The sequence below is a fragment of the Pristiophorus japonicus genome, chromosome 20 (genome assembly GCF_044704955.1).
Source record: "Pristiophorus japonicus isolate sPriJap1 chromosome 20, sPriJap1.hap1, whole genome shotgun sequence".
NCBI classification, from domain to species: domain Eukaryota; kingdom Metazoa; phylum Chordata; class Chondrichthyes; family Pristiophoridae; genus Pristiophorus; species Pristiophorus japonicus.
This window is the reverse complement of record NC_091996.1, coordinates 37,972,580-38,044,668: the sequence shown is the minus strand read 5'-3', so window position 1 is coordinate 38,044,668 and position 72,089 is coordinate 37,972,580. Positions and strand designations below refer to the sequence as shown.

At 44.6% G+C, this 72,089-nt stretch overlaps 2 protein-coding genes across 2 annotated transcripts in view; both read right to left on the bottom strand.

Annotated features, from left to right (window-relative positions):
• Positions 1 to 17,168: 17,168 nt before the first annotated feature.
• On the bottom strand, positions 17,169 to 34,810 carry LOC139232735 (tumor necrosis factor ligand superfamily member 15-like). Its single transcript, XM_070863244.1, has 5 exons — positions 34,679 to 34,810; positions 21,110 to 21,169; positions 19,855 to 19,903; positions 18,981 to 19,064; positions 17,169 to 17,602 (listed from the first exon to the last, which is right to left on the bottom strand). The coding sequence occupies exons 1-5, from the start codon at positions 34,808 to 34,810 to the stop codon at positions 17,169 to 17,171; spliced, it is 759 nt and encodes a 252-aa protein (XP_070719345.1).
• Positions 34,811 to 68,225: 33,415 nt separating this feature from the next.
• LOC139232916 (tumor necrosis factor ligand superfamily member 15-like) overlaps positions 68,226 to 72,089 on the bottom strand; it is a 5,720-nt gene continuing 1,856 nt past the window's right edge. Inside the window, exon 4 of the mRNA XM_070863410.1 lies at positions 68,226 to 69,475. Within this exon, the coding sequence (XP_070719511.1) occupies positions 69,066 to 69,475 (410 nt within the window). The 3' untranslated portion in view covers positions 68,226 to 69,065. The remainder of the gene's footprint in view (positions 69,476 to 72,089) is intronic.

Below are 72,089 nucleotides of genomic sequence, written 5' to 3'. Positions count from 1 at the left end.
CATACATATTGTCCCTTCCTATCACCTTGTGGTTTACACTTACCCCAGTGCTACTCTGCTCTGTTGCCTCCTGCCTTTTGCATTCTTTCTTGGGGTCCTGTTCATCTGAGCTCTAACCCACTCTAACTAGCTCAGAGCACTCTCCTGGGTTCCGAATACTCTTTGCATCCCAAATCGCTTCACATTTCCATTGACCAGATGTAAGGTTTACACATTTTATGATCGAGGCACAGCAAGAGGCAATGGACTAAAATGGGACTGTTGGGCTGGAAAAAAGGCGCCAGCCCGAGGCAGGTGGTGACTCATAACTGATTCATGCGATTTCTGTGGTCAGGAGCGAGACCTAATTAACATCGAGACAAAGGATTTTGATACAATCAAGCAGAGGAATCCATGGATTAATTGGCTGGAGGCGAAAACCTGTTCCCTATGGAGACTACAAGTCGGTGAAAACGCAGGACAACAAAGTATCCCACAAGGCATATATTTTTGGATAATGGGGCACAGAAGATAAGGAGTTACCTTTTGCCCTGTCGATTCCATGTGTGAATTGTGGCCATCCAAACAGATCCAAACCCAAAATCACAGCCATCGAGACTCATCCAGACACATTAACTGAAAGGCAACACAGCAGGAGATGTGTATAAACAATATATAGGTAGGAGCTGAGAACAACAGCTCGGAACAACAGGAAGAATGAAGAAACAACAGATCAGGGGAGCGGGTCAAAGGAACAATGACCGCGAATCAGCAGCGGGGACCCAACACCTTCCCTCGCTCCACGAGCCGACAATCGACAACAGTAGCAACTGGCTGGATGGGTGATTGTATGTCTTCCATCAATCTCTAAGAAGTCTTGTTCTGTAATTTTTAATTGTTTTTTGTGTAATAAACTAACGGTTGGGTTTAAGCCTAAACTTTGCGTTACGTGGAGTTCGTCCTGTAATTCCCGAGGTCTATGAACCAAAGTAGAGTGGAAAACGAACACCCTACACAGAGAGACAAAGCCATAGTTTTCCATTAGGTATCGATTTCCTATTGTCTGATTATCAGACTGAAAACATGACACTCAATGGAACATTATGGCTCTCCCTCTGGACAATGGAAATAGAATAAAACAGATCAGAATTGCGTAATGTTGGATTTGTCCTTGAGTTTTCTCTTCATTCGTTTGTGGATCTGAGTTAAACTTTATTGTATTAGCAATCCTGCCTCATTTCATTGATTGTATTAGCAATCCTGTATCATTAGGTTTCAATCAAAAGCCTTCAATGTTTCTGTACAGCTGGAAGATGTAAATTATGAATTGGCGATACAATGATCAATTACTGTGATCCTGTTTCACTCCATATAAACACTCAGATTTGAAATCATGCAGAGGATTGTGTGCATGTGTCGTATGAAATTATTTCCTCCTCTATTTAATGGAGTAGTTAATCTGTTTAAAATAAATAAGTTAATGCCTTCGTCAAAACAGTGGTGTGAAGGAATTTAAGTATTTGTACGTTGATATCCCATGACATAATTCCAAGGCCCTAGTGCACCATCAGTGTGTGAGATCTTTCATGTCAATGGCCTTATGATACATCATTTATGTCACTGAGAGAAGCTATGTGGGTGAAATTCATTGGCCCTGAAATTGCGGCCTCTCCGGGTGCGTACGATGTGCACACACGCCCAAAGAGGCCCCGCAAGTTCCGGGTTTAGACGCGTGAAGCGCATGCGCCTGAACCTGGCACTTGCGATTCATCGAAATGTCTTTTGACAGATCGCCACATCCCCGGGAGAAGGGCCTTTGAAGATAGATATTTGGGCTATTTGCCCAACTCTTGCCCAGTGAATGTCCTTCAAACTCTTACGCCTGATAAAAGCAGCTGTAAGGCCTGCTTTTACCAGCGTAAGGGGCCGAAATTGGTCGTCCGCCCATTTCTCGGGCGTATGCCGGTGGTATGTCATTTCATACTGCCGGGTACCACTGTGGCGGAGTGTGCGCGATTTTCATCAGCTTTTTTCTTGGCAGCATGCTGAGTGGAGTGCAGCGGGCGGTGTGGTGAGTCCTTTTCACGCGGGAATCTTCAGGTCCTGAGTTGTGCGCACACGCGTGCTGCTGCAAAGCTCCGCCCCCCCCCCCCCACCACCCCCGAGAGGCACCGACCAGAATCGACAGAGACTGCCGGCCTGAGAGCGATGTGGGGGTATGTGGGGGGGGTGGGGTGGGGTGGGGGGTGGGGGGGCGGTCGCTTCTTGGGGGGAGATCACTATTTAGAAACATAGAAACATAGAAAATAGGTGCAGGAGTAGGCCATTCGGCCCTTCTAGCCTGCACCGCCATTCAATGAGTTCATGGCTGAACATTCAACTTCAGTACCCCATTCCTGCTTTCTCGCCATACCCCTTGATCCCCCTAGCAGTAAGGACCTCATCTAACTCCTTTTTGAATATATTTAGTGAATTGGCCTCAACAACTTTCTGTGGTAGAGAATTCCACAGGTTCACCACTCTCTGGGTGAAGAAGTTCCTCCGCATCTCGGTCCTAAATGGCTTACCCCTTATCCTTAGACTGTGACCCCTGGTTCTGGACTTCCCCAACATTGGGAACATTCTTCCTGCATCTAACCTGTCTAACCCCGTCAGAATTTTATATGTTTCTATGAGGTCCCCTCTCATTCTTCTGAACTCCAGTGAATACAAGCCCAGTTGATCCAGTCTTTCTTGATAGGTCAGTCCCGCCATCCCGGGAATCAGTCTGGTGAACCTTCGCTGCACTCCTTCAATAGCAAGAATGTCCTTCCTCAGGTTAGGAGACCAAAACTGTACACAATACTCCAGGTGTGGCCTCACCAATGCCCTGTACAACTGTAGCAACACCTCCCTGCCCCTGTACTCAAATCCCCTTGCTATGAAGGCCAACATGCCATTTGCTTTCTTAACCGCCTGCTGCACCTGCATGCCAACCTTCAATGACTGATGTACCATGACACCCAGGTCTCTTTGCACCTCCCCTTTTCCTAATCTGTCACCATTCAGATAATAGTCTGTCTCTCTGTTTTTACCACCAAAGTGGATAACCTCACATTTATCCACATTATACTTCATCTGCCATGCATTTGCCCACTCACCTAACCTATCCAAGTCGCTCTGCAGCCTCACAGCATCCTCCTCGCAGCTCACACTGCCACCCAACTTAGTGTCATCCGCAAATTTGGAGATACTACATTTAATCCCCTCATCTAAATCATTAATGTACAGTGTAAACAGCTGGGGCCCCAGCACAGAACCTTGCGGTACCCCACTAGTCACTGCCTGCCATTCTGAAAAGTACCCATTTACTCCTACTCTTTGCTTCCTGTCTGACAACCAGTTCTCAATCCATGTCAGTACACTACCCCCAATCCCATGTGCTCTAACTTTGCACATCAATCTCTTGTGTGGGACCTTGTCGAACGCCTTCTGAAAGTCCAAATACACCGCATCAACTGGTTCTCCATTGTCCACTCTACTGGAAACATCCTCAAAAAATTCTAGAAGATTTGTCAAGCATGATTTCCCTTTCACAAATCCATGCTGACTTGGACCTATCATGTCACCTCTTTCCAAATGCACTGCTATGACATCCTTAATAATTGATTCCATTTGGGGGGAGATTGCTGTGAGGGGGAGACAGATCGGTGTGGGAGGGGGGGAGCGACTGGGGGGGAGCGACTGGGGGGGAGAGACTGGGGGGGGGGGGGGCGGCGGGAGGTGACAGATAAAATATTTTTCACAGGTGAAGGTGCATACCGCCGACTGAAGATCGACTTAAAAGCACCCTTGGCGGTCTGCAGGGTCGGTGGTATGTCGGCGATAAATCACCAATTTGGCAATTATGGGCTGTATAGCGGTGATGTGCGTGGGCAGACGGTAGGCACACCGCCCGGCGGTGTGTCGCTGATTAATTTTCCGCGTGGCAGTATGTTGGTATTTTTCGATCAATTTTGCGATTTGGGGCGGTATGTCAGGGGTCTGCGGGCGGTATGTCGGCCAATTTCGAGCCCTAAGAATTTTTATAGATGGAAGAAATAAATGTTATTACTTAATTTTATATTAAAGACCCTGTCTATGAAGGTAAGTTTATTTTTAACACTATTAAAACATTTTTTTTTTAATTTCAAAATATACATTTTTCTCTAAAACATTTAAATGAATGCAATTTCTATTAATTTCAAAATAATTTTTTTTCTGTTTGTGTTTTTTTTTTCGGGGTAGTCTTATTTATAGTAATGGGAGCTTGGGGTTCCCATCACTTTGAATGAGAATACACCATTGTGATTGGTGGTTTAGGCCCAAGTGATCCCGGGATGTGCTCAGGCTATTGGACTAGGTGGGCCTCTGCACTGGGCTGTACAGCTAGGCCTTGGAGCCAAAGTCTTTGTTCCTTCGGGACCACCAGGTACTTTCGTAAAAAAAAATTTGGTTGGAGATGGCAAATTTTGGCCCATTGTTGCCCCGTTTGGGGGGCAGTGACAATTGGGAGGCACAAGATAGTGCCAGCTGCTGAAGTCTCTCCCCTCTCAAAAAAGTCATGTTACCACCCCCGGAAGGAAGTGGGGCGCTAAATCAAGAGCTCCACTTCCTTCTTGGAGCGCTAATACGGCAGAGACCTGGGCAGCGCAGTACACTGGGCCGTACAGCACTGCCACGTCCTGCTCTTCCCTCACTTAAAGGGAAGGGCCAACGCTGCAGGCTCTGCCATGAAAACAGGACCGACAGGGACCACCTAGGGAGCGGGGGTACCGCACGATCAGCCCGGTATGCAAGCAGAGTGCCGGGCTGAGCCACCACGGCCGGGACCCCGGGAGCAGCAGCAGGAAAAGCAAGGTAAATTTTGTCATTTCCATTGGCCACCTCGCCTTTAATTGCCGCCCCGGCAGTGGCCGGCCACCCGATCCACTCCCCCTGCAGATGTCGTTGCTTTCGCCTGGCGCTGCTGAAGGGAGCGAAAGTGAAGATCGGGGCGTTAACGGGGCGATGCGCGAGCTGATGACGTCACAATCTCCGGGCGCAGGAGATCGGGGTGCAAAGCCATAGCGCCGCCGCTAAACTCCCGCCCAATATGGCGGGTGTCGTTGCCAGCACCGCGCTCGGGAGCAATAATGGGAGGCGCAATGCACCAAACTTCTAGCCCTAAATAACTGATGATACAGTTTTCGTGTTTCCATCTTTCTATAACTGTGTAAACTGAGACTTGTCCAGGAACATTGCTGTTGTAAAGCGTTTGTAAAATGTGTTTGAAATGGAGGATAGTTCTTTGTATGTCAGGCATGTTTCAGCTTCTGACATGTACATTGCGAACATTTATCAGTGTGCAGTTTCCTTTCTTGTTTGATAAGGTCTCTGAGACAACCCCTCTGACTTCTGATGGTGATTCTACTCTGATACTGAATCAAAATGACTTTGATAAATCAGAATTGCATTTTTCCAACCACTGCTGAAGACGTTAATTTGTGGCACAATATCCAAATAACTTTTATATTCATAAAACAACAATAGTGTGAAGAAATCAAATTGTAGCTAATAGAGGCTGCTCTTAAAAAGAATAAAATAATGAAGTTTGCTCTCAAATTGCACAGCAGCTCAAATGCACTATTGCTGCCTTTCCTCATTATGCTGTTCCTGGTCTTCACTAAAGGTACTGATTTTTAGATCTCCGCTAATGCTTTGCTTTACACACTTATTATCACTGCAGTGACTTGAGCACATAAATTTAGGCTGACACTCCAGTGCAATGCTGATGGAGCACTGTACTGTCGGAGGTGCCGGCTTTCAGATGGGACATTAAACCGAGGCCCCGTCAGCTCTCTCAGGTGGACGTAAACGATCCCAAGGCAATATTTGGAGACGAGCGGGGGAGTTATCCCTGGTGTCTTGGCCAATATTTATCCCTCAATCAACATAACAAAAACAGATTATCTGGTCATTATCTCATTGCTGCTTGTGGGAGCTTGCTGTGTGCAAATTGGCTGCTGCGTTTCCTACATTACAACAGTGGCTGCACTTCAAAAGTACTTCATTGGCTGTAAAGCACTTTGAGACATTCGGTGGTCTTGAAAGGTGCTATACAAATGCAAATCTTTCTTTCTTATTATACTGCTCAGTTCTTCTTGATGCTTAAATTTACAAGATCACCAGATAAGTACAGGTAAGGAAGCCCACGGGGGCCATCTTAGCTGATTCCAACCGAAGCAAGTATTTACAATCTCCCAATTATGGCATCAAACTTGCTCTGGGGTGACTAAGATTTTCACCTTTACTCGATCACATTTTTCCCAAATCCTTCACATCACTCGTCAGTGAATTTATCTCATGTCTGCCACAATCCTTGAAGTCAGTATAAGGATACTAACTCAGCTTACATCAACTGACCAACTTTGGGTTGACTCAACAGTATGCCATGAATTCCAATATCGCTTTATCATGGCAGTAAATGTTTTATACTGGTGGACTAAACACCAAACTGAGTCAATTATTAAGGGATGGGGGTTGAGTGGATCATCGAGCAAATTCTGGGCAAGTGATGAATAGCGATGGGTCAACATAGATTCAGGCCCGCCAGAAAGCTGACGCACTTACGATATTTTAAGTGTTTTTACCGCCGTCTCGGAAGAGGCCAACTCTTGATCGATATTCAGCTCTTTGTCTTTTTTTTTTCACGCAGAATGGAAGTCGGTCATAATGGGGGAAGACGTGCGGCGGTAAGTGCTGGTAAGGGGCGGGAGTTGGGGCGAGACCAAGTCTCCGCCGCTGTCACTCAGCGACGGAGCGGTGGTGATGTCACAGCGCGTGTGTGTCACCACGTCGTTCCCCTCATTTAAAGGGGAGAGAATCGGCGATTGTTTAGGTTCGGCCACTGGGCCATCAGGGAGGGTTTCGGCCAGGCCAGCGGCCTGGCACCAAAGAGGGGGTGCCAGGTTGCCTGTTGGCGGTCCGGCCGAACCCGGGGGCACAGTTGTCCGGCCGATCGGGAAGTCGGCCGACAAAAAAACCAAACATGGTGGCCGTGGCAGTGTACCCTCGGGCCATGTGCACACAGAAAACAAGGTGCACCGACAGAAATAACCGTCGGGGGCACCGCGCGGCAGATCAAAGATATTTTGAGGTAAATTTCGCGCGGAGTGGGATGGAGGCGCGAGAGATCGGCGGTGCACGCTTTAAAGACGCGCTTGGGGCGATCGGCAGCAGCGGGGCAGAAATAGGGACTGCCCGAAAAATCCGCGAGATGAATTTGGGTCGTGGCGGGCAATGGACTGCAAAGCGGCGACCACTCAATCCCGCCGCATGGCTGCCGCACAACGGCAGTAACGGGCCTTATACGGACCTTGAATTTCAGCCCCCTTGTGTATGTAACCTTATTACTATATTATGTAATTACAGATGTATTGAACAGAGAGCCCAGTCTTCGATGTTCTCATAAAACAAAGAAAGACTTGCATTTATATCGCGCCTTTCGTGACCATCGGGCGTCCCAAAGCACTTTACAGCCAATGAAGTACTTTTGGAGTGTAGTCACTGTTGTAATGGAGAAAAAGCAGTAGCCAATTTGGACACAACAAGCTCCCACAAACTGCAATATGATAATGACCAAATAATCTGTTTTTGTTATGTTGATTGAGGGATAAGTATTGGCTAGGGCACTGGGGATAACTCCCCTGCTCTTCTTCGAAATAGTGCCATGGGATCTTTTACGTCCACCTGAGAGAATAGACAGGGCCTCGGTTTAATGTCTCATCCGAAAGACGGCACCTCCGACATTGCAGCCCTCAGCACTGCACTGGAGGGTCAGCCGAGATTTTTGTGCTCAAGTCTCTGGGGTTGGACTTGATTCATTTCGTAAGTTCCTGGCTGAGAAGTAGAATTTCAACACATTACAACATAAGTGCCGAATAGCAATCTTGAAAATGGAATTTCATTTGAACCCAGTTACACAAACAATGATGTGGATAACATGACTCTCCAGAGGATCCAGGAATGGATAGAAAATCTGCCAACTGTTCAGCAGCCTGGTACACGTTCTGCTCCATGGGTGACCTGGGTTCCTCTCTGCCTGAGCTGTCGTTGTCCCACTATGCTTTGTCATGTCTTCAGAGAATGTAACAATTACTCATCTGTGGATACTTGAAGGACAATTTTAAATGAATGTCTCTGGACTGATGTGTTGTGGAAAGGCAGAGAAATGCTGCTGATACCAGACAGATATTGAATTACATACGAACATAAGAAACAGGAGCAGGAGTAGGCCACCTGGCCCCTCGAGCCTGCTCCGCATTCAATAAGATCATGGCTGATCTGATCAGCTCCACTTCCCTGCCCGCTCCCCATAACCCTTTATTCTCTTATCGCTTAAAAATCTGTCTATTTCCACCTTAAATATATTCAATGACCCAGCCTCCACTTATGTAGTTAAAGTCAGCTGAGGAATATAGTCAAGAGGACTTTATCCATGTAAATTATTGACTTTAAATAGTAATGATATTAGCAAGCTGATAACAGTAGGTGTTGTGAACATTGTTTTTTGGTGTATGTTCTGTGGACAATTTTAACTACCAGCAGAGAGGAGCAATGAGGCGGAACCTTGTGCCAAGAATCTGAGCATTTTTTTATTAATTCTTGGGATTGCTGACAAGGCTGGCATTTATTAACCATGCCTGGTTGCATCGAAGGTATGGATGGGCCGCATTCTTGAACCGCTGCAGTCCATGTGGTGCTAGGTAGGGAATTCGAGGATTTTGACATCACGATGATGAAGGAACGGTGATACATGTCCCAAGCCAGGCAGGCGTGTGACTCGGACGGAAACTTGGCGATGATGATGTTCCCATGCACCTGGCTTGTCCATCTACAGGTCGCAGGTTCGGGAGGTGCCTATCGAAGAAGCCTTGCCAAGCTGATACAGAGCATCTTATAGATGGTACACATTGCAGCCATGGTAGACCGATGGTGGAGGGAGTGGATGAAGTGCTGATCAAGCGGGCTGCTTTGTCCCGGATGATGTCAAGCTTCTTGAGTGTTGTTGCAGCTGCAACCATCCAGTGAGAATTTTCCACCACACTCCTGACTTGTGCCTTGTCGGCAATGGAGAGGCTTTGGGGAGTCAGGAGGTGACACTTACCATAGAATACCCAGCCTCTGACTTGCTTTATTAGCTGCGGAATTTATGTGGCTGATCCAATTGAGTTTCTGGTTAAAGGATGTTGATGATAGGGGATTTGGTGATGGTAATGCCATTGAATGTCAAGGAGCGGTGGTTAGACTCTCACTTGTTGGAGATAGTCATTGCCTGGCACTTGTGTGGTGTGAATATTACTTGCCACTTATTAGGCCAAGCCTGGATGTTGTCCACGTCTTGCTGCACACGGGCATGGACTGCTTCATTATATGAAGAATTATGAATGAAGCTGAACACTGTGCAATCATCAGTGAACAGCCCCACTTCTGACCTTATGATGGAGAAAAGTTCACTGATGAAACAGCTGAAGAAAGTTGAGCCTAGGATACTGTCCCGAGGAACTCCTTTGGCAATGTCCTGGGACTGAAATAATTGCCCTCCAACAACCATAACCATCTTCCTTTGTGCTTGCAACATTAGGATGACAATGGTTGACAAGGTCATGCCTGCCTTCAGTTTTCATGTTAAAGGCTTGTCCCCAGTATCAGATAACGTGATGTCCAATGTCACCGCACTTGTGCATTTACCCAAGTACAGGACTTAGTGACGGTCACCATATGTTCAACCAAAAGCCCATCTTGGGTGTCATGTAAGTTACCATGTCTGTGCTACAATGGTTTTGAAAGTGTAAATCCCTTGGACTAAGTAAGTGTAGCAAGGTTTTCAATTGCACATTGCATCTTAACTGTGATGATGGATATGGAAGAGCTGTAAGGTTGTATGAGAGCTTGCATAAGAACATAAGAAATAGGAGCAGGAGTAGGCCATTTGGCCCCTCAAGCCTGCTCCGCCATTCAATAAGGTCATGGCTGATCTGATCTTGGCCTCAACTCCACTTCCCTGCCCGCTCCCCATGACCCTTTACTCCCTTATCGTTCAAAAATCTGTCTATCGCCACCTTAAATATATTCAATGACCCATCCTCCACAGCTCTCTGGGGTAGAGAATTCCAAAGATTCACAACCCTCTGAGAGAAGAAATTCCTCCTCATTTCCGTTTTAAATGGGCGGCTCCTTATTCTGAAACTATACCCCCCTAGTTCTAGATGTCCCCACGAGGGGAAACATCCTCTTTGCCAAGCCCCCTCAGAATCTTATACATTTCAATAAGATCACCTCACATTCTTCTAAACTTCAATGAGTATAGGCCCAACCTGCTCAACCTTTCTTCATATGACAACCCCTTCATCTCAGGAATCAACCTCGTGAACCTTCTCTGTAAGTAATGTAAGTAGATCCTTCCTTAAATACGGAGACCAATACTGTACGCAGTACTCCAGGGGCCCGAGTTTGATCGACTCACCTGCATGCGCTGATGTGAAACACCCACAAGAGTCCTCCCGCCCGCTCCCTCCCCAGATTGGTCTGGGCAGGAGTCCGTTCAATCAGGGGAAGGACCGCCACGTGGAGGCAGGTCTGACCTGAATGGTAAGTATGAAGACATGCAAGAAAAGGTTAGTGTACTTGTTTTCTTCATTTCTTTTGTAGGGATTTAGATGGATAGGGTCCTCTGAAGCATTTCTGGTGGGGTTTTTAAAAAAAAATGTTATTTTATCCGTTCGCCCCTCCCTGGGCCCGATTCTATCCTCGGCAGTACTTTGCCGAGGATCACATTTGCCGCCCAGATTGGGACTTACCTGCAAGGCTCATTTTTGCTCCCACATTTTCTCATGAAACTTCCGCCCAAAGTACCGTCAGGATCTGAGCGGCCCGTCGAACAGTACTTGGGAGGGACTTAGCTTTCACCAAACTCGGACCACACCCAAGTTGGTGAGACCACACCCTGTACAGTTGTAGCAGGACTTCTCTGCTTTTATACTCCATCCCCCTTGCAATAAAGGCCAACATTCCATTTGCCTTCCTGATTACTTGCTGTACCTGCATACTAACTTTTTGTGTTTCATGTACAAGGACCCCCAGGTCCCTCTGTACTGCAGCACTTTGTAATCTCTCCCCATTTAAATAATAATTTGGGTAGACTGGGTCTTTACTCGTTGGAGTTCAGAAGGATGAGGGGTGATCTTATAGAAACATTTAAAATCATGAAAGGGATAGACAAGATAGAGGCAGAGAGGTTGTTTCCACTGGTCGGGGAGACTAGAACTAGGGGGCACAGTCTCAAAATACGGGGGAGCCAATTTAAAAGTGAGTTGAGAAGGAATTTCTTCTCCCAGAGGGTTGTGAATCTGTGGAATTCTCTGCCCAAGGAAGCAGTTGAGGCTAGCTCATTGAATGTATTCAAGTCACAGATAGATAGATTTTTTACCAATAAGGGAATTAAGGGTTACGGGGAGCGGGCGGGTAAGTGGAGCTGAGTCCACGGCCAGATCAGCCATGATCTTATTGAATGGTGGAGCAGGCTCGAGGGGCTAGATGGCCTACTCCTGTTCCTAATTCTTATGTTCTTATGTTCTTATAATTTGCTTTTTTGTTTTTCCTACCAATGTGGATAACCTCACATTTTCCCACATTGTAGTCCATCTGCCAAATTTTTGCCCACGCACTTAACCTGTCTATGTCCCTTTATAGATTTGGTATGGGGTAATAGTAAATGTGGCACAGTTCCACATGCAACATTTTGTAGCATGGAATTTGGGGCCATCTATCTGGTAAGTAGTATTGTTGGATTGTGATATTTTAACATACACCACATCTGTTCCTGCTGCTAGTGTGGAAAACAGTTACCTCAGCTTTCAGCTCCTGCCAGGTTTGGTGCATTGTTCTCCGTTGAGGCTCTCACCAGCAGCCCAGTCTTGACATGCAAACCTTTGCAGCCGCAACAACAATTAACGCAAGCTCGAGGAACAGCACCTCATCTTTCGTTAAGGCCCTTTACAGCCTTCTGGACTCAACATCGAGTTCAACAATTTCAGACCATGACCTCTGCCCCTATTATTTTCCCCCACAGCAGCTGCCGATGATTCTGCTATCTCCGTTTACACCCTCTCTAGACTCATCTTTTGTTTCTTAACTTGCCCCATTACCATCTCCTTTTGCCTTGCACCATCATCCCTTTTGTCTCTTAATCTCTTCAATCTTCCATCTATCTTCCATCCTGCCACAAAAAAGTCAATGCCGGGGCACTTAAAGACCCAGCTAAGAGAGCCGTATACAGCTAGCACCTCACATCTAACCTGGCGTGCCTTGATGACCCTGAGATGCTGAATGCTCACAGTGCTTGGTCTGCCCTCCAGGCCTCTATAACCAGTGCCTGTGAAGAGACACTTCGTTACTCAACCAGAAAACACCAGGATTGGTTTGATGAAAATGATCAGGAGATTCAAGAACTAATAGATCGTAAGCGCAGAGCATTTCTGAGCCCCAAGCAATAGCCCAACTCGGGAGCTGCAAAACAACATTACAGATGGCTCAAGGCTGAGGTCCAACAAAAAACCCGGGACCTGAAGAACAGATGGTGGATGGAGAAAGCACAGGAGATACAACACCTGGCTGACAGCCTTGATGTATGAGAATTCTTCATCGCAGTTAAGGCTACCTACGGTCCAACCTCCCAAGGCCCCACCCCACTCCTGGTCAAGAACGGGGAAACACTTATCAAGGACACAGAGTCAATCAGGGCCCGCTGGAAGGAACACTTTGAAGATCTCCTCAATCGAGACTTTGCCTTTGACTCGAGTGTTCTCGACTCCATCTCGCAGCATGCGACCCGCCACCACCTCAGTGAAACCCCAACGTTGCATGAGGTAGGCAAAGCCATAAAACAGCTCAAGAATAAAAGGCTACGGGTGTGGATGGAATTTCTGCGGAGGCGCTTAAGTATGGTGGAGAGGTGCTGTTGGTGCGGATATATGACCTCATCTCTCTCATTTGGAGGGAGGAGAGCATGCCGGGAGATCTCAGAGATGCAATGATCGTGACCATCTTTAAAAAGGGGGACAAGTCCGACTGCGGCAACTACAGGGGAATCTCCCTGCTATCAGCCACTGGGAAGGTTGTCGCTAGAGTTCTCCTCCATCGTCTTCTCCCTGTGGCCGAGGAATCACAGTGCAGATTTCATCCCCTACGGGGCACAAAGGACATGATCTTTGCAGCGGGACAGCTGCAGGAAAAATGCAGGGAGCAGCGCCAGTCCTTATACATGGCCTTTTTTGATCTTACAAAGGCCTTTGACACTCTCAACCATGAGGGTCTATGGAGCGTCCTCCTCCGTTTTGGATGCCCCCAAAAGTTTGTCAACATCCTTTGCCTGCTCCATGACGACATGCAGGCCGTGATCCTTACCAGCGGTTACATTACAGACCCAATCCACATCCGGACCGGGGTCAAACAGGGCTGCGTCATCATTCCAATCTTCTCAATCTTCCTCGCTGCCATGCTCTACCTCACAATCAACAAACTCCCCACCGGAGTGAAACTAAACTACAGAACCAGTGGGAAGCTGCTTAACCTTCGCCGCCTCCAGGCCAGATCCAAGATCACCCCAACCTCTGTCGTCGAGCTACAGTATGCGGACGCGCCTGCGATGGTGCACCTTCTGAGGCTGAACTCCAGGATATAGTCGATGTATTCACCGAGGCATATGAAAGCATGGACCTTACGCTAAATATTCGTAAGACAAAGGTCCTCCACCAGCCCGTCCTCGCCGCACAGCACTGCCCCCCAGTCATCAAGATCCACGGCGCGGCCCTCGACAACGTGGACCACTTCCCATACCTCGGGAGCCTTTTATCAACAATGGCAGACATTGATGCGGAGATTCAACATCGCCTCCAGTGCGCCAGTGCAGCCTTCGGCTGCCTGAAGAAAAGAGTGTTTGAAGACCAGGCCCTCAAATCTACCACCAAGCTCATGGTCTACAGGGTTGTAGTAATACCCGCCCTCCTGTATGGATCAAAAGCATGGACGATGTAAGACGCTGGAGATATATCACCAATGATGTCTCCGCAAGATCCTGAAAATCCCCTGGGAGGACTGGCGCACCAACATCAGTGTCCTCGCCCAGGCACTGATGCACTGACCACACTTGACAGGCCACATAGTTCTCATGCCAGACACAAGACTCCCTAACCAATTGCGCTACGTGGAGCTCTGTCACGGCAAACGAGCCAAAGGTGGGCAGCGGAAACATTACAAGGACACCCTCAAAGCCTCCGTGAGAAAGTGCGACAACACCACTGACACCTGGGAGATCCTGGCCATAGACTGCCCTAGGTGGAGAAAGTACATCCGGGAGGGCGTGAGGGCGTTGAACTCTTAGAATCTCAATGTCGCGAACGTGAAGAGGTCAGGTGCAGGCAGCGGAAGGAGCGTGCGGCAAATCAGTCCCACCTCCCCACTTCCCCCGACGAATGTCTGTCCCACCTGTGACACGGTCTGTGGCTCTCGTATTGGACTGTTCAGCCACCAAAGGACTCACTTTAGGAGTGGGAGCAAGTCTTCCTCGATTCCGAGGGGCTGCCTATGATGATGACTTGCTTAAAAATCTGCGACATCTCTAACTTTTTCTGGTTCTGACGAAGGGTCATCGACCTGAAACATTAACTCTGTTTCACTCTCCACGGATGCTGCCTGACCTGCTGAGTATTTACAGCATTTCCTTTTTATTTCAGATTTCCAGCATCTGCAATCTTTTGCTTTTGTATCAGTGAATTTTTGTTTGTTTGAGTCCTTCACGTCCAAACCTAATCCTGTCCTTACCTGATGTGTTACAGACTGTCTATCAGAGATCACTGAATAGTGATCAAAAGTAGGATGGCGGCATTATTTTTCCCCTCACGAATACAAAGGATATTCAATTGATCGTAGTGAAAGAAAGACAGACTTGGATTTATATAGCGCCTTTCATGACCACCGGACGTCCCAAAGCGCTTTACAGCCAATGAAGTACTTTTGGAGTGTAGTCACTGTTGTAATGTGGGAAACGCGGCAGCCAATTTGCGCACAGCAAGCTCCCACAAACAGCAACGTGATAATGACCAGAGAATCTGGCTTTATTTGGTATGTTGATTGAGGGATAAATATTGGCAAGGACAATATTTATCCAGTGGCTCCACTGCTTCTCCGGCTAGGATGAGCAGACCAGGGAACAAACCTGGGACTTTCTACATTGTGTTGTTGTTCACCAGGCCGATTCCTGGGATGGGGGATTGTCCTATGAGGAGAGATTGAGCAGACTTGGGTCCTTTTCCGGTTGGAAATCAGTGGTTAGTGGTGTGCCACAGGGATCAGTGCTGGGACCACAACTGTTTACAATATACATAGATGACCTAGAGGAGGGGACAGAGTGTAGTGCAACAAAATTTGCAGATGACACTAAGATTAGTGGGAAAGCGGGTTGTGTAGACGACTCAGAGAGGCTGCAAGGAGATTTGGATAGGTTAAGCGAATGGGCTAAGGTTTGGCAGATGGAATACAATGTCGGAAAGTGTGAGGTCATCCACCTTGGGAAAAAAAACAGTAAAAGGGAATATTATTTGAATGGGGAGAAATTACAACATGCTGTGGTGCAGAGGGACCTGGGGGTCCTTGTGCATGAATGCCAAAAGGTTAGTTTGCAGGTGCTACAGGTAATCAGGAAGGCGAATGGAATGTTGGCCTTCATTGTGAAAGGGATGGAGTACAAAAACAGGGAGGTGTTGCTGCAACTGTATAGGGTATTGGTAAGGCCGCACCTGGAGTACTGCATGCAGTTTTGGTCACCTTACTTAAGGAAGGATATACTAGCTTTGGAAGGGGTACAGAGACGATTCACTAGGCTGATTCGAGAAATGAGGGGGTTACCTTATGATGATAGATTGAGTAGACTGGGTCTTTACTCCTTGGAGTTCAGAAGGATGAGGGGTGATCTTATAGAAACATTTAAAATCATGAAAGGGATAGACAAGATAGAGGCAGAGAGGTTGTTTCCATTGGTGGGGGAGACTAGAACTAGGGGGCACAGCCTCAAAATACGGGGGAGCCAATTTAAAACCGAGTTGAGAAAGAATTTCTTCTCCCAGAGGGTTGTGAATCTGTGGAATTCTCTGCCCAAGGAAGCAGTTGAGGCTAGCTCATTGAATGTTTTCAAGTCAAAGATAGATAGATTTTTAAGCAATAAGGGAATTAAGGGTTACGGGGAGAGGGCGGGTAAGTGGAGCTGAGTCCACGACAGATCAGCCATGATCTTATTGAATGGCGGAGCAGGCTCGAGGGGCTAGATGGCCTACTCCTGTTCCTAATTCTTATGTTCGTATGTTCTTATGTTCTTATATTCTCTAGAGTTTGGAAGAATGAGAGGTGACCTCATTAAAACATACAACATTCTTACAGGGCTTGACAGGGTAGATGCAGGGAGGATGTTTCCCCGGGCTGCAGAGTCTAGAACCAGGGGTCACAGTCTCAGAATAAGGGGTCAGCCATTTAGGGCTGAGATGAGGAGAAACTTCTTCACTGAGAGGGTGGTGAATCTTTCGAATTCTCTACCCCAGAGGGTTGTGGAGGATGCCATTGAATATATTCAAGACAGAGATCGAAAGATTTTTGAATATTAAGGGAATCAAGGGATATGGGGACAGTGCAGGAAAGTGGAGTTGAGGTCGAAGATCAGCCATGATCTTATTGAGTGATGGAGCAGGCTCGAGGGCCCGAATGGCCAACTCCTGCTTCTAATTCTTGTCACCATTTCTTAAGAGAATATATTGACACATTCTATTTTGTTGGACCCTAATTATTTTTTCTATTATCGGATATAGAACAATTTGAAACATGTGAACATGTGTACAGTATTGAAATGATTTTTTATTATTTGAGAACTAAGACCAGTACAAGACACAAAAGTAACTTTATATTTTACAAAATGAAATGATAAATCACTCATTGGAGTGTAACTCAAAAATGAATATTGTGCTATTGTAGCATAAAGTTCTTGCAAAACATCAGTTGAAACAGTCTGTTGAACCAGACGGAATACAATTAAAAGATACATAAAGTAGATATGCTTTCCAGCAGGATAGCTATTGACAGTTTGCTTATTCCAAAGTAGAAGGCTCAAGCAAGAAAGCCCCAAAGTAAGTCTCATATTCATTTACTGAAATATGGGTAAGCAAGTTTTTGGGAACTTCAGCATAAATTTTGTCTTCAGCATCAAGCTGAAAGGCTCCAGCCTGGTAGGTTGAAGTGGTCAGAAAGTCATCAACCTTGGCTGGAGGCCTGACACAACTTTTCAGCAACTTCTCTGGTTTTGGGTAAAGGTTGTTTTTCCTTAAAATGGTGGCGCTGAATTGGTGAGGGAGATTGAAGGAGCCTTGCGACCATTTAAAGGTGACCTGGGCATAAATAAAGTAGACACCATTGGTGGGAATCACCAAATAGCCAGCTGCATCATACTTCATGTCGGACATGTTGAAAGCATGTCCTTTTGTGTGCTCAAAGAGCAGACGGCTTGAGGTATTCTGGAAATCTGCTAATAGGAAGACAAGCAAAGGATTGACATGAGTTTAGAATGTTAGAAATAACACAAAAATAAGACTTTTTTTTCATCTTGTTTCTAGAAGACCAATAATGTATACATCAAATTTATACACTCAGACCCAAAACTCGGTAAGAAAATCTTGAAAGAAAGGAAATGACTCAGCCGGTAAATGGGTCAACCATAGTGCTGGAGACACGCCTGCAATCTAACAAAGCTACACATCCCTGGTCACTTCTGAGCACAGGCAGATTATGAACGATTGGTCAGAACAAATGGTGAAATTATCTACAATGACGGTGTGTTAATGAATCTATTTCATACAGGCTTCAAGGTTTCAAAATGCCTCTGTATATTAGTTGACTTTTACGCTGATAGCAATCTTAAAACACGCCTATCAGATGTGCTGTAATCACACACTGTGGATTGTGCTTAGTGCAGAATGTTGCACAAGGATATGAGCAAGCATTCAAGCACATTCCTTCCACCCCATCATGGACACCACTACTGACATTTTATTCGATCAACAATCGTTCTGCATAAATAATCCCGAATTGCCCCAAAGTAGGAGTGAGTCTTTGGATTCGAGGCAGCCTTCCTACCCAAGTCAGACGCTGCAAGGTTTGACTCCCCCATGCTTCTGTCAGTCCTGGGCAGGGTAAACAAAGGCTGCTTGATTTTGACAGTTAGAGAAGTTTGACAGTTAGTCCTGTTTCATACATCCAATTCTGGCGGGTTGGGGTGGGGTAGAAATCTTCTAATTTCACTTATTATTTTTAAACTTGTGTCCTTTAGTTTTAGAACCTCAGAATGGTTACAGCACGGAAGTCCATTCGGCCCATCAAACCTGTGCCAACTCTCAGCTAGTCCCACTCCCCCACCTGTTCCCTATAACCCAGCAACTGTTTTTCCTTCACATACGTATCCACCTCCCTTTTGAAAGATAAGATTGACTCAGCCTCCACCACCCTGTCAGGCAGTGCATTCCAGAACCCAACTACTCGCCGTGTAAAAATGGTTTTTCTTACATTATCTATGGTTCTTTTGCCATGAGGTGACCTAGTCTCACTTACCAGGACTAACTGGTAAACTGTTCTAACTGTCAAAATCAAACAACCTTTTTTACATTTATATCATCTATGTATTAAAGAACAGGATACTAAGAAAACCTGCAGTCTTTCTCAGAATGAATCGGAATATAAATTCAACTTTCATTTTTCATATCTGTATTCTTTTTGATGTAACTGTTGACCAAAGTTCATCAGGACGTCACCCACGTCACTGTCACCCACCAACTGGCACGATGGTGGCAAGTCCAAGGCCCCATCAATAAAAATGCATTAACTAAAATTAAATGCCATTTAATACTGACCTGCGAGGGCAGTTAAATGAGCGATTGGCTTCTCTGCTCTCACCACTGGGCTCTTCAGTGTATCACTTCCAGTGGTCGGAAAGTCTGAAAATAGAGATTTTAAGATGGAACAGTTGTTCAAATCCTAGTCACCAATCAAACAAAAGTAACTAAAAGCTATGTTTCACATTACAAAACCTGATTTATTTATTTATTTTTCAAACTATTTTTTGTACTAGTGGTGCAGAGAATCTCTGGATGATATCACCTCACGCCTGTGGTCAAGCTATCCAATCACGTACGCGAGTTCTGTGCAACACTTCCTCAGAATAAAGGCAATTACACAAGAGTGAGAGAAAAACAAATGCATTTTATCATGATTAACAGCTATATAAATATGTTTTAATAGTTAATTTTCAACCAGTTTTAATTCCTTATGAACTACTGTGGAAGTATGTAAGTGGCTTGAGGATCTGTGTAGAGTGAATACTGTCTGCATTGTTCAGTGTGCATTTAGGCATGGTATAATCGCACTGAATCCTGTACTATAGGCTAGATTTTTTTTAATGGTAATCAGATAGGGTGTGAAACTTATCTGTTAAAAGAGTGATAAGCTAGTTATTATTTACACTGTTGCAGAATCCACAAACCCTTGCTTAATGCAGTGTTCTCTCCCTCCTTCTGTAAAGGAGAGGTGGGTTATAGTTCTCTGAGCACTGGCATCTCCCTAGTACCTAAATCATTCTTATCTGTGTTAGTAAGTGTGTAAGGTTATTCCATCAAGCGTGGAGAGATGAGCATTACAACTAAACCTGCGATTTTCACCCGGGCAGCTAGTACTTATTTAAATATGACAAAAACTGAGACGAAAACCATAGAATTTTCTTTTACTTACTAGAAAAGGTGATATTCTTCATCTTTGTCAACACTTGATTGTTTATGTCCTACAAAACAATTGGTCACATTGTATCAAACTTCTGCATTATCCAACCATTTTTTCACAGAAAGGATTTAGGAAAGGGATTACTTTTAATGTTGGGGATTTTAAAACCAACAAGATAATTTTTTCAAGAAACACCTAGACAAAAGCATTTGAGTCAGAAGGTTGTGGGTTCAAGTCCCACTCCAGAGACTTGAACACAAAAATCTAGGCTGCCACTCCTGAGGGGCAGCAGTGCTGAGGGAGCGCCGCACTGTCAGAGGTGCTGTCTTTTGGATGAGATGTTAAACTGAGGCCGCGACTGCTCTCTAAGGAGGACGTAAAAGATCCCATGGCACTATTTCGAAGAAGAACAGGGGACGTATCCCTGGTGTCCTGGGGCCAATATTTATCCCTCGATCCACATGGCAAAAACAGATTATCTGGTCATTATTACATTGCTGTGGGTGGGAGCTTGCTGTGTGCAATTGACTGCTGCAGTTTCTTCATTACAACAGTGACTACACTCCAAATGTACTTAATTGGCTGTAAAGCACTTTGGGATATCCTGGGATCATGAAAGACGCTATATAAATGCAAGTCTTTCTTTTCTTTAGTTTGCCTGGATATTTTGAAAACAACCTGTTGGAAAACTTTAGAACTCTGTTGGTCTGTGGCACAGTGCGAAAGGGTTTTAAAAGCAGCGTGGCCTTTGCAAGGTGCACAGGCCATCAGGCAACGAAAGGCTGCAGAGAGAAGGTTCTGTTCAAGTGAAGTAAAGCAACAACTTGAAGTGGGACAGCATCACATGTTTTTTATTTTGCATCATTATGCGAATATAAGTTGCAGCGAGTGAACCAAACAACTCTGATCATCTCGCTTGCTCTGCACATTTAACCTTGCTGCAATTATGATTTAAACCAAATTTCATCTCTAGTGCTGTTAACTCTGTCTGTTTTCCGAGAGATTGCAAAAGACATGAGTATCCAGTTGAGATTGCGAGATGATGCTATGGTTGCATCCTCACCTTGTGCTATTGTACAAGTAGAATTAGGGCAGAGCGAGTCAACTTCCATTAGGGTAAGGCACGCTAAAGGTATCTATAGCAGACCTGAATCATGTAACAATTTACTTACTTAACTCACCAAAGAAACACCCCCCCCACCATCTATGTTCTCCTTCAATACAGCCAAAAGCTTGGAGAATATAAAATGAAAGAGAATGTGCCTACCTCCTTGAGCACATCGATGTAGAAGAAAATGAAGCCACACATACTTGCTATTGCAAGCCACTGCAGAATAATGAGAACAGTGAGAAGCAATGAGCTGCAACTACTCTTTCCAGCCAGCGTGTTCTTAGAGTTCCTGAACATCAAGTCTCCGGGATCCATACAGGTGGTCTTCTGCATTTTGAAAACACGACTATTCGCTTTTTGAGACTTGAGTCACTTTTGTGGATGGCTTTCCCCCAAGGCTCCAGGGGGCTTTATAAACCTTAATCAGTGTGTGACGTGCTGGAAATCTCCCACCCGGACTTTACATTCACGAATGAGTAAAATTTCAGTTGATGAGGAGATTAGATTGTTAGTAAAGATGCACCAATAGTGACTGCTGTCACCGTGATATAATCTTGTTTACCTGGGGTAAGTAACTTCCTCACTTTTAAAAATGGTAAACTATTGTGTTAATGGTTTTGATTTCAAACATTTGTGGTGTTCCTAAACTTTTCTTCAGGAGAAAAAATGGGTAATTTTGCTAATAGTCCTAAAATGTTCGCAACTTTTTAACACAAATTATATATCTTGTAGCTTAAGGTAAAAGTCATGTATTTTAATGTATGCAAATACAGGTATGTGATAAATGACATGAAGGATTATGTTTGCAGATTTCAAGATGGTTGATTTTTTAAAAACTTATATACAAATATCTATCTCTGGAATGTTTTAATTTGCATGTGTGTCAGAAAGGCACTATATAAAGGCAAGTTGTTCTTTTAACTCATCACCTGTTACTGCACAATGTGCTGAATGGATTCTCACAAATTGCTCAAAATGCTTTCTGAAAAGAAACTTTTCCTTGGAAACTAACATTTCTACATTTCAAATTAAAGGTTGAAATAAAATTTTAAAAGATTTAAAAGATTTCATGATAAGATTAAATTTATTCATAAAATTGTCTTCTGAAGTCTTCGTTAAAGGTTCACTTGACAGCCTTTTCCCAAATACCTGGGCTGGGCTTTGATATTTTCTCCCAGAACTCTGATGATTTGCGCTGAATTTGCATTGGGCAGTCTGAGCACTTACAATATATTTAATTACAACAACAACAACTTATCTTTATATAGCACCCTTAACGTAGTGAAACGTCCCAAGGCGCTTCACAGAAGTATTCTGAGCTAAAAAAAATTTGACACCGAGCCACATAAGTAGAAATTAGCGCAGGTGACCAAAAGCTTGGTCAAAGAGGTAGGTTTTAAGGAGCATCTTGAGGGAGGGAAGAGAGGCAGAGAGGTTTAGGGAGGAAGTTCCAGAGCTTGGGGCCCAGGCAACAGAAGACACTGCCACCGATGGTTGAGTGATTATAATCAGGGAAGGTCAAGAGGACATAATTAGAGGAGCGCAGACATCTCGGGGGGCTTATAGGGCTAAAGGAGATTACAGAGATGGGGAGGGGCGAGGTCATAGAGGAATTTGAAAATAAGGATGAGAATTTTGAAATTGAGGCGTGCTTAATCAGAAGCCAATGTAGGTCAGCAAGCACAGGTGTAATGGATGAGCGGGACTTGGTGCGAGTTAGGACATGAGCAGCTGAGTTTTGGATCACCTCTAGTTTACTTAATGTAGAATGTAGAAACATAGAAAATAGGTGCAGGAGCAGGCCATTCAGCCCTTCTAGCCTGCACCGCCATTCAACGAGTTCATGGCTGAACATGAAACTTCAGTACCCACTTCCTGCTTTCACGCCATACCCCTTGATCCCCCGAGTAGTAAGGACTTCATCTAACTCCCTTTTGAATATATTTAGTGAATTGGCCTCAACTACTTCCTGTGGTAGAGAATTCCACAGGTTCACCACTCTCTGGGTGAAGAAGTTTCTCCTTATCTCGGTCCTAAATGGCTTACCCCTTATCCTTAGACTGTGACCCCTGGTTCTGGACTTCCCCAACATTGGGAACATTCTTCCTGCATCCAACCTGTCCAAACCCGTCAGAATTTTAAACGTTTCTATGAGGTCCCCTCTCACTCTTCTGAACTCCAGTGAATACAAGCCCAGTTGATTCAGTCTTTCTTGATAGGTCAGTCCCACCATCCCGGGAATCAGTCTGGTGAATCTTCGCTGCACTCCCTCAACAGCAAGTATGTCCTTCCTCAAGTTAGGAGACCAAAACTGTACACAATACTCCAGGTGTGGCCTCACCAAGGCCCTGTACAACTGTAGCAACACCTCCCTGCCCCTGTACTCAAATCCCCTCGCTATGAAGGCCAACATGCCATTTGCTTTCTTAACCGCCTGCTGTACCTGCATGCCAACCTTCAATGACTGATGTACCATGACACCCAGGTCTCGTTGCACCTTCCCTTTTCCTAATCTGTCACCATTCAGATAATAGTCTGTCTCTCTGTTTTTACCACCAAAGTGGATAACCTCACATTTATCCACATTATACTTCATCTGCCACGCATTTGCCCACTCACCTAACCTATCCAAGTCACTCTGCAGCCTCATAGCATCCTCCTCGCAGCTCACACTGCCACCCAACTTAGTGTCATCCGCAAATTTGGAGATACTACATTTAATCCCCTCGTCTAAATCATTAATGTACAATGTAAACAGCTGGGGCCCCAGCACAGAACCCTGCGGTACCCCACTAGTCACTGCCTGCCATTCCGAAAAGTACCCATTTACTCCTACTCTTTGCTTCCTGTCTGACAACCAGTTCTCAATCCACGTCAGCACACTACCCCCAATCCCATGTGCTTTAACTTTGCACATTAATCTCCTGTGTGGGACCTTGTCGAAAGCCTTCTGAAAGTCCAAATATACCACATCAACTGGTACTCCTTTGTCCACTTTATTGGAAACATCCTCAAAAAATTCCAGAAGATTTGTCAAGCATGATCTCCCTTTTACAAATCCATGCTGACTTGGACCTATCATGTCACCATTTTCCAAATGCGCTGCTATGACATCCTTAATAATTGATTCCATCATTTTACCCACTACTGAGGTCAGGCTGACCGGTCTATAATTCCCTGCTTTCTCTCTCCCTCCTTTTTTAAAAAGTGGGGTTACATTGGCTACCCTCCACTCGATAGGAACTGATCCAGAGTCAATGGAATGTTGGAAAATGACTGTCAATGCATCCGCTATTTCCAAGGCCAACTCCTTAAGTACTCTGGGATGCAGTCCATCAGGCCCTGGGGATTTATCGGCCTTCAATCCCATCAATTTCCCCAACACAATTTCCCGACTAATAAAGATTTCCCTCAGTTCCTCCTCCTTAATAGACCCTCTGACCACTTTTATATCCGGAAGGTTGTTTGTGTCCTCCTTAGTGAATACTGAACCAAAGTACTTGTTCAATTGGTCTGCCATTTCTTTGTTCCCCGTTATGACTTCCCCTGATTCTGACTGCAGGGGACCTACGTTTGTCTTTACTAACCTCTTTCTCTTTACATACCTATAGAAACTTTTGCAATCCGCCTTAATGTTCCCTGCAAGCTTCTTCTCGTACTCCATTTTCCCTGCCCTAATCAAACCCTTTGTCCTCCTCTGCTGAGTTCTAAATTTCTCCCAGTCCCCAGGTTCGCTGCTATTTCTGGCCAATTTGTATGCCACTTCCTTGGCTTTAATACTATCCCTGATTTCCCTAGATAGCCACGGTTGAGCCACCTTCCCTTTTTTATTTTTACGCCAGACAGGAATGTACAATTGTTGTAATTCATCCATGCGTTCTCTAAATGTCTGCCATTGCCCATCCACAGTCAACCCCTTAAGTATCATTAGCCAATCTATCTTAGCCAATTCATGCCTCATACCTTCAAAGTTACCCTTCTTTAAGTTCTGGACCATGGTCTCTGAATTAACTGTTTCATTCTCCATCCTAATGCAGAATTCCACCATATTATGGTCACTCTTCCCCAAGGGGCCTCGCACAATGAGATTGCTAATTAATCCTCTCTCATTACACAACACCCAGTCTAAGATGGCCTCCCCCCTAGTTGGTTCCTCGACATATTGGTCTAGAAAACCATCCCTTATGCATTCCAGGAAATCCTCCTCCACCGTATTGCTTCCAGTTTGGCTAGCCCAATCTATGTGCATATTAAAGTCACCCATTATAACTGCTGCACCTTTATTGCATGCACTCCTAATTTCCTGTTTGATGCCCTCCCCAACATCACTACTACTGTTTGGAGGTCTGTACACAACTCCCACTAACGATTTTTGCCCTTTAGTGTTCTGCAGCTCTACCCATATAGATTCCACATCATCCAAGCTAATGTCTTTCCTAACTATTGCATTAATCTCCTCTTTAACCAGCAATGCTACCCCACCTCCTTTTCCTTTTATTCTATCCTTCCTGAATGTTGAATACCCCTGGATGTTGAGTTCCCAGCCCTGATCATCCTGGAGCCACATGTAGGAGGCTAGCCAGGAGTGTGTTGGAATAGTCAAGTCTAGAGGTAACAAAGGCATGGATGAGGGCTTCAGCAGTGGATGAGCTGAGGCAAGGGTGGCGATGGGCAATGTTATGGAGTTGCAAATAGGCGGTCTTATAAGGGGCCGCCCATTTAAAACTAAGATGAGGAGGAATTTCTTCTCTCTGAGGGCTGTAAATCTGTGGAATTCGCTGCCTCAGAGAGCTATGGAAGCTGGGACATTGAATAAATTTAAGACAGAAATAGACAGTTTCTTAAATGATAAGGGGATAAGGAGTTATGGAGAGCGGGCAGGGAAGTGGAGCTGAGTCCATGATCGGATCAGCCATGATCTTATTAAATGGCGGAGCAGGCTCGAGGGGCCGAATGGCCTACTCCTGCTCCTATTTCTTATGTTCTTATGTTCTTATTTGTTCAGCGGATATGTGGTCGAAAGCTCATTTCAGGGTCAAATATGAGACCAAGGTTGATAACAGTGTAGTTCAGCCTCAGACAGAAGTTGGGGAGAGGGATGGTGTCAGTGTTGAGGGAATGGAGTTTGTAGCGGAGACCAGGATGATTTAATACTGTTCAATCAGCTCTATTGATGAAATGTTGTTATTTAAGCCAGAATTTTCCAGGGGTCAGCGGGCAGGAGCGGTGGCGGGTCAAGTGGGAAAGTGTTTTGTTTTGACCCCGCTGTTAACCCGCCACCACACACCTTTGTCAATGTTGGGTCTGTCAGCGCTGTCAGTGAATGACCCAACAGGCAGTGGCGGGCAACCCACCTCTTCTCATTAACATCTAGTTGACAGATCATTAACTGGCTGTTTTAACTTACCTTTTCACTTTAACTTCATGGCCACGGGAACCACATCGTAAAGCAGCCCTACAATCTCCAAGCAATTCCTTTTCACACTTGTTGTGTATCTGTAAAGCATGCACTCCCATGTTCCACCACCAGGGAGCTCATCTCCTGAAGTCCTAAGGGATCCCAGCATCTCTTGGGAGCACTGTATATAAGTCGGCCCCTACGGCCTGTTCCTCACTCGAGTGTCTTATTAAAGACTGAGGTCACTGTTACTTTAACCTCCCTGTGTGCAGCCTCATCTGTGTTAGGAACACAATAACACTGATCACCATTACAGGGGTAACCGTTGTGTCTCACCATTCATTGCAACTCACGAAGCCACTTCCAACGGTGCACACAAATCTGTCCAAGAACACAATGTGTTGAAAATAAAGATTTCAATGTTTGACAGCACATTAACAGAAACTTTACATGGACTTGCCATAAAACACCCAGGTTGCTCCCTTATGCGTTGTTCGTTGGTATGATTGCACTAGGATGTGGGTGAGTGTGAGGGCTGGCTAGTGTGGATGTGATGCTGTGGATAGAGAGAGAGGGATGGGTGGAGGTGCAAGGTTAGTTGGTATGAATAAGGATGTGCAGGAGTAGGGTAGGGATGCCTGAGAGATGGGGATGTGATGAGAAGCACAGCAGATTGAAGGTGAGTGTGGCTTTGTAAAAGAAAGAAGAATGACTTGCATTTAAATAGGGCCTTTCACATCCACCAGACGTCCCAAAGTGCTTTAAAGCCAATGAAGTCAAAGCGAGTGAGGTCACTGTTGCAATGTAAGAAACGTCACAGTCTTTCAACACAGCAAGCTCCCACAAACAGCAATATGATAATGACCAGAGAATCTGTTTTTGTTATGTTGATTGAGGGATAGATATTGGCCAGGACACCAGGGATAACTCCCCCACTCTTCTTTGAAATAGTGTCATGGGATCTTTTACATCCACCTGAGAGAACAGATGGAGCCTCAGTTTAATGTCTCATCCAAAAGACAGCACCTCCGACAGTGCAGCACTTCCCTCAGTACTGCATGTTTCGCGATCTAATTGAAATGTTTGCAGCACTGCAGCCAGATCCTCCTAATGACATCCTCTGCAATGTACAAACAGGCTGTGTTGGTGTCCTAGGGAGGTCTCCTGCCCAAAGGAAGAGAAGAAAACCTCCCTGTTGGGGAGGGAGGGAGTCATTGGATAACCTGAGTGTAGCCTTGCCCCTCTATGCAGTGATTGTTGGCTTTTGCAGCACTTCAATGCTGTAGAACACTGACAGCACAAATGTCAAAATAAAGTTGGCCCTTTCAGGAAACCGGCTGATGACGCATCATGAATGACGTCACCAGACCTGCTTCCTCTAATTGGACCAGGAAACGTGCTGGCCAGGCCCCCTCAAGGGACAATCATTTTAGACAGCCGGATGGAGCCAGCAGTGGGGTCGGGACCCGCCACCATCATTGCCCGCCCTGGACGTGTCGAGGTGAGCAAAATGCCAGCCTTAGATTCTCGCAGTTTCTGCAATGGCAACCAATTTATGCACAGCAAAGCCACAAACACCGACGATGTAAATCACCACCTAATCTGTTTTTAGTGATGCTGGGTGAGGGATACGTGTTAGCCAGAACACCAGGAGAATTTCTCTGCTCCTTGTCAAGTAGTGCCATGGGATTACTGCCATCTGCCCAAGAGGGCAGACAAGGCCTCAGTTAAACATCTCGTCTGAAAGACAGGACCTCCAAAAGTGTAGCACTCCCTCAGTACTGCACTGGTCAGCCGAGATTATAGTCTCCAGTCTCTGAAATGGACCTCATGCCCATGTCTTTCGAACTCAGAGGGGAGAGTGCGAGCACTGAGCCAAGGCTGATAATGTTAGATATCAACATTATGTATGTATTTTGTTTTTAAAACAGAGAGGCTCTGTGCATATTTGTGTGTGCAGAAGAACATAAGAAATAGGAGCAGGAGTAGCTCATTTATCTACTCAAGCCTGCCACGCCATTTAATACGATCATGGCTGATCTGACCATGGACTCAGCTCCACTTCCCTGCCGACTCCCCATAACCACCCTTATCGGTTAAGAAACTGTCTATCTCCGCCTTAAATATATTCAATGACCCAGCCTTCACAGCTCTCTGGGGCAGAGAATTCCACAGATTTACAACCCTCTGAGAGAAGAAATTCCTCCTCATCTCAGTTTTAAATGGGCGGCCCCTTATTCTATGTCCCCTAGTTTTAGTTTCCCCTATGAGTGGAAATATCCTCTCTGCATCCACCTTGTCGAGCCCCCTCATTATCATATAAGTTTCAATAAGATCACCTCTCATTCTTCTGAACTCCAATGTGTATAGACCTAACCTACTCAACCTATCCTCATAAGTCAACCATCTCATCTCCAGAATCAACCTAGTGAACCTTCTCTGAACAGCCTCCAATGCAAGTATATCCTTTTGTAAATGCAGAGACCAAAACTGTATGCAGTACTCCAGATGTGGCCTTACCAATACCCTGTACATTTGTAGTAGAACTTCTCTGCTTTTATACTCTATCCTCCTTGCAATAAAGGCCAACATTCCATTTGCCTTCCTGGTTACTTGCTGCACCTGCATAATAACTTTTTGTGTTTCATGCACAAGGACCCCCAGACCCCTCTGTACTGCAGCACTTTGCAATTTTTCTCCATTTAAATTATAATTTGCTTTTCTATTATTTCTGCCAAAGTGGATAACCTCACATTTTCCCACATTATACTTCATCTGCCAAATGTTGCCCACTCACTTAGCCTGTCTATATCCCTTTGCAGATTTTTCAGTCCTCCTCACAATTTGCTTTCCCACCCATTTTTGTATCATCAGCAAACTTGGCTACAATACATTCGGTCCCTTCATCCAAGTCATTAATATAGATTGTAAATAGTTGAGGACCCAGCACCGATCCCTGCGGCACCCCACTAGTCACTGTTTGCCAATCAGAAAATGACCCATTTATCCCGACTCTGTTTTCTGTTGGTTAGCCAATCCTCTATCCTCTATCCATGCTAATATATTACCCCCAACCCCATGAACTTTTATCTTGTGCAGTAATCTCTTATGTGGCACCTTATCGAATGCCTTCTGGAAATCCAAATACACTACATCCACTGGTCCCCCCTTGTCCACCCTGCTCATTACATCCCCAGAGAACTCCAGCAAATTTGATAAACATGATTTCTCTTTCATAAAACTATGCTGACTCTGCTTGATTGAATTATAATTTTCCAAATGTCCTGCTACTGCTTCCTTAATAATGGACTCCAGCATTTTCCCAACGACAGATGTTAGGCTAACTGGTCTATAGTTTCCTGCTTTCTGTCTGCCTCCTTTTTAAATAGGAGCATGAGAGAATGTGAAGTAAGACAGATTACTGATTACAAAACTGTTTTTTAGCTTTTGTTCTACAAACTTCAGAAAGTGCACTAAGCGCGTAGAAAGGAAGATGTTTCTTACTCATTGTAATTGTATTTGTTTTTCATTAGAAAAATGAATTTTGAAGGGAATAACCTCTGCGTATCTTACCTGATTGTCATCTGTATTTTGTCGATTGTTAGAATATCGCCTGTATTAAGCTAATAGTTAGCAAATGTAAACAATGCAATTGCTATCAGCTATCAGACAGAGTAACGTACACACAGAATGTTTTATCTTACTGTTCCAAATGAAATAAAACATGAATTGAATCTTTAATGTTCTAATTGCCATTTGTGTTTTGTTGCTAGCTAGTAATTAACTTATAACTGAGAGACCGAGAGAGATAGATACAGAGAGGTTCAGGCTGACAGAGATACACAGAAACACAGAAAATAGGTGCAGGAGTAGGCCATTCGGCCTTTCGAGCCTGCACTATCATTCAATAAGATCATGGCTGATCATTCACCTCAGTACCCCTTTCCTGCTTTCTCTCCATACCCTTTGATCCCTTTAGCCGTAAGGGCCATATCTAACTCCCTCTTGAATATATCCAATGAACTGGCCTCAACAACTCTCTGTGGCAGGGAATTCCACAGGTTAACAACTCTCTGAGAGAAGAAGTTTCTCCTCATCTCAGTCCTAAATGGCCTAACCCTTATCCTTAGACGGTGTCCCCTGGTTCTGGACTTCCCCAACATCGGGAACATTCTTCCTGCATCTAACCTGTCCAGTCCTGTCAGAATTTTATATGTTTCTATGAGATCCCCTCTCATCCTTCTAAACTCCAGTGAATACAGGCCCAGTCGATCCAGTCTCTCCTCATATGTCAGTCCAGCCATCCCGGGAATCAGTCTGGTGAACCTTCGCTGCACTCCTTCAATAGCCAGAACGTCCTTCCTCAGATTAGGAGGCCAAAACGGAACACAATATTCCTGGTGAGGCTTCACCAAGGCCCTGTACAACTGCAGTAAGACCTCCCTGCTCCTATACTCAAATCTCCTAGCTATTAAGGCCAACATAACATTTGCCTTCTTCACCGCCTGCTGTACCTGCATGCCAACTTTCAATGACTAATGTACCATGACACCCAGGTCTCATTGCACTTCCCCTTTTTCTAATCTGCCGTCATTCAGATAATATTCTGCCTTTGTGTTTTTGCCCCCAAAGTGGATAACCTCACATTTATCCACATTATACTGCATCTGCCATGCATTTGTTCACTCACCTAACCTGTCCAAGTCACCCTGCAGCCTCTTAGCGTCCTCCTCACAGCTCACACCGCCACCCAGCTTAGTGTCATCTGCAAACTTGGAGATATTACACTCAATTCCTTCATCTAAATCATTAATGTATATTGTGAATAGCTGGGGTCCCAGCACTCAACCTTATGGCACTCCACTTGTCACTGCCTGCCATTCTGAAAAGGACCCATTTATCCCAACTCTCTGCTTCCTATCTGCCAACCAGTTCTCTATCCACGTCAGTACATTACCCCCAATACCATGTGCTTTCACAAAACATTAAATTCAATGATTACAGAGATTCCCAAGGAAGTCAAAAGCCAATGCTGCCAAGCATGGGACATCCCTCACCGCAGCCCATTGCCATGAGACCCAGTGGGGAGAAATTCACAGTTTGCACCTCCCGTTAGCACCCCCGGCACCCCACATCCGTGGTCGCGTAGTGGAGGCCCCTCACACCACTGCAGGGCTTGCAGCGTGCTGTCCCCTTCAATGGAAGAGGAGTTCCCTGTGCTTGCGCCAGCCAGAGAGATCGCGTAGCGCTGAAGAAATTGCGTGCTTACTGCTCTGGTCCCGCCTCCGAGAGGAAGTGGAATGCCCGACATTGCGCTCTACTTCATCTCTGGGGCGATAACCCCAATTTCACAGCCAGGGCGGGACTTGCACGCCAGGCGCAGGAAGTCCCACCTCGACTCGGTTACCGCCTCCAAACGAGGCGATATTGAATTTCGACCCTCAGGAATGTACAATTGAACCAAGCCTCACATTCCTACTCCCAGTTGGCTAAGTCCCATCTTCGAATCCTGTTTCAGCTGAGGACTGCAGTTGGCAATGATCCCTGTGTACTATGCCTCGGAAGAATGACAAGTTCTTATCTAAATATATGCTTCCAAATTCGATGTTACATCAGCAGACATTAGATCATGGGATACGGCAGTTGACAAGTATGAGAAGCATAGTATGAAATCTAAAATATCATGTTTGAAGTGGTTTACTACGATAGTTCCCTCATGCTCAGCATCAAAGGTCACTTGCGTAAATGAGTTCCTAATTCCCAACAACTCCAAAAATGTATCTTTATATTTCAAATATCTGATAATGTAACGAGCACTGGGATCGACCAGAAACTACTATCACTGTCTTTAACATTCTCAATAAATCACAAGACCTCTTTTGATTTCTTGCAATTCAGAAAGCAGTCGAATAAACATTCAGTCAATTCATGGCTTAGGCTATAAACTATCGGACAGGTTCATCAATAATAAACAATAGCAAAGACAAAACAGCATCTTACAATAACATAATACTTCGTGCAGCTTAATCATTCATGGAATAAACTAGCTGAGTCATTGGGGAAGCTGTTTTGCGACCACTTTAATTCAAGGTAACCAGCACCTTTAATCTTCAAATTTAGATTTGTGAAGCATTAACAATTATTAGGTAGTCAATAGACTCTGAAGAGGTACCACTAGATTGGACTAGAGACACAAAAAACATTCCAGAAATAATGGAGATCAAGGGTCTACAGAGAAGGGTCTACACTTATACAGAGAGAGAGTATAAGTAAAGACTTGATACTGGAGAAATTAATGGGACTAAGTGGCGACAAATCCCCTGGACCCGACGACCTGCATCCTCGGGTTTTAAAAGAGGGAACCTCAGAGATAGTGGATGCACTGGTATTAATCTTCCAGAATTCCCTAGATTCTAGAACAGTTGCCAAGGATTGCAAGGTAGCAAATATAACCCTGTCATTTAAGAAAGGATGAAGTGAAAAAACAGTGGGCCAGTTAGCCTCACATCAGTAGTAGGCAAAATTCTTGAATCCATTATTAGGGATGTGGTAACAAGACACTTAGAAAATAGTCATATGATTAGGCAGAGTCAACATGGTTTTATGAAATCGTGTTTAACAAACCTGTTAGAGTTTCTTTGAAGATGTAACTAACAGGATAGATAAGAGGGAACCAGTGGATGTCGTGTATTTGGATTTTCAAAAAGCACTCGATAAGGTGCCACACAAAAGGTTACTACATAAAATTAGGACTCATGGGATTGTGGGTAATATATTAGCATGGATTGAAGACTGGTTAATGGACAGAAAACAGAGTAGGAGTAAACAGGACTTTTTCGGGTTGGCAGGCTGTAACTAGCGGGATACCATAAGGATCGGTGCTGGGGCCTCAGCTATTCACAATCATATTAATGACTTAGATGAAGGGAACAAGTGTAATGTTTCCAAGTTTGCTGATGATACAAAGTTAGGTGGGAAAATAAGCTGTGAGGAGGATGCAAAGAGGCTGCAGAGAGATATAGATAGGTTGACTGAGTGGGCAAGAACATGGCAAATGGAATTCAACGTGGGGAAGTGTGAAATTACCCACTTTGGTAGGAAAAACAAAAAAGCAGAATATTTTTTGAATGGGGAGGGACTGGGAAATATTTACATTCAGAGGGACCTGGGGGTCCTTGTACATGAATCACAGAAAGTTGACATGCAGGTACAGCAAGCAATTAGGAAAGCAGATGGTACGTTAGCTTTTGTTACAAAGGGATTAGAGCAAAAGAGTAAAGAAGTCTTACTATAATTATACAGGACATTGCCAAGGCCATACCTAGAGTACCATGCACAGTTCTGGTCTCTTTACCCAAAGAAAGACATACTTGCCTTAGAGGCAGTGCAACGAAGTTTAACTAGACTGGTTCCTGGGATGAGGGGATTGCCCTAGGAGGAGAGATTAAGTAGACTGGGCCTATATTCCCTAGAGTTTAGAGGAACAAGAGGTTAAAACATACAAAATATTTAAGGGGCTTGACAGGATTAATGCTGAGAAATGTTTCCCTGGGCTGGGGAGTCTTGAACACAGGGTCACAGTCTCAGAATAAGGGGTTGGTCATTTAGGGCTGAGATGAGGAGAAATTTCTTCACTCAAAAGGTTGTGAATCTTTAGAATTCTCTACCCCAGAGAGCTGTGCATGCTCAGTCATTGAGTATATTCAAGATGGAGGTCGATATATTTTTGGGAACAAAGGGAATTAAGGGATATGGATGGGGATACTGCAGGAAGGTGGAGTTGAGGTGGAAACGAGACGATCAGCCATGGTCTTGTTAAATGGTGGAGCAGGCTCAAAGAGCTAAATGGCCTACTCCACTCCTAATTCTTGTGTTATTATGTTATTTTCTTATAATATAGGCTAATGTGTACTCATATTCCAAAAAGAGTGGCAAAACAGACATAGGCAACTAAAGACCTATCAGTCTTACTTCAATTCTGTGTAAAATAATTGATTTTCAGGAGTAACTTTCTGTGTAACACTATCTAATAAACTGCAGTGAACACCACTTTAGTTGTGGAAGATCCTGTTTGATTAATCTCTGATTTCCGAGAGGAAGCAACACGTGAGTGCAATAAGTACTATAATGTTGTGTGCTTAGACTTGCAAAAGGCAACTGATAAAATTCCACACAAAAGGTCACTCGTTAAGTTCTGCGCAATGGGGATTGAGGTGAAATCTGAGAATGAGTAAGAAGTTAGCTGATGGGTAGAAAATAACGGGTTCTGGTTAAAGGATTAGCCTTGCTGTGGCGGGTGGGGTGGGAAGCACTGGCCGGAATCTTACCAGCCCAGCGAATGCGAGTTTGGAGGCGAGCCCGCTGTCAAAATGACCATGAGTGACAGTGGGGCAGAAGTCAACACTGAACCCGCCTCCTAACAAACTTCCAAAATACCGGCTCTGGCTGCGGATTGCCATCTCGGTACTAAGCGGCGTATCAGGCAATTGTGCTAGCTAACGATTATTTTACCAGGTCCAGCCCCAACACCAACATCACTATGCACACCAGCATCACCAACAGCACCTTGGCCCTCAGAATCCCACCACGATCAGCCCCAACATCAGCAGCACCAACAACACCAACCTTCTCCACAAGCACAGGACACAGGGCATCAGCACCTGACCACATTGCTGCCCGGGAGGCCAGGGATGGCCTTACCATGGCCAGATTTACTTCACTTGATGCTGTACACACTGGCTACCACATGGTGCACCAGGTTGGCACCACCCCCACACCAACACCATAAAGCATCCCTACAATGCCCAAGCCATTCCTTTCACACTCATCACCATTGTGGGAAGGCGGGTGGGGGGAGTAACGTTATGTCTCACCATTCACTGCAACTCACTAAGCCACTTCCAAAGGAGCACACAAATCTGTCCAAGAAGGCAAAGTGTTGAAAATATAGATTTCAACGTTTCACATCACATTAGCAGAAATGCTACATTAGCATTGGCGATAACACCCAAGTACCGACCCTTGTGTTGTTGTTGTTTAGTATGATTGGACAAGGATGAGGGTGAGTGTGAGGGGTGGCTAGTGAGATGGGGATATGATAATAGTGAGGGATGGATGGGTGGAGGTGCAAGGAAAGTTGGTGTGAATAAGGATGTGGAGGACTAGGGTAGGGAAGGCAGAGTGATGGGGATGTGATGAAGGACACAGCAGGATGAGGTTGAGTGTGGCTTTGCTGTAACATTCTGTGATCTACTGAGATCATTGAAAGGTTTGCACCACTGCACCCAGGTCCTCCTGACCACATCCCTGCTTGTGCCCTCCTGTGCAATGTGCAACCTGGCTGCATTGGTCTCCTGGAGAGGTCCCTTCCGTCTATGGGAAGGGAAGAGAACCTCCCTGCATGCTGTGACTCCTTCCATAAGCATCTGGAGTCATAGGAGAGCCTGGGTGCAGCCATGCAACTCTATGCAATCATTGCCAGTGTTTGCAGCAGCTCAATGCTGTAGAACTCTGTCAAAATAAATGTGGGCATAGTCTCTTTAAGGAGACCAGCATCATCAAATGGCATTATCAGACCGGCTTCCTTTTAATTGGCTGGGAACCTCACAGGGTGGGCTTAACAAGCCCCATCCGGAGGCCCAGATCAACACAGGGGTCAGGACCCGTCGCAAAGGTCACACTCCTCTGACCCACCGAGGCTGGTGAAATCCAGCCCACTGAGTGAGGTTACCTAGGGCCAAATTTGCAGGTAATACTAAACGAGGAAGAGTGGTGGAATGGAAAGAGTTAAGGTCTAAATTACAGAATGATGTAAACAAAACATACGAGTGGGAAGAATTATAGCAGGTAGAAAGTTAATACTGGACAGTGTGAAGGAAAAACCATGAATGGTGTTGAAATAGCTACGATTGAAGTTGAAAGAGACCCAGGAGGGTTAGACTTGGTGCTGAACATATCCAACCAAATGCATAGACTTAATCAGCAAAGCCAACAGGATGTTGGAACGACTGAGTCAAAACAGTAGAATAGAAGTGAGAGGAAGTTGTGATTGCATTGCACAGTTGTCTGGTCAAACCAGCTTGAGTACTGTGTCATATTCCGGTTGTGGGGAGATGTTCAAACACAGGAAGCAGTGTCGAGCAGGGCCATGTGGTTGATCCCCAGTGTCAGTGTCAAGTTATGAGGAAAGACTGGAAAGAGGTGCCTGAGCATTGATCTTATGGAAATATATAAGGTATATTTCCATAAGGTAGTCAAAGGAACAGAAAAGGTAAATGTGAAATACTAAATTAAATGAAACATTAGGAGTGGGACAAGGGAACACAGGTTCAAACTAGCATAATGTAATTTTAGGACTGATATCTGCAAGTTCCTCTTCATGCAGAGATTGATCAACACTTAGAATGGATTTCTGGGCAGTGTGGGGGAGGCAATGACCCTGAAATCTTTCTTGAAACAATTAATATGAAACAGGAAGATGGTTGTGGTGGTTGGAGGCCAATCATCACAGCCCCAGGACATTGCTGCAGGAGTTCCTCAGGGCAGTGTCCTAGGCCCAACCATCTTCAGCTGCTTCATCAATGTCCTTCCTTCCATCATAAGATCAGAAGTGGGGATGTTCGCTGATGATTGCACAGTGTTCAGTTCCATTCGCAACTCCTCAGATAATGAAGCAGTCCATGCCAGCATTCAGCAAGATCTGGACGACATTCAGGCTTGGGCTGATAAGTGGCAAGTAACATTCGCGCCACACAAGTGCCAGGCAATGACTATCTCCAACAAGCGACAGTCTAACCACCTCCTCTTGACATTCAATGGCATTATCATCGCCGAATCGCCCACCATCAACATCCTGGTCGTCACCACTGACCAGAAACTTAACTGGACCAGCCACACAAATACTGTGGCAACAAGAGCAGGTCAGAGGCTGGGTATTCTGTGTGAGAGTCTCACCTCCTGACTCTCAAAGTCTTTCCACCATCGACAAGGCACAAGTCAGGAGTGTGATGGAACACTCTCCACTTGCCTGGACGAGTGCAGCTCCAACAACACAAGAAGCTCGACACCATCCAGGACAAAGCAGCCCGCTTGCTTGGCACCCCATCCACCACCTTCAACATTCACTCCCTCCACCACCGTCGCACCGTGGCTGCAGTGTGTACCATGTACTAGATGCACTGCAGCAACTCACCAAGGCTTCTTCAGCAGCACCTCCCAAACCCACAACCTCAGCCAACTAAAAGGACAATGGCAGCAGGCGCATGGGAACACCATAACCTGCAAGTTTCCCTCCAAGTTACACACCATCCTGACTTAGAAATATATCGCCATTCCTTCATTGTCGCTGGGTCAAAATCCTGGAACTCCCGCCCTAACAGCACTGTGGGAGTTCGTTCACTACACAGACTGCAGCGGTTCAAGAAGGCGGCTCACCATCACCTTCTCCAAGGGCGATTAGGGATGGGCACTAAATGCCGGCCTTGCCAGTGACGCCCATATCGTGGAACTAATAAAAAAAATGCAGCATTTGGAGGAGTACAGGGTGGTTCTCGATGGGCTGAATTCCTTGCTCATCCGTAAATATCTTGTAATCTGTAATTATTGCTTCAACTGGGGCAGGTTCACTTGTTCATCAAGAAGATGCCTGGAGACCATTTATTATTACTTGTACCAAGACTAAACTGAAAACTACTTGTTAGCTTTATGACTGTGTTGTTCATGTAAGAAGTTCACCGTAAGGTTTGTATTTTCTTTATGGTCAGGTTGAATTTCATTGTCAGTTCAAATCTTCATCCTGAGCCTTCAGTGAAAGTTCTGACTGACCATATTTGACAATGCAAGGGACTTTGGGGAAACACCTGCCCCTCTCTGCTGATTCTGCAACCAATCAAACCTTGGTTGGTGATTATCAAACAAGCGATTTCCTGAATGCGTTCAAACATAGGGTAAGTTTTAAGTTACCACTAAGGTGCAAGTGTGAAAGGAATATAAAAGTTTCATTTTTTTACTGGAATGAATGCTATTAATTCTATATAATGAATTGCTCACCTTGGATAAAAGTTTGCAAGGGACTTTCTTCAGTCTTGTTGAATTCCCCTATTATAGCCCAAATATTAAAAACCAAAGTCTGATGTTTTATGATAAGACCTGGAAAGTTGACATGCACAGAGTACAATTTGAACTATGTGTTACATTGTACAGTGAGTTTACTTTAACTTGTGGCATTTCTCCTCTAACTGGAACAATTGCTTTTTAGCTGCAAAGGAAATCAGCCTTGTGACATAGCATAAAATCATTGTTTAATGTAATGAAATTTCAGTATTTTTCTTTTATGCTCCTCTCCCTTATATTTACACATTATTAGCATTTGAGGTCAGAAACACAATGGGTAGAATATTCTACACTGTTCCTATTTCTACAGCAATATTTTCTGATATATAAGGTGTACATATAATAATCAGAGTTCTGCAAATCTGAGGGTGGGGTTTACCTTTCTGTGGGTGGTAAGCCTCTCTCCTTGCCTTTGTTGCATTTTTCACTGAAACCAAATTTGATATTTAATGGCCATCTGCCAATAGCATTAAAGCAAGCGCAGAACAACTTGCCAAGCACGTACAACATGGGGATTAGATACATTCTACATCATGTGGCTTTTTAAAAACTTTGCCTCAACCAAATCTCAGTTCGTGTTTAAAGAGACAACAACTTTGTGAAAATATACAGCAAGCCTTCTGCTTCTTTACAAACACGTGATAAAATTACGCAAACCACATCAATTGCACTCAGCATCATTGTGCATGGGTATTCTTGCTTTCTTCCTTCTCAAACAAAACAGATTTGCCAAAGAGTAGACTTTCCTCTTCACATCGCCCATCTATGGCCCATCTATCGCCCAACATGGACCTCTATCGCCCATTTTGAACAAAAAGTAGAAACTAGGCCAGAAATATCGCCGGAAAAACAGGTGCCTAAGTTTCCACTTTGATTGCCGGGATGATCGCCCAAATGATTGCCCACACAAGGCCCATCCCAAGTTTTGGCAACTAGCATGCACTTCGCTGGGCCAATGCACGACCCAAAAGAGTGCTGAGAAATAGTTGCTTTTACTGGGCCTAAGAGAAGGAAATGGGCAATACGGACACCATTTTGAAGATCGGAGGCACAGTTGTGAATTATTTAGAGAGAGTTAATTTAAGGATAATTATACTCAGAATATCGGAACAGGGAATATAAAGAGACATTATCAAGTTATTTTGTAAATAGGTTTTATATATTGACATTATTTTAGAAATAGCTTTTACATAGTGAAATAATTTATTGATAGTGTTGGGGCCTATTAAACTGACTGGTATACAGCATAGAGAGTATAAAGAGTTGTTAGATCTCTTAATTTCCAATGAAATACGAACTCCGATGGTAGTTTTAACTTTTTAATCTTTCCAGAGAGCAATAAACTTCTTGGCTTCAAGCCAGGTCTTTGTTCTTACTGAGACACATGGTCAAAATGGCTGTATTTATGCCTGGATCAATTTACAGAAAAGAACTCGCCTTCTTTGACCTTATTGGCTCACTACCCAAGGTCCGAAAATGTCAAGTTGATTGATGAGTTAATGCAACATGCCAAACTGCATGTAGCAGCCTTGACTTGGGGGTCTGTGAATTTTCACAGTATGTCTAAATGAGCCTGTTTGAATACTCTATCAAGAGTGCAGAGTACAGTGATTAGAGAGTATAGAGTAGAGATATTATTAAAATTAGTGAAAGTAATTATTGATAGTGATGGGGCCCAGGCTTTCCCTGCCTTTAATTGCAACTGCTTACACACTGGTTACTAAAAAGATCAATCGAAGGGGTGGCAGAGTAATGCGTAGATGGAGACGAAAACAGAGGAGGAGACCGTATAGCCAACGAAGGTACTTGGAGAAGCAATCCTACCTGAACTTGTCTGAAAATGCTTGTCTTAGGTGGCTGTGATTCCGAAAGAGGTCATTGATGAGCTATGTCAACTCATCAAGGGTGATCTGCAGCCTTCCAGCACCATCAGAACCGCACTGTCCGTTGAGGTGAAGGTTACTGCTGCCCTAGCCTTTTACGCATCGGGATCTTTTCAGGCTTCAGCTGGTGACATCTGCCATATTTCTCAGCATGCTACACACTGCTGCATTCGACAGGTGACTGAAGCCCTTTACGCTCGCAGGATGGACTTCATAAGCATTCCAATGACCAGGGAGGTACAGACCGAGAGAGCTTTGGGTTTCGAGAATAGCAGACTTTCCCAAGGTGCAGGGAGCAATAGACTGCACACACATTGCCCTGAAAGCACCCTTAAAGAACATGGAGGTCTTTCGTAACAGAAAGGGGTTCCACTCACTAAATGTGCAGCTTGTTGTCGACCATAATCAATCAATTATGACAGTAAATGCTATATTTCCTGGCAGCATCCATGATGCGCACATCCTACGTGAAAGTGCTATCCCTGACTTGTTTGTCAATCAGCCAGAAGGTCACGGTTGGATGCTGGGGGATAAAGGCTATGACCTTGCCAGTTGGCTGATGACCCTTCTGCGTAATCCCATCACTGAAGCACAGAAACGGTATAATGAAAGTCACATAGCAACTCGCAACATCGTTGAAAAGACAATTGGAGCCCTAAAGCAGCGCTTCAGATGTGTGGATCATTCTGGAGGCAGCCTGCAGTACCACCCTGACCAGGTCGCAGAGTTTATTGTGGTGTGTTGCATGCTGCATAACCTAGCTATAAAGAGAGGACAAATAATGCCAGATTGGGCTGCAGGTCCATCTCCAGAAGGAGGGAAGACAGAAGAGCCAGTTGGCGAGGATGAAGAGGAGGAAGAGGCAGAAGAGGACATAGGCGAGGACGTAGGGGAGCGCAATCAGCCTGGCGATCTAGCACTGGGACGACCACCTCCCTCCCAAAGACCATTAGCCAGGGACAGTTACACAGCCGCTAAGCTGTTGTGTCAGCAGCTCACTAATGAATGCTTTGCATGAACTATCATTGTGGATATTCAAATGTTCATTTACAGTTCGGGTTAATCAAAAGTTTCATTTGCGTGGGGCTTCCTTGTTGTCTTGCCTGCACTGGCCTATCATCGGGATTAATGAATACTTTAAGTAAAGTTTAAGTAAAGTATTGCTATAATAAAAGAATAAACAAATAAGGATGAACAACTGTAAATTTGATAACTAATGTAACTAAGAGAGAAGGCACAAAATTTGTTGAATTAAAGATTTTTTTTAATTCACAAAGACAACAAACAAATTTTTAATAAACTATTTAACAACATCCTCCCTCTACCCCCGCACCACCCCTCCCCCCGCCCCCCGGCCCAACCCTCCCTTTCCTCAAATCCCCAAAACGTTAACAATTTAGAGAAAAAAAACAATTCAACAATGAAAAACACTCCCCCCTCCCTACCTGTGGCCACGATTCCCTCCAGGTCCTGTCCCACCCCGTGTTCGTACCCCATCCGCCCATTTTGATCTACGCAGACCGACACGAACGCGTTGTGAAGTGTTGGACGGGAAGACTTCCTGCCGTGGTGGAGGTGACGGAGTGGAAGCAGAAGCCTGAGGCTCCACTTCCGAGTCAGGAGGAACTGTGTCCTCCTTACTCGCTTGTGTGCTTGGGGTCTCGCTGCGAACAGACACGACACCTCGGGGTGCAGCGCCGTGTCCAGCCAGTAATGCATGCCAAAGGGCAGTGGTTGCAGTGGCCTGCTGACGAATCGCCTCCGACGTCTCCTGTGCAGTCTGTGCTTACACAGAAGACCAGTTGGAGAAGTTCATGCTGAACTCGCTCCAGGTTGCTGGAAACTGGCTCCAGTTTGTGAAGAACTGGCTCCAGTTTGCGGAGAAACCCACGAAACCCTGGATAAGGTTGCGACCGATCGCCACCATCTCCCTGCACAGGGACATCAAGCTCTCCGTCTGGCCCTCCATGGTAGGCGATTGCTCACCCTGCTGACCGGACCTCTGTGGGGTCAGCGTTTGCCATGCTATGCACCTTGGCATCACCACCTGCACACCGCTTGGTCCCGGTACATCATCCATCTCAATAGAGATGGCCGCAGGTTGATCCCCCTCCACAAAAACAATTTGAGCGTCTTCCTCCTCCTCCTCCTCCTCCTCTTGCTCTTGCTCAACATTTTTCAGCAATTCCTCCTCTTCCTCCTCTTCCTCCTGTGAGGTATTTGAAGGCTCGGGAGTAGCGGATGTCTCCACTGACTCTAAGGACACTTCGCCTTAAAAAGACGAATGAAATTTCTAAACAACTTAAATCAATACGTATCAATATTTCAATAACCCAAAACACTAAAATACTTTTCAATACCCCATATGCACCAGGTTCACCAGAGCTAACATGATTTAATTCGTATATCAAGAGTACATCAAAATGATATATCATATTACATTGTAATTGCATAACATTACATGCGTAACTAAGATATTTTTAGTATGTATTTAGTAATGTTTGACACATTGCACAGTGCACAGTTCCCATTACTCACGAAACTCAAGGGTGGGTTCGGCCACACCACGGGTCGTGACCGAATGGCTTTCAGGCCCCACCAAGGCGACCCACAAGCTCCTCGTATTCGTTTAGAATATGCACTGTAGCAGAGCCGCCGCCCGTCCTCCTTTGCTCGGAGCGGTTGATAGATATCTTCTTCAATAAATGATAAGATAACATTGCATGGCATAAGCTAATGGGCTTGGTAATAAACATTTAAGACCAACAGATTTAAATGTTCGATTAAAAATGAGTTTTTCATTGCATATGAATAATATTTCATAATATAAGATTCAACTTAGTGTTAGGGTGCATAAATTAATTCATAATGTAATTAATTTATACTATAACGAAATGACATTGAAGATTCTAATTAAAATTTCCATACATCATTTAAATGTTACATATGAATGATTTTAAATATAAAATGCAACTTACTCTGGCTGCTGTCAGCAGGCTGTTCCATCTTTTATGGCACTGGCCTGGTGTGCGCACTTTGTTGGATGCCGATGTGACTACATCGGCAATCTCAGCCCAGATTCTCCTATATGCATGGAGTGGAGGTTTCCATGCCCACCCGTGTCAAGTCCTCCCACCTTGTGCTCACAATATTGACGACGGCCTCGTTGGCCTCCTTGCTAAAGGATTTATCCCTTTTCTACTCACTTTCTCCCTCCATTTTGTTTTTTGTTATATATTGCAATATTTCAAGATTTCACTATTATTACAACAAATATAATTATAGTTATAATTATATGCGATTCAAAAAATAAGCCTGATATTTCAGATTACTTATTTTTAGATTCAAATTCACGATTCACTGTCACCAACCACAAAAGCCTCCTTCCTCTCTCTCTCTCTGACCCTCTCTGTGCTTCTGAGCATGTGTGATGACCCCTGACCTCTCAAAACGCGGCAAAGAAAATCGACCACAAAAATCCCACACATGCGCAGAATAGCGTTGCTAAGAAAGCTTTTTTTTCTTCTTTGACTTTCGTTTTAGGTGGGCGATCGTGAGATCGCCGAAAAATCACATCACCCATTTGACATCGCCGGGGTAAGGCCGAGTGGAAAATTGCAAAAAAAAAAATGGGCCTTGTGCCGGCGATCAGCAAGGCCGAGACGTCTCACATCGCTGGAACATGGCCCATTTTTTGGGGCCTTAACCACTTCGTGGAAAGTCTAGCCCTTTATTTTTTAAGGAAAGCAGTGCTCCTTTAAATCTGCAAGTATTGAAACAAGTTATTAATTCCTCCCATCCAGTGATAGCCAATTACTTGCAACACTGACACCAGTTGGTGAAAAAGGTTTTCCAAAGGAGTGTAGGGAATTTTAAATGCCCTTATTTACTTAGGTTCGACCGGCATAAATAGTGACAGCAAGGCTACTCGCTTTAGTAAACCAGAACAGTTTATTAAACACACAGCATGCATTATACAAACTTGGACAGTGATGACTTGGTTAAAATACCTTGGGAACCTCTTATCAACAAGAGCAGGCATCGACGACGAGATTAAACACCGCCTCCAGTGCGCCAGTGCAGCCTTCAGCCACCTGAGGAAAAGAATATTTGAAGACCAGGCCCTCAAAACTAGTACACAAGCTCATGGTCTACGGGGCCATAGTAATACCTGCCCTCCTGCAAGGCTCAGAGACATGGACCGTGTACAGTAGACACTGGAGAAATACCACCAATGATGCCTCCACAAGATCCTTCAAATCCCCTGGGAGGACAGAGGCACAAACATTAGCGTCCTCGACCAGGCCAACCTCCCCAGCATTGAAGCACTGACCACCTTGATCAGCTCCGCTGTGCAGGCCACATAGTTTGCAGGCCAGACACGAGATTCCCAAAGCAAGCGCTCTACTCAGAACTCCTTCACGGCAAAGGAGCCAAAGGTGGGCAGAGGAAACGTTACAAGGACACCCTCAAATCCTCCCTGATAAAGTGCAACATCCCCACTGACACCTGGGAGTCCCTGGCCAAAGACCGCCCTGAGTGGAGGAAGTGCATCCGGGAGGCCGCTGAGCACCTCGAGTTTCATCGCCGAGAGCATGCAGAAAACAAGCGCAGGCAGCGGAAGGAGCGTGTGGCAAACCAGTCCCACCCACCTTTTCCCTCCATGATTATCTGCCCCACCTGTGACAGAGAGTGTGGCTCTTGTATTGGACTGTTCAGCCACCTAAGGACTCATTTTAAGAGTGGAAGCAAGTTGTTATGTCTGTAATGCACTTATGAATGACTCCACGAGGCAATGTTGTACTCAAACTGTAGTGACCTTGGTCCTTTATTCGTAACTCCAGAGTGAGGCACAAGCATGGTGAGCAGCCTTTTATACTGGGTTCTGCACACCTATGCAGGTAACCCTCTGTCTCCCACCGCAGTGCCCTCTGGTGGACAGCCTCTGCCACAGGGGCAAGAAACTTTGGTCTCCACCAGTTGCACCCTCTAGTGGTGCCAGCATAGTATATACACAGTGTAAACCTTATTGAAGTACATCAGGTAACAAAACTCCATCTTATGCAACTATAGAGTGACTACACAGAGAGTATATCTATAGTCTGCATATATAACACAAGTCTACCTCAATTCCGTGGGACTGCCTATGAAAATACAGGTTTTACTTCCCGTACAACCAAGGATGATGGAACGCGCTGACATGGGATGCTTCACTGGACATGCTCTCTTCTTTCTTCCTTGAAGTTGTGTCCTCCGTATGGCGAGTGGTCTGGGAGTTAATTTCCTTTTACCTTTCTTCAATATACAATTGTCACATTCCTCATTGATGGTTGTCTGGACTTCACCTTGTTCCAATGATAATTGAATTATCGTGTTCTAATCTCATGATCTAGTGCCATCTCCTCTGTCCTTTGTGACCGTGTCTCTCAGACTGAAAGCATTAACTATCGAACACAATTACAATAGTCGACTCTGTAAGGCCATCAACAAATCTGGCTTTAAAGGCAGGGCCTTAGGACTAGATTTTACACTTTTGTGCAGATCGCCCAAAAATGGGTGTTATTTCCAGCGTGGGCGGTAAAAATGGGTTTTCAGATCGCCGGCTTGTTGCCCATTCTCAAAGCCCCTAGTCTCCATTTTTGAAATTGGGTGTTACCACGAGCGATATGAAATGGACGGTAGCGTTAAATCTCTCTGACCTTCTGCCATAAGGTGTTGCAATGGCATGGCAATGCTCGATTTCTGGGATTCAGGAGGCCAAGGGTCATCATGACATGCGCAGAAGAGGAGACAGATAGAGAGGGAGCTGAGAGGGACTGAAGGCATGTCTGGCTGTGGTGTGGCTGCTTTGGGAGGAAGGAGGGAGACTTTAGAGCTTTAGATCAAATAGAGAAACAAAAATGAGCTGTTACCAGCCAGATATTTTCCCGAAAACGACCTATAATGAAGGGAGAGGAGGAGGCGACACATCAGGCTGTGGAGACTGACGCTGGAGAGAGCAGTGAGCTGGGAGAGGAACACATTGGAGGGCGCAAAAGAGTGAGGAGGTTCTCGGATGAGGCAAATGCCTCCCTCCTGTAGGAGGTCGAGTTAGACTGGGGTGATTTGACACAGGGAGGGCCTGGGAAGCCCACCCCAAAGACATACCAGGAAATATGGGCCGAGATGGCAGAGGTGGTCTCGTCGGCGACCAATGAGGTGCATGAGGGCAACCAATGCCGCAAACGATGGAACGACCTTATGGGATCCGCAAGAGTAAGTATTACATTTATTTACATGCACTTATGTACAGGCAACTCTCAATTATCCGTACACGGATCCAACGGGAAACCGTTGTAACGGGATTTAAAATTCTGTTGCTCCAAATAATTTGGAAAAATCGCCTTTCAAACACTGTGCTCATTTGTATTTGCTCATTCTCTCTCTCACACTCTCTCTCTCTCTCACACACTTACACATTCTCTCTCTCACATACTCTCTCTCACACTCACACATTCTCTCTCACACACTCTCTCTCTCTCTCTCTCACACTCTCTTTCTCTCACACTCTCTCTCTCTCTCACACTCGCATATTCTCTCTCTCACATACTCTCTCTCACTCACACTCACACATTCTCTCTCTCGCACACTCTCTCTCTCACATACTCTCTCTCTCACACTCACACATTCTGTCTCTCACACACTCTCTCTCGCTCACACTCACACATTCTCTCTCTCGCACATTCTCTCTCTCGCACACTCTCTCTCTCACTCACCATAAAAATTACCCTCCTCTGCCCTTGCTTTGCTGGTGTGTGTGTGTGCACGCTGCTGCAGCCGTTGTCTCTCGCGGCTGCCGCTGACGTTGGGAATGCGGGCAGTGCCAGCAGTGGGTTCCAGGCACAGAACCTGTACATGCATGCTGGTAATGTCCATCTTTTGTTACTGTTTGTATTGATTCATTCAAGTTTTAACTTATAAATGTAAACTCGACCTGACGATTGTATTTATTCATTAAAGTTTTAACTTTAAAATGTAAACTCACCCTAACGGAAAGATAGTTTACCCGGAATAGCCCAATCCCCGGGGACCCGGATAATCTGTAGTTGCCTGTATTTATATAATTTGATTTGTAACAGTCATGAGTAACTATCAGCAGATGTGAGGTCTTGCACTTTTACCGGGAATATTTTACTCAAAGTCTGCGGTCACGGTGTACATCTTCAGGTGAAGAATGATAATTATCATAATAATCACGATTACATCTGTCGGTTATGTATCCGTCTCTGTGACAGTACCTAGCAATGATATCACGCAATGATCTCATGTCATGTCGTCCTGTCATCTGTTACAGAAGAAGCTATCGACGATGAGGTCCGTGCAGAGGCGAACGGGTGTGGGGGCCACCAGTCCCCAGCGACATCACTGACATGGAGGAGCGAGTGCACGCACTCGTGGGGAAGCACCCCCGGACAGCCACGGATGCATCTGCAGACCCTGGAGTGATGCCATGTGAGTAAAGCTTACACCATTGTGTGATGTAAAGTCAATAGATGCTACACCCACTCATATCCAAACAATCATATATAATAGATGGTTTCTAAAATTGTCCTATGAATAACGCTGGCCTAATGAAAATCATTGCAATGCACAATGTATTGATGGTCATGAAATGTGATGTCTGCGATGATTTTGATAGCGGTGGTGCTTTTGCCGTGCATGTGCTGTGCGTAGCGCTGGAATCACTTTGTCACCCTAGCACCCACTTCTCCTCTAATAACCTAATTTGTGTCTTGCAGCTCAGCCAGCAGCGTGGCCCCGGGCAAGGCCACAGAGGCCTGAAGGTGGGGGCGGTGGGCAGGAGTCGTCGGATGATCCTACATCTGGTGCTGAGGAGCTCCGATTCTCTGTAAATCCGCTGGATCTGTTCTCCACGGATGAGAGCGCGGACTTCAAGGAAACTGCATCGCCACGCTCAAGAACCCATTCCACCCCAAGGCCATCTAGTGCTTCTCCGGTCATTCCTGCCTCCACTCTGGAGGTACCGGGCCCAAGCATCTCACCACAGGGCACCCCATTTGTCCCCAGGACGGCGCCGACCCCGCGGAGGTTTCGTGAACGCGGCAGGTCTGGTCCACGAGTGTCACATGAGAGCGAAGAGATGGAAAGTTGTCCAGGAGGACTGTAGACATTGGTGGCCAGATTCTCGTTGCATTGGGGGGCATATCCTGACAGCTGGCCACCATGACTCAGTACGGTCCACGGATCGCGGAGGCCATGGAGGCAATAGCCAGGAACGCTGCTGGCACAGGCCTCCCAGTGGTCCCGGAGCGCGGCACTCCAACCCTAGGTTCCGCACCACCACTGCAAACGACAGATGAGAGGCAAGACCAAGATCCTGCTTCTGGATCAGAGAATGATGCCCCCTCGGCACCCCCCGCTCCCATATCCGTGCAACCACCGCCTCTGCCTTCATCCCCCCAATGAGGCACCGCCTGAGGAGCTCTTCGGCCAGACGCCGTGGAGCGAGGAGGGGAAGGGGTAGAGGTGGGGAGAAGGAGAGGGGGGAAGGAAAGTGAGATGCATGTCCACAGGTGATGGGTTTGTTATATCTCCATCTGGGTGTATGCAATTTGTTGCAATGTATGGGGGCTGGGGACCACGCTCCTGCTTTGCCTTTGTATTCTGTGTTGCTGGACATGTTGACCATGTGATTTATGTAAATGTTTGAAAAAGTGGGGTGTGGGTGGGGTTGGGGTGTTTTTGCTCATGATATTTATGATTTCAGACCAATATTGGTATAAAAATGTTTTATTCAACATAACATTGTTGCGCATTGTCTCAGATAGCTGGACCGTTACACACTGGTGATTCCTTAACATGAAAGGGTTAAATAAAACTTAATTCAATCAACAAACTTTAACTGGCACCAAGGTGATGCCCACCATTGATGTCTGAGCTGCACACACACAGCAGTGTGTCAGCATTGTCACTCACAGCAATGTTCTTTCAGACAAATCATTCAATTATCAGCTCCTGACCTAAGAGTCTTGCAGCTATGTAGCCACCACGGGCCCTCTCCTGCGGTCTGGAGGGGGGGGCGTGGGCATGTTGCATAGCCAGCCTGATTGTCTGGCCGTAGATCAGCGTCCAGTCCCTCGTCGTCCTCTTCCTCTCTCTCCTGAGGTGAACCATCAGTCCCTTCTGGCAATTCTTGTCCGCTGCTGATAGCCAGGTTGTGCAGCATGGAGCACACGACCATGAATTTAGCTACTTGCTCAGGGTTGTATTGTAGCTCCCCTCCTGAGTGGTCCAGGCATCTAAAGCGCTGTTTAAGCACAGTTATTGTTTTCTGAACCACGTTGCGTGTGGCTCTGTAGCACTCGTTGTATCGCTTCTCGGCCTCGGTGTGGATGTCACGCAGGAGGGTTATCAGCCAGGTGGCTAGGCCATATCGGTTATCACCAAGCTTGCAGCATTTTCCTTGTGGCTGACTCTTAAAGATGTCAAATACAGTGCTCTCACGCAGGATGTGAGCCTCAGTGAAGCTGCCCCGACATTTGGCAATCACTGCCATTATGATCTGGTTGTGGTCAACAACTAGTTGGACCTTCAGGGAGTGAAATCCTTTTCTGTTATGAAAAAGCTTTGCGTCCTGAGAAGGTGCCCGTATGGTGATGTGAGTGCACTGTATTGCACCCTGCACCCTGGGAAACTTAACAATGCAGTAGAATGATCCTGCCCTGTCAGTCTGAGCCTCTGTGATCATGGGGAAGCTGATAAAGTCCATCCTACGTGCATACAGGGCCTCCGTGACCTGTCTAATGCAGCGATGTGTGGCATGGTGAGAAAGAAGGGAAAACTCGACCGCGGAGGCCCGAAAGGAACCAGACGTGTAGAAAGACAGTGCCGCGGTGACCTTGACCCTGACCGACACTGATGTCCTGATGGCAGGCTGCATATGTGGCCTGATGAGCTCACATATTTCATTGATCACCACCTTGTGGAAACGCAGTCTCCAAAGGCAGGTGTGCTCAGACACGTCGAGGTAAAACCTCTTCTCCCTGTAAGTGTGGGGTATGTATGGTCTGGACCTTCTCCTCATTCTGGCACGTCTTAGACTGGGCACATAATGATGTGCATCACACATTGAGCCATCTGCACTCTGCAGCATCTGCGTATTAATCGATGCAGGCTGAGAAATGGCTGGCTCCATTGCAATGAAAGTATAATAGCAGTTGATCAGAAGCAATAATGTCCTCACTAAAATACACCTACAGTAAAATCCAATTGTCCAGAGTCTGAAAATATGTCTGCTGAGATGATCACTTCACCTGAGAAGAACTCCAGAGTCAATCCAAACTGCCCTGAAGTTGAAGCAGCTTTTTGAATGAAGTGACCTGCGATTTGAAAAATGGCGTCCACACCGCTGTGATTCATTCAGAACAGTTCCACTTTTTCAGAGCGGTGTTTTGGGTGAGCGATATTGTGGGTGAGATGTGTGCAAGGTGGTGAAAGTGATGCTGGGCGATCTCCTGGGCGTTAGTTTCGGCAAATATGATCAAAAGTGGGCGGGCAGTATTATTAAATCTCGGCGTTAATTTCGTGTGGAAGGTAATGCTGGGTGATATTATAGGCATTGGTTTCGCCCATTCTGATGATTTCGCCCCAAAAAAGTGGGCGGGCGGTATCATTTTTTCCCGGCTTTACGCACATGCTGAAAGTAATGCTCGGTGATAAGTGTCTGAAAAATGAGCGTCATTTTCCATTTTGTGGATAAATGGGCGATATCTGGGAGCTATACGTCATTTCAGCAGTAAAATGGACGTTAATAGGTGTTATGCATGCAAAAAAAGTATAAAATCTAGTCCCATAAGTGTCTTACAGACAGATCGCATGAACTAACAAGCTCAATTATAATGGTCCAAGAAGTTGAGCCATTAATGAGATTGGCCATTGTGACTATTGGTTCACTGAAGATATTAACCCTTTGTCACCACATGAGACACGAGCCAAAAGAAGAGTCAAACCACACCTTCACAGATATTGAAATTTGTTCCATTTTACTTCTCACTCACAGAAACCCTGCAGACAATATCCTATTTTACCCTGTTGATAAGAACATAAGAACATAAGAAATAGGAGCAGGAGTAGGCCACTCGGCCCCTCGAGTCTGCTCCACCATTTAATACAATCATGGCTGATCCGATCATGGACTCGGATCCACTTCCCCGCCCACTTCCCCTAACTCCTTATTCCCTTATCGGTTAAGAAACTGTCTATCTCTGTCTTAAATTTATTCAATGTCCCGGCTTCCACAGCTTTCTGAGGCAGCGAATTCCACAGATTTACAACCCTCCGAGAGAAGAAATTCCTCCTCATCTCAGTTTTAAATGGGCGGACTCTTATTCTAAGATCATGCCCTCTAGTTCTAGACTCTCCCATCAATAGAAAAATCCTCTCTGCATCCACCTTGTCAAGCCCCCTCATAATCTTATATGTTTCAATAAGATCATCTCTCATTCTTCTGAATTCCAATGAGTAGAGGCCCAACCTCCTCAACCTGTCCTCATAAGTCAACCCCCTCATCTCCAGAATCAACTGAGTGAACCTTCTCTGAATTGCCTCCAAAGCAAGTATATCCTTTCGTAAATATGGAAACCAAAACTGCACACAGTATTCCAGGTGTGGCCTCACTAATACCCTGTATAACTGCAGCAAGACTTCCCTGCTTTTATACTCCATCCCCCTTTGCAATAAAGGCCAAGATTCCATTGGCCTTTCTGATCACTTGTTGTACCTGCATACTATCCTTTGATATTAACTTTTCTCTGGTCTTTCAAATAATCAGGATTGACTGCAACCAATATGGTGTGTATCTTGGGCTGGATTTTCCAATGTCTCCGTTAACGGCCAGCGGGGGCGTTAATGGGAGCGTAAGAGGTTTCCGATCGGGAGCGCAGTGTTTAGCTCCCCGACCGAAAATTCATTAGAGGTTCACCCGGGCCGCAAACCTGTAGCACCTGGTTGCTGGCGCTCGCTCCGATCCTGACGTATTCCCAGTGCCACACCCACGCTTGCGCCCTGGTGGGAATATTAGATGTGGCCGCCTCATTCAGCGGACAGCAAGAACAGCATCTGGAAAATCAGTCAGTACAGAGCTCGGTGCGTGAGCCTCCAAGTTTGTAGCGGCAGACAGACATAATAGTACAGGTTGAAAACAAGTGATTTTGAAAACTTTAGTGGGTGCATTGCTATGCCGTGCCTTTAAGTTTCGGCTATTGCCGGGGTCTGACTCGGAGTTCCAGGCATGCGCAATGGGTCCGCCAAAATTATCGACCAAACTTTCATTATCGCCCCCAGCACTGGAGTGCAACAGCTGATTTAGCGTCCCTCAGCTCCTCGCCCGATTCTGACGAATTTCTGTGTGGAGTGTTAGAAATCAGGAGTTCAAAATGTATAAAACGGCACGAAGGATACTATCTTTCAATCATTGTTTTGAACTGGAGACAAAGTGACTCCTCAGAATGGTATCAGATGCTTGACAATGCTAATGTTTTGGTACTTTGTTGAGATGTTATAGCATTCTGCACTATGACAACCATTACCTGTTGTTTTCAAGTTATGACTTAACTTTGTTTATGTATCTTTCAGACAATTTGTTATAGAAAGACTTGGAATGGATAGAAGTTGCAAGAGTTAACGTAAACAAGTTGCTACATCATAAAGGTTCTGGTTTGGGCTTCAGGATTGTACCTGAGAGAATAGGGACAAGCGAGATAAAACAACTTCCACAGGAAGAATGAGACCTGGGAAGTATAAACAAGAAAGACATATGGCCAAAATCATAAGACATAAATACATAAGAACATAAGAATTAGGAACAGGAGTAGGCCATCTAGCCCCTCGAGCCTGCTCCGCCATTCAACAAGATCATGGCTGATCTGGCCGCGGACTCAGCTCCACTTACCCGCCCGCTCCCCATAACCCTTAATTCCCTTATTGGTTAAAAATCTATCTATCTGTGATTTGAATACATTCAATGAGCTAGCCTCAACTGCTACCTTGGGCAGAGAAGTCCACAGATTCACAACCCTCTGGGAGAAGAAATTCCTTTTCATCTTTAGGGCAGGTTCTTGAAACAAGAATCGAAACAAAGAATATAATACGGTATTGGATAGCAAGTTTTTAGGGGAACCTCTATATGTCAAAAGGTCTTCTCAATATCCAAGGTCAGGCCCACCCCTAAAAAGAGAATAAATGTAGCCTTCTCAAGGTTGTTCTCTCAACAGTGTAAAAGGAGAGTGAAACAGAAGTTGGGCTGGTCGAACACTCTGCGAGTGAACCCATGCTTCACCGAAGGAAGCTCTAGACAGAGAAAGAGAGAGCAAGCCAGAGAACTGCTCACATGCGCCAGCCATTTGTCCGATCAGGATCGGTATCAACTATCTATTACGGTCGTATGTTTTTGCTTTATAACTAATGTGTTATATTTCATCTTAAACTCTGATTAAACACAATTTACCCACCATATTGGTTTCCAGTCAATCCTGATTATTAAAGTGATCAGAGATGGCCTTAAACTTGACTATTTCTAACACGAGATCACAAACTTTTTCAAATTACTGCTCCTCCTGGGTTACTGCCCCAAATGAGGCACGACCGGATTTCTCCCCATTGTGTTTAATCGGAGTTTAAGGCGGAATATAACACACGAGTTATACAGCAAAAACATGTGACTGTGACAAGTAGCGCGTACTAGCCCTGATCAGACAGACGGCTGGCATGCACAAACAGCTCTTCTTCTCTCCCTCTCTTCGTGAACTGCTCAAGAGTGTTAAACCGAAGTCAGCACAGGTCCATCTTCAGGAGCTTTCCACTCCACCATCTGCACTGGAGGCTTTACAGGTCTTGTTTTATACTTTTTTTTAGGGGTGGAATATGCTGAGAACGGTTTTCCCCTTATCTAATCTGGACCTGTCCTCCCAAGTTTGGAGTCAGACATGCCATTGTCAATCTTTAGCTGTTTGTAGCTGCTTGTTTACAGTTATTTATTGTCAAAGCTGTTTGTGCAGCTTAGCTGTGCAAACTAACTATTTCATTCCATTATCAGACTATTGCACCATGGAATGAATCACTAAATTCCCAAAGACATGAGAGTATCTATTGTATTCTCACACACTGATTAACTTACACATTTTAGCAAGCGGATTTGTTAAACAGAGTCAAAATCCTAACTTAGCATTATGATATGGTTGTTGTGTATATGTATTGGCACATGCGGCGGAGCCCGGTCTCCAGTTGTCTGGGACCCCCTTGCCACTGGACCAAGACCTTGCTCCGTCAAGCCCGTGTGGTGGCTGGTGTGCAACAGCCATCCCATTTTAAAAGAATTCACGCACAGGCATCTTCCACCATTTAAAATGAGCTCATCGGTCACCTGAGTACTCATTTTTGATGTGTAAGCAAGTCATCCTCGACCCCGAGGGACTGCCTGTGATGATGATAGTTGGTAGCGGTAATGGAAGAAACAGAGGTGTTGGGCCATGGTTGGCCAAATCAAAGATGGAGTTGCAGCCTTCCTAGCACACAAACAGCAGGCAGCTAGCCTGCGAAGCAAGGTCATGTGTCATATGGAGTGTTATATCATCCACAGAGAACCAAAACCATAGGCAAATTCTAACCATTTATCCAGCTATTCTAATACATGTCTGAATACACTTTATCTCAAGCTCTGATATAATCATCTACACACAGTATAATTACATCACAATTTAATTTGAGTAACCATATATATTTTAGGTACCCCTAATTTCTAACACCCTCTGGTAAAATGCATCTTCTAAAATATTAATTTTGAGTGGTCAACTGTATAAACAGGCTGAAACTATCCACAAAAATGTATAAGTATTCATTTTGGCAAATCATAGCTTTTCCAGGAAAACAAGACACTAACTACATGCGTGTCATGGTGGAATGAATTACATCATGAATTCCTGCCCTGAGGTGAGATACAACTATTGTGCAAGATTTAAGCTTCCAATTTGCTTCAGAACCTTTCCTTCAGTTTAGGTTAATTCTAATCAACAAATTGTATTTACAAGCTGCATAATATCACAGAGTACGATATAGCTTTCTACTTGATTTCTACTGTAGGATTTGTCCTTGTTTCAGTAAGAACTTAGCTTAAAAAATGAACCCAATCTGGAACGATCTTATTCCATGGAATAATGTGTATGTTTTTAATTCATGTTGTGGTTTCTACAAAGTTCATCTTTTAATAGTATGTCTTCTTGTGCAAATCATTTTATTCAAAAAGCAATCCACCAAAATTGCCCGCAAACCTTCCAGAATAAGGACATTAATTTTGTGGGGAAACTATGTGAAGTGTGCATATGTATACAGGTAGATTCTTGCTTTGTATTAAAACGTATATATAATACAATAATTATGAAGGCTTCATGTTATTCAGAGATCTGTAAATAAAGCCAATTTATTAATTGTATCATGGATTGATTTCAACAGATCATTCAGGACTGCAATTTCCGACCAGTAGTACTAGGTTCGAGCCTAGATCAACTAACAGACCTGAGGACTGAGGACAGTGACATCTTGCAGAGTACTGCCTTTAGGTTTGTGCAACATGCCTTGTCACATTTTCCACAGTTCTTGCTGCTGGGATTGCCCTTGTTGGCTTTGTGACTAATTTGGTAAGAAAACTCCTATGACTACTTTATGTTTTTATAGAATCAACTGGAACATGATGATAGATGCTTGAGGTGTGATGCATATTTCCTGCGATGCCAACGGCTTGAATGAAAATATTTATTAAATCAACCGAAATAGACAAAACAGTCATAAATCAGTTAATTACGATTCTTGACAGTTTTTAGCTTATATTTTTCAGTTTTTTGGAACAGTAATGAAGAAAATAACTCTCACATGTTGTGCACCAATCATCGCACCATATACTCCGAGCCTTCAGTGAACACCTCCTGCATGAATTCCACTTATATCCATCATAGGGTGGATCTAAATATAGAATGCATGAGTATAGTTATGAAGTAGCTATCACAAAACATAAGAATGGAAGAATAAACTATATGATACCTATCACAAAATGTGTAACAACATGTTTGAAGTTGTTTTTTAAATTTTAAACTTTGTTTTCTGCATTGTACTTCTTTAAAGGCCTTCTCATTTTTAAATGGGTAAGCAACTGTCTTAAAATAGTGCAAGGAACATGCTAAATAGTGCATTTCAAATGTATTTTTCACTGTTAGTTTTATGCCCTCTGGACTTACTGCTCTTGCTCATGTTGAAGTATATTCTGAGTTCAAGCTCACAAAGTCATGATAATAATGAATGAGGAATATTATTTAACCCATTAGATTCATCCATCCAGGGAGATCCTTCCCCATTGTGCCATCCAATTGTTTCTTAAATTATTGCAGGATTTTTTTCCCTCTGTTACATTATCTGGAAGTTCATTTCACTTGTTAATCACTCTTTATATGAAGAATTTTCTGATACCTGCCCTAAAAGTACCTTTGATTAGTTTTAACATGTGTCCCCAAGTTATCCCAGGATGAAAAGCCTAAGGCCCGGAAATTGCATACCGTTCCATGAAGACCGATACAAAATATTTGTTCAACGTCTCTGCCATTTCCCTGTTCCCCATTATTAATTCCCCAGTCTCATCCTCTAGGGGACCAACATTTATTTTAGCCACTCTTTTCCTTTTTATGTACCTGTAGAAACTCTTACTATCACTTTTTATATTTTGTGCTAGTTTACTTTCATAGTCTATCTTACCTCTCTTTATCATTTTTCTAGTCGTTCTTTGCTGGCTTTTAAAAGTTTCCCAATCCTCTGGACTCCCACTAGTCTTGGCCACATTGTATGCCCTTGTTTTTAATTTGATACCATCCCTTATTTCCTTAGTTATCCACAGATGGTTATCCCTTCTCTTACAGTCTTTCCTTTTCATTGGGATATATTTTTGTTGCGAGTTATGAAATATCTCCTTAAATGTCTGCCACTACTCATCAACCGTCCCACTCTTTAATCTGTTTTCCCAATCCACTTTAGCCAACTCTGCCCTCATGCCTTTGGAGTCTTCTTTATTTAAGCTTAGGACACTGGTTTGAGAACCAACTTTCTCACCCTCCAACTGAATTTGAAATTCAACCATGCTATGATCACTCATTCCTAGAGGATCCTTTACTCAGAGATCATTTAGTAATCCTGTCTCATTACACAGTACCAGATCTAATGTAGCCTGCTCCCTGGTTGGTTCCGCCACATACTATTCAAGGAAACTATCCCGGATACGCTCTATGAACTCTTCCTCAAGGCTACCCTGGCCAATTTGCTTTGTCCAATCAATATGAAGGTTAAAATTCCCCATGATTATTGCCGTTCCTTTATTACAAGCCACCATTATTTCTTGATTTATATTCTGTCCAACAGTGTGGCTACTGTTAGGGGGCCTATAGACTATGCCCACCAGTGACTTTTCCCCTTATTATTCCCTATCTCCACCCAAACTGATTCAACATCTTGATCTTCTGAGCCAATATCGTTTCTCACTTATGCACTGATTTCATCCTTTATTTAAGAGTAAGAGGGTAACTAAGGAAATGGTAGGGCCTATTAGAGACCATGAGGAGGCAGAAGATGTTGGTAGAGTTCTGAACGAATAATTTGCATCTGTTTTCACAAAGGAAAGGGGTAATGCAGATACTGCTATAGAGGAGGAGTGTGATATTCTGGATGAAATAAATATAGTGAGAGAGGAAGTATTAAGGGATTTAGCAGCTCTGAAAGTAGATAAGTCCCCAGACCCAGATGAAATGCATCCCAGGTTGTTGAGCGAAGTAAAAGAGGAAATAGCAGAGGCCTTGACCATCATTTTTCAGTCCTCTTTGGATATGGGCATGGTGCCGGAGGATTGGAGGACTGCTAATGTAGTACCCTTGTTTAAGAAGGGAAAAAGGGATAGGCCGAGTAATTACAGGCCTGTCAGCCTAACATCAATGGTGGGAAAATTATTGGAAAAAATCCTGAAAGACAGAATAAATCTGCATTTGGATAGGCAAAGCTTAGTTAGGGACAGTCAGCACGGATTTGTTAAGGGAAGATCGTGTTTGACTAACCTGATTGAATTTTTTGAGGAGGTAACCAAGAGGGTCGATGAGGGTAGTGCGTACGATGTTGTATATATAGACTTTAGCAAGACTTTTGATAAGGTCCCACATGGTCATGAAGGTTAAAGCCCATGGGATCCAGGGAAAAGTGGCAAGTTGGATCCAAAATTGGCTTGGAGGTAAGAAGCAAAAGGTAATGATTGATGGATGTTTTTGTGACTGGAAGGATGTTTCCCATGGGGTTCCGCAAGGCTCAGTACTGGGTCCCTTGCTTTTTGTGGTATATATCAACGATTTAGATTTCAATATAGGAAGTATGATTAAGAAGTTTGCAGACAGCACTAAAATTGGCTGTGTGGTTGACAATGAAGAGGAATGTCATGGGCTGCAGGAAGATATCAATCCACTGATCAGGTGGGCAGAGCAGTGGCAAATGGAATTTAATTCAGAGAAGTGTGAGGTGATGCACTTTGGGAGGGTTAATAAGGAAAGGGTATACACATTAAGCGGTAGGCCACTTAATACTGTTGATGAACAAAGGGACCTTGGAGTGCTTATCAACAGATCCCTGAAAGTAGCAGGCCAGGTGGATAATGTGGTTAAGAAGGCATACGGAATGCTTGCCTTTATTGGCGAAGGCATAGAATATAAAAGCGGGGAGGTTACGCTTAAATTTTATAATACTTTGGTTAGGCCACAGCTGGAGTACTGCTTGCAATTCTGGTCGCCGCACTATAGGAAGGACATGATTGCACTAGAGAGGGTGCAGAGGAGATTTACTAGGATGCTGCCTGGAATGGAGAATCTTAATTATGAGGACAGATTGGATAGGCTGGGTTTGTTCTCATTGGAACAGAGGAGGTTGAGAGGAGACCTCATTGAGGTGTACAAAATATTGAGGAGCCTGGACATAGTGGATAGTAAGGATCTATTTCCATTGATGGAGGGGGCTATTACAAGGGGGCATAGTTTTAAGGTGGTTGGTGGAAGGTTTAGAGGGGATTTGAGGGGGGGATTCTTTGCGCAGAGGGTTGTGGGGATCTGGAACTCGCTGCCTGGAAGAGTGGTGGGTGCAGAAACAGTCACCACTTTTAAGAGATGGTTGGAAGTGCACTTAAAGTGCCATAACCTGCAGGGTTACAGACCTAGAGTTGGTAATTGGGATTAGACTAGATGACCTTTTGTTGGTCAGCACAGATATAATATTAAGTACTGCAGGGAATAGAATACGACCAGGGTGATCTCCTGGACTAGTCTCGATCATCTGGATTGGTCGGAGAGGAATTTTCCCAGATTTTTTCTCCCTAAATTGGCCTGGGTTTTTATCTGGTTTTTGCCTCTCCCAGGAGATCACCTGGCTCCAGTTGGGGTGGAGTGTAGATGTTTTTAGTATAAGGGGTGTTGCAGTGGTGTGGGGCGGATTGGTTGGGCTGGGTGCTCTTTGCCTTTCCGTCATTGTTCATGGGTTTGTATGTCACCTTCAGGGCTGCTGCCGAAGGGCCGTGCAGCTCTTTGTCGGCCGGCGCAGACACGATGGGCCAAAATGGCCTCCTTCTGCGCTGTAAATTTCTATGTTTCTATATTTCTATTAACAGTGCTACCCCACCTCCTTTTCCTTTCTGTCTGTCTTTCCGAATTGTCAAGTACCCCTGAATATTTAGTTCCCAGTCCTGGTCACCTTGCAACCATGTCTCTGTAATGGCTATCAGATCATACCCATTTGTATCTATTTGTGCCGTCAACTCATCTATTTTGTTACAAATGCTGCGTGGATTCAGATAAAGAGCTTTTAAATTTGTTTTTTACCATTTTTTCCTGCTTTGACCCCACTTTCTGATTCACGTTTATGTTTATACACTCTGTCCCTTCCTGTCATGTTCTGGTTATCATTTTCCCCAGTGCTACCCTGCTCTATTGCCTTCTCCTTGCTCTTTGACTTTTAAAATTTTCGCTCACCTGAACCCTCACCCCACTAGTTAGTTTAAAGCCCTCTCTACAACCCGAGTTAATTGATTCGCCAGGATCTTGTCCCAGCACGGTCTAAGTGGAGCCCGTCCCAACGGAACAGCTCCCTCTTACCCCAATACTGGTGCCAGTGTCCCATGAACCAAAACCCATTTCTCCCACACCAGTCCTTGAGCCACCTGTTTAACTCTCTGATCTTATTTACCCGATGCAAATTTGCTCGTGGCTCAGGTAGTAATCTGCTTTTTAATTTGGCCCCTAACTGCTCATACTCTCTCAGCAGAACCTCTTTTTTTGTCCTACTTATGTCTTTGGTACCCATATGGACCACGACAACGGAATCTTCCCCCTCCCATTCTCCTCTGCAGCCCTGAGGAGATGTCTGGCACCGGGCAGGCAACACAGCCTTCGGGACTCACGCTCTCGGCTACAGAGAACCGTATCTATCCCCCTAATGATACTGTCCCCTACTACTACAATATTTATTTTTACTCCCCCTCCCATCTGAATGGCCCCCTGTACCACGGTGCTGTGGTCAGTTTGCTCATCCTCCCTGCAGTCCCTGCTCTCGTCGCTACAGGGAGCAAGAACCTCATGTTTGTTGGACAAGAGCAAGGGCCGAGGCTCCTCCATCACTCCATCCTGAGTCCCCATACCTTCCTCACTCGTAGTCACACCCTCCTGTCCCTGACCACGGATCGAAATAGAATTAATTACTCCAATTGGTGGGACTAGCTCCTGGAATACAGCGTCCAGGTAACTCGCCCCCTTCCTGATGTGTCGTAGTATCTGCAGCTCGGACCCCAGCTCATCAACACGGAGCCGAAGTTCCTCGAGCTGCAGACACTTGCTGCAGATGTGGTCACGATGGACCTCAATGGACCTCCCACATGTTGCAGCAGAAACACATCGCCTGCCCTGCCATCTGTAATGTATTTAATTAGATTTAGTTTTTAGTTATTAATGCTGGCCCCTAATCTAGGGCCCTTAATTTAAAGCAAAAAAAGAGAGAGAAAAACTCACCAACCAATCACTTCTCTGCCTTCCTGTGACGTCGAATGTAGTCGCCCTGTTCCCCTTTGTCGCCCTCTGACCGGCTCGCTGCTCCCTGCAGTGGCTGGCTGCTCGCTCTTTTATCCCCGCTGCTCCTCAGTTGTTCCCTCCTAGAACTGAACTGCCTCCAATGCAAGTATATCCCTCCCTAAATACAGAGACCAAAACTGTACAAAGTACTCTAGGTGTGGCCTCATCGATACCCTGTACAGTTGTAGCAGGACTTCTCTGCTTTTATACTCTATCCCCTTGCAATAAAGGCCAACATTCCATTTGCCTTCCTGATTACTTGCTGTACCTGCATACTAACTTTTTGTGTTTCATGCACAAGGACCCCCAGGTCCTGCTGTACTGCAGCACTTTGTAATCTCTCTCCATTTAAATAATAATTTGCTTTCTTATTTTTCCTGCCAAAGTGGATAACCTCACATTTTCCCACATTATAATCCATCTGCCAAATGTTTGCATATCTATAGCCTTTCTATATCCCTTTGCAAATTATTTGTATTCTCCTCACAACTTGCGTTCCCACCCATCTTTGTATCATCAGCAAACTTGGCTACATTACACTCGGTCCCTTCATCCATGTCATTAATATAGATTGTAAATAGTTGAGGCCCCAGCACCGATCCCTACGGCACACCACGAGTTACTGTTTGCCAACTGGAAATGACCCATTTATCCCGATGCTCTGTTTTCTATCGGTTAGCCAATCCTCTATCCATGCTAATACATTACCCCCAACCCCGTGAGCTCTTATCTTGTGCAGTAACCTTTTATGTGGCACCTTATCAAATGCCTTCTGGAAATCTAAATACACCACATCCACTGGTTTCCTCTTATCCAGCCTGCTCGTTACATCCTCAAACAACTGCAGCAAATTTGTCAAACATGATTTCCCTTTCATAAAACCATGCTGACTCTGCTTGATTGAATTATGCTTTTCCAAACGTCCTGCTACTGCTTCCTTAATAATGGGACTCCAGCATTTTCCCAACGACAGATGTTAAGCTAACTGGTCTATAGTTTCCTGCTTTCTGTCTCCCTCCTTTTTTAAATAGGTGCATTACATATAAGAATAAATTATAAAACATAGAAAAGGTTTGGGTAGTGAAATGAAACAAGTTTGAATCAGATTAAGAGAAGCTGGATAAATGTTTCCTCTCTGTGATTGCTAATGGGCTCGAAAATGAATTGAGTGAGTCCAGCATTACTGCCCAATGGATCACAATTTGGACACGAAATGGAAGTATTATACAGGTAAAGAGAAGGTACTGTTTAATCCAAAACATTGACACGTGACACCGCCAAGCACCTGCACAATCTGGAAGAGGTTCTGCGTCGTCTGGACAAAGTGGGACTCAGGCTGAAACATTCGAAGTGCGTTTTCATGGCACCAGAGGTCGAATTTCTTGGACAAAAGATTGCTGCAGATTGAATCAGGCCTACAGGTACGAAAACAGAAGCCATCAAAAATGCGCCCAGGCCTCAGAATGTGATGGAGCTGTGTTCATTCCTGGGTCTTCTCAACTACTTCGGTAACTTCTTACCCAAATTGAGCACAGTTGCTCAGTAAAGGAGACGACTGGGTGTGGGGTGAACTTGAAGACAGAGCCTTTGAGAAGGCTAGAAATCTGTTGTGTTCCCACAAGTTACTGGTACTGTATGATCCATTCAAGCATCTAGTTTTGACCTGCGCTGACATTATCTGCCTATGATTATGCCATTCGCCATAGACCAGGCACAGACAATTGCACTGATACATTGAGCCGGTTACCGTTGCCAACACCGGAGGTGGAAACGCCAATGCCCGCAGAGCTACTCATGGTCATGGATGCCTTTGAGAGTGAAGGGTCACCTGTCACTGCTCAACAAGTTAAGACCTGGACCAACCAGGACCCAACCCTATTGTTTGTATAACGTTGTGTTCTTAACGGGGACTGGTCAACCATCCCCAAGGAAATGGGTGATGAAACCAAATCATACAGCCATCGCAAAGATGAGCTTTCCATCCAGTCCGACTGGTTACTGTGAGGTAATCGTGTTGTAATGCCCAAGAAAGGCAGGGCGAGATTTATATGGGAGTTACTTAGTATGCATCTCAGTATTGTCATGATGAAGGCCATCGCCAGGTCCCATGTTTGGTAGCCTGGCACTGAATTGGACTTAGAATCATGCATACATCAGTGCATGCAGTTAAGCAATGCCCCAAAGGAAGCTCCGATCAGTCTGTGGTCATGGCCATCCAAACCGTGGTCTAGAATCCACATTGACTTTGCGGACCCCTTCCTCGGTAAAATGTTTTTTGTGGCATTGGATGCATACTCCAAATGGATAGAATGTGTGATCATGTCATCCAGCACTTCCACTGCCACCATTGAGAACCTGAGAGCTATGTTTGCCACACATGGTCTGCCAGGCATCATTGCCAGCGCACAACGGACCATGTTTCACAAGCATGGAGTTTCAAGAGTTCATGAAATGCAACGGCATAAAACACGTTAGGTCAGCCCCGTTCAAACCCATGTCCAATGGTCAAGCGGAGCGGGCAGTTCAAACCATCAAGCAGAGCCTGAAACGCGTAACTCCAGTTCCTTGCAGACACGCCTGTCACGCATACTGCTCAGTTACAGGACAAGGTCACACACACTCACCGGGGTCCCGCCTGCGGAACTATTGATGAAGAGAGGCCTCAAAACCAGTCTCTCTCTAGTCTATCCTGACCTTAACAATCATGTCGAAACCCGACGTCAACACCAGCAGTGGTGTCACGACCTCGCCGCAGTGTCACACGACATATCTGTAAATGACCCAGTGTATGTACTTAACCATGGTCAAGGGCCCAAGTGGCTCTTGGGTAATGTTATGGATAAGGAGGGTAACCAGGTGTATATGGTTAAGCTCAAGAATGGGCAGATGTACAGGAAACACATTCATCAAATCAAGCTAAGACATACTGACGAACTGGAACATTTGGAAGAAGACACCGTGAGCTTAGACGGCCAACTAACTCACGTCCAGCCATCAGAAGAACCCACTGTGGTCAATGCCCAGCCCCAAGTCGTGAGAGACTCGGAAAGCACTGGGATTGTACTGAGACGGTCAACCAGGGTGCAAAGGGCTCTGGAGCGTCTGAACTTGTAATATGGACTTGTGCCAAGAAATGAGGTGAGGGGGTGGGAAATGATGTAATGTATGTACATAAGGTCTGCCCACCACCAGGGGGCACTGTCGGAGGTCCCAAGGTCATAGGTACACTCGTGCGGGCCCGCTATATAACCTCAACTTCACCTTTGTATCTTCACTTCTGGAAGCCATTAAGGACTGACCAGGTTACACCTAGTCACTGGCTCACAGTACGGAGTTCATTGTATCATTTCATACACTACACTCTTCATCACAAAGGCCGCTTACTGCACTCGCCATAACATTGCACGCCTCTGACTTTACCTCAGTCCGTCGGTTGCTGAAACTCTCATTCATGCTTTTGTCACCTCCATGGCTTTCCTTGCTGCTTTCCTATCACAATCCCTGCACAAACTGCAACTCATCCAAAGCTCTGCTGCTTCGATCCAATTCTGCACCAGATTCTGTTCTTCCATCCCTCCTCCCCCAACCTATCCATCCTTACGTATCTACATTGGTTCCTGATCCACCAATATCTCAGATTTAAAATTCTTGTCCTTTTTGTTAAATCCTTCCATGGTCATAACCCTACCTCAAGTGTTAACCTCCTCAAGCCGTACAATCCCCTCTAAATTCAGAGGGCTGGATTTTTGGCTTTGATGTTTTTGGGCCGATAATGGTGGCAGGGCGGGTAATTTAGTGCCCAGGAACAGTTTGCACCTCAGTGGGTAAGTTTGGGCAGCTGGGCCCTGAATCAGGGGGTGCAGCACTAAGGGAGGTGTTGTACACCTCTCTCGGGGCGTTAGGATGGGAAACACCTGAGCTAAAGAGCCGGGCCAGGAGCGCTCCGAGAGACGCCTGACCAGGGGGCGGGAGGGACCTAAATAAACCCCACAAGAACATTCCCAAAACATCGGCCACGACACAACACAAATCTCAAAAAAAATTAAAGGTAAAAACAAACTTACCTCAGGAGTCCATTACCCCCCTCTCCGCTGTCGGGATGGTAGGACCGCCCTGATTTCCCAGGCAGTCAGTGCGGGGTGCGCTGCGGGGCGCAGGGGTTGGCCAAGAATCAAAACTCGCGCCGGTGTCGTGACCAGGGGCACTGCACACCAGGCGCAGCTCTTCCGGATGGTGCTGCTCAATGCCGTCGTTAAACCGGACCCGAGGTTCGCTGCGGGGCGCTGGAGGCTGATCACCCAGCCAAAATGCCTTACCGCCGCTGCTCCGGGGCCAAAAACAGAGCACAGAAGACCGAAAATCGAGCCCTCTGTTCTTATGACTCCAGCCTCATGTGCATCTTGCCTACCTTTATTGCTTTTTTAAAAAATCAATTAATTTAAATTGAAAGTGTTCAATTATGGTCATTTATATCCACCATGGGCATTTATCGCATGTATAGTTGATGTGCGATTAATGTTTCAGATGGAGTCGCTGCAGGTTTATTGACTGATTATTTGCTAATAATCAGCTACAGATTAAGTAGCACAGTGAGTGAATATTTGCGTTGGCTAATTGGTGATGTTTATGTAGGCCCAACTGAAAAGTTGGCTAAGTCCTTGTGGTTTCTGTGAGAGTTTGCAATACATACACACAGAATTTGAAATAAAATCTAATGATCATCTTCTGCTAAATTGTGAGATACCACAATCTATGGTTTCCAGATGTTACTATAAACCTTCATCTAAAAAGAATTGGCCTAATCCCAGACTGCAGTTCAGAACACTTGACTTGGCTACTTTTTATTTAATGAGAAATATATCTCCAGCTTTTTTTTTTAACATATATATTAATGACTTAAACATGGATGTACAGGGCACAATTTCAAAATTTGCAGAGGACACAAAACTTGGAAGTATATTGAACAGTCAGGAGGAGAGGGATAGACTCCAGGGTGACATAGACGGGCTGGTGAAATGGGTGGACACATGGCAGATGAAATTTAACGCAGCAAAATGTGAATTGATGCATTTTGGTAGAATGGAAGGCAATATAAACTAAAGGGTCCAATCCTAAAGGGGGTGCATGAACAGAAAGACCTGGGGGTATGTGTGCATAAATTCTTGAAGGTAGCAAGGCAGGTCGAGGGCACTGCCGGAAAGGGTGGTGGACACAGACTCAATCACTGCTTTCAAAAAGGGAGTGGGATAAGTATCTGAAGCAAAAATAATTGCAGGGCTATGGGGAAAGTGCAGGGGAGTGCGACTAGCTGAGAGTCGGCATGGGCTCGATCCGTGCTGTAACCATTCTATGATTTCTAGCCAATACAGAAATAATTTTTAAATGTCTTTCGTGAACATGGTAAGAAATATATTTGCTGGAATCACTTTGTTCTTCTCAAACTTTGAGAGCATGTAGTATTAGCATAGTAGTACCCATGATATTATAGCTTTTGAACAATAATTTAACTTGAAATACCCAAGCTAATTTATGTAATTAAGCGTTGGAAATCTTACCAATAATGTGCAAAATAATGGGCTGAATTTTATGATCAGCTTATTTGGCATAGCTTTCAAATCTGCACTTTGTTGCATGAATTGTTTGAAGAGGTATTAGACAATATTTGAATACTGTGGTTCACTGTAATAGCTACTCTTGTATGGCATTCCATTGCTGTACTCTCTGATGAGTAAAAATATTTTGATCACAACTTTTATTCATGTAGGTACCTATAAATTACATAGCTGTTCCACAAAAATGAAAATACGTTTCATATTTACACACATGCTACACCCATCAAATCATAAGGTCCCTGTCCACAAGATGCAATGGAACTAGTAATAGTCAAGAAAATAACTGCTAAATAATACTGACTGCAATACTTGTTAATGTGTAAGAAGCTGCAGCAGGGCGAAATATGGACATTTTTACCAGGAGACTGACCCACAACTCACGTAACTCCATTACTGGTGATTTATCTGTCAAATAGATTTCTTTCAAACATCCACAATGCTATAGAAAGCTTCCTTTTAGAAACAACATACATTTTTTATTTATTGGTTCAAAGGAATCCAAGTGCTTTTAAATATGGCTGTATATGCAGTATTGTCCAAGATAAAGACATACTGCTTTCAATCCGCATACTGTAACAAGCACATTCTAAATATATTCCTTTGGGCTGTAACTAGTGAACCATTTCCCTGACTGTTACAAGTTTTGAGATAGATTTTCTGACTCCTCACATGGAGCAAAGTACCCCAGTCGCCACATTCAAAAACTGGGAGCATACTACCTGTGATGTTCCAATCTATGCTCACAGCAGATGAGATCTTAGCCCCAAAAAACGGATGGGAGGTTAAAATGTTAAAGAAAATGGAATCCTGGCCCAACCCACTCACTTTCTGTTTTAACAGCCAACCCGCTCCCAGGAAGTGAGTCACCCATTTAAATATTATAAATGAGGCTGGCGTGTCTCAGATTTACCCAGCATCATGAATTTAACAGTGGCTGGTTGGGTTTCACAGGCCTTGGAGAACCCACCAGCTAAAGTAAGGCGAGGTCTGCTGGATCCTTGGGCCTTTACACTTACTTCCTGGAGCAAATATCCCTGCTCCCGTGATTAGACACCCCTCCCTCATCCCCCACCCCTAGGTCTCTGATCCCTCCCCCAACAATGCCTCTGACTTGCTCCTCCCCTGAGCCTTCGTGGACTCCCCTCTGCAGTCCCGATGCTCCTCCGGCCCTGATGCTTCCATCCTGATGCTCCGGCCCCGATCTTCTCTCCCTCCCCATCGATGCTCTGACTCCTGGCCATCCCCTGACCCCTTCCTCCTCTCTGTGGCCTAGTGCAGCAGACCTACCTGCCATCAACCAGCCAGCCTCTCCATTTGGCTGACTGAAGGTGGGGAAACAGAGGCTTGAAATGCTAATCAGACGCTGTTGTTAGATTCGGCAGGTCCTGCAGGAATCCCGTTCTCCTAGATCTCCTGACCGTTTCCTAGCACCCCCTTCCCCCTCCCCGCACATGCCGCTTGATTAAAATTCCGGCCTGTGTGTGAGGCCTTAAAAAAAAATCAATCTCTTGAATCAGTACTTGCTGCTACCTATTTCTGTAACTGTCAGGGAAACAGTTTAATGTTATACCCCTAAATACAGTCATTGTTTCTATACTGCAATTTAATCTTTTGGAGTTTTTTTCAATCTTTTCTCTAGGGATACTAGGATCAAGCCCCTTCTCCAGAGCATTTTGAAAATGCTTTCTCCTTCAATCCACTACATCAGATTTATAACCGGCGATCACCAAGAATACAATTACCAATATTTGAAATGGTGCAGGAATTAGGCAAAACGCAACAACTATTGTAATAATAATCTTCTCAGTTACAGAGATTTCAGGGTCAACCAATATGTGTGATACTGTTTAATGCTTCTGAATAATAAAAATGTTTTGGTTTAAAATGCTGTAGCATGGACAATGTGATTATGTCCAGCTGTGCACTTCTGATTTATAGTAAAAGCGCGCCGAAAAATATTTTATTTTCTTCAATACCCACTAATGCCAAATCAGAAATATTGGCAAACAGTTCATCTCCCTTCTTCAGCATAAATGTCCCTCCTACATAGTTTGTTTGAAACCATAAACGATCTATGTTGGGTTGGCACTGGACATTCTTGCTGATTAGTGTCGTGGGAGCTAATTCTGTTGGTGTCCTTTTGTTGACTGTGTGGGTGATGAGATCATTGCTTTCCACAAAGTCTGTGTCACGCAAGTATACCTGAGAGTATACAAAGTACTGCCCAGTGACAGGTACGATCAAACTGCCATTTTGGTAGACAAATCCATTCTTGATGAATGCCAGGCCCTTCTCAATTTCCCATTCCATATATCCGAGATGCCCATCACTTGATTTTATTCCTGTACAAAAAAAACCAAGTTAGTTGGTAAATATTTTCCATCAATCTGTTTGCTGTGAGTGTTAGACAGTTACTTTTTTTTAAAACAGTAAAACCTACAACAATTCGATTTAGAATAGTTACCCTATAGAGAATCTAGTCTGGGTGATGACATTATTGCTAGGGGTGATGCTAAGATGGCTTCTCAAAACATAATTTTGTTATCCTTTTAAAAACAGATTTGCAGTAGCTTTTTCCTCATCTGTATCAATTTAATATTATTTTGTGATAGTAGGGAATGTCTGTTTTTCTTCTTCTTCTGCGACAGTGAGAGAATGAGAAGTAAAAAAAACTTGCATTTATAAAGCTCCTTTCACAGCCCCAGAATAACCCAAAGTGCATCATATCCAATTAATTGAATTGTAGTCATTTATGTGGAGAAATGCAGCAGTCAATTTGCACACAGCAAGGTCCCACAAACAGCAGTGGTGTTGTTTAAGGGATAAAGTTGTCTAGGACAATGGGAGAGCTACCTTCCTCTTCAGTGAACAGCATCATGGGATCTTTTATCTCCACATGAGCAGACGGATGGGGCCTCGGTTTAAGGTCTCATCTGAAAAACAACATCTCCAACATTGCAGCACTCCCTCAATACTTCCTCCAACATTGCAGCACTCCCTCAATACTTCCTCCAACATTGCAGCACTCCCTCAATACTTCCTCCAACATTGCAGCACTCCCTCAGTACTCCACTGAAGTATCAGCCTTGATTATTTGCTCAAGTTCTCAAGTGGTACTTGAATTCATAACCTTCAGACTTTGATGTGAGAATGGTAGCACTGAGTTATGCTGGTGTTGAAAATAACCAGATAATCACATAGATTGTGCAGGTGAGAAACTGTGTATTACTTTAAAATGCTGGTCCATTAAGCAATGCCTTAAAAAGAACGATTCATTCCAGTGCTCAAGCACTTTACATCTGACAGAGCAATCTGTTTAACCATATACAAGTTGTTTTGCAAGAAAACTTACTACATAACAATGCTCTGTTACACCACCATTTTGCGCTACAGAATTCCAGCTATGACCAAATTTGTATTTAATGTGTAACTGGCCTATCTCCCATGACATTGAAGTGGGGGATCAAAACCAATTGTAGCCTCATGTGAAGTGGGGATTAGACGACAGAAGATATAGTGAGAGAAGAAGTATTAAGGGGTTTAGCATCTTTGAAAGTAGATAAATCACCAGGCACGGATGAAATGTATCCCGGGCTGTTAGAAGCAAGGGAGGAAATAGCAAAGGCTCTGACAATCATTTTTCCAATTCCCACTGGTTACAGGTGTAGTGCCGGAGGACTGGTGGACTGCTAACATTGTACCATTGTTTAAAAAGGGAGAAAGGGATAGACCGAGTAACTACAGGCCAGTCAGACTAACCTCAGTGGTGGGCAAATTGTTGGAAAAAATTCTGCAGTACAGTATTAATCATCATTTAGAAAGGCACGGATTAATCAAGGACAGTCAGCATGGATTTGTTAAGGAAAGGGCGTGTCGAACTAACTTGATTGAGTTTTTTTAGGAGGTAACAAGAAGGGTCGATGAGGGCAGTGCGTTTGATGTAGTCTGCATGGATTTTAGCAAGGCTTTTGACAATGTCCGAACTGTATAAAACACTGGTTAGGCCACAGCTACAGTACTGTGTACAGTTCTGGTCACCACATTACAGAAAAGATGTGATTGCAATTTACGAGGATGTTGCCAGGACTGGAGAATTTTGGCTGGGGCTGTTTTCTTTGGAATAGAGGCTGAGGGAGGATTTAATTCAGGTGTATAAAATTGTGAGGGGCCTAGATAGAGTGGATAGGAAGGACCTATGTTCCCTAGCAGGTCAACAACTGGTGGTATAGATTTAAAGTAATTGGTGGCAGGATTAGAGGGGAGTTAAGGAGAACTTCTTTCACCCAGAGGGTGCTGGGGGACTGGAACTCACTGCCTGAAAGAGTGGTAGAGGCATTTAAAAAGTACTTGGATGGTTACTTGAAGTGCTGTAACCTGCAGGGCTACGGACCAAGAGCTGGAAAATGGGATTAGGCTGGATAGCTCTTTTTCGGCCGGCACAGACACAATGGGTCGAATGGCCTCCTTCTGTGCCATAAATTTCTATGTTTCTATGCTTCTAAGATAATTGGACCACAGTATGCAGATGTAATTCAGTCATCTTCATACATTCAGTCCTTAAATTTATATAATACTTGATTTTATATTTATATTTATAGTTAAATAAAAAATACAGCAATTTGTGAAGAAGTGATAGAGTTGATCGGAGCACAGAAGTTTCTTTACGGTACAAGTTGAGGAGCTAAGAGAGGAAACCCCAAGGCTCTACAGCACTGCCACTGGTGGGAGGGTGTAATTACAGTGTGACAAGTTTACATAAGCAGTTACCATTATAAATCTGGATATAGAAATGTATAATATGAAAAGTTGACAGGAAGTGCACACATTTGAAAGATTCTTAATTTTATAAAGATACTCTGCTGTTACATGTATGTGAATTTTCCTTTTTTAATAAATAAAACAATTTCTCAATGCAATGGTCCCAGCACATTTTAGATACTTTCTTAAATATTTTTC

What these genes read in the sequence shown, in the direction of transcription:
- LOC139232735 (XM_070863244.1), bottom strand. Translation starts at nt 34,810, where the DNA reads ATGGCAATCCGCAGCCAGAGCCGGTATTTTGGAAGTTTGTTAGGAGGC. An exon ending in AACTCGCATTCGCTGGGCTG is followed by an intron (nt 21,170 to 34,678) that starts GTAAGATTCCGG and finishes ATTATTCTGCAG; the next exon opens with TGGCTTGCAATAGCAAGTAT. An exon ending in GAAGAATATCACCTTTTCTA is followed by an intron (nt 19,065 to 19,854) that starts GTAAGTAAAAGA and finishes CTCTATTTTCAG; the next exon opens with ACTTTCCGACCACTGGAAGT.